We start from the raw sequence: 60,948 nt of genomic DNA on the forward strand, positions 1-60,948 counted from the left end.
ATTCCCTTTTTTTCGAGCCTTCGGGCAGGTTACCCTTTTTTTAAATTCTCCACTCTTCGGTCCGTATCGAGGGATTTCCCTTTACATTTTTTTTTCTTAACCTTTATTATAAATTAAATCCATAGCTGTAATCAAATTCTGTAAATTTAAAATCAACATTTTATACCTTTAATTTTCTTTAACATTAAAAGCCCTCTCAAATTTAAGCTTTCTTCTCATATTTATTTTAACGGTTAAATTACTCGTTCTTTTATATTTAACTTTTTGCATGACGCCTTTGGTTTCTTTAAATTCTCTTGTCACCCATTTCCTTTTAAAAGATATATTTTTTTCTGTGCCACAAAATGTGTTGCAATCATATTGCTTGTTTGTTACGAAATAATCAAAATAGGTAGTTTTACAAAAATAAATGTTTAGTTGAACAGAAAGTTTTGTGTGATTGTTTTTTCAGCTTTACCTTTATAGCTATGAGTTATCACCTTTTTTCTTTCTGTATGTGGTGAGTACCTTTTTTATTGTTATGGGCATGCATAAATGTGAATTTATTAGTTTTTCTTATTGGAAACATCAGCTTACTGTTTAAATCATATATATTGTTTGGATATAGCGTGACTTTATCGTATTTTTCATTAATCTTTAATTTTCTTAGTTTTCACCCTTATTCTAAATTTGGGGATACCAATTTATCCAATTTGTTCAAACCTCACACTTTGTGACCCTTTGAAACTATTGGGTTATTGTTATCCCACATTAGCATTGTACTACCACTTTCCTTAACGATCATCCCCCTTAATTTAATTTAATTACCCTTTCGTACGTTTCGGCCTTTAATTTTATTTATCACGACATTTCAATCATTTTAACTATTTATTATCATGACTATATCCAAATACACATGCACCCAAATAAAAGTACTATATACCAAATATTTCAATCTATCAATTTTAATACATAAATAACAATAAATAACTCTATTTATACGCACCAAATATTATTTAATTAAAGTCTTACACAATGTATTGATGCATTGAGCTGTGGGGGAATATAATATAATCAATAGTATATAAGACATGTTAACTTGAATCCATCACGAGGTACCTTTTGATAGATGAAGGTTGACATGTCTTATATACTATTGATTTGGTATTTAATATTTGTAGTGGTAGTTATGCCACATTACTCCCCTTCCAGAATTTTATGTGTGATGGAATTCGATGAACAATTACCACTAGTTGATTAATGCTGTTTTATTTATTAACTTCAATTTTTGCTCATTATATATCACGTCCGGGTCACCAGTTGTACGCAACAGAGTTACAGGATAAAAAATGATCAGCAGACATTTTTTAGAACACTCATTTTTTATTATTATTTTTTGATCTGTTGCCATTCGCAACTCTCATAAAAGTAATATGAATAGTCATGTGACATATGATGTTCCTACAGAGCCTTCTTTCCCAGACTGAGAAGAAAAATGGAACATTTCCATTTATAAATGACTGGTTGCGAAAGCAGTCATCAGTTTGGTAGAATGCCGAGCAAAGTATGAAACGCGTTACAAGGCTTGTGATATCTGTACAATATTACAGAGATAATATTATGCAAAAGTATAGATACATTGTTATTTGAGTATAGTAATTTTTTTTTCTCAACTTCGCTTGATCGTATTCTGTTTTTGTATTTACAAAACGTGTTACTTCAGTATTTATGCTGTCAAGCTAAAGAAAATGCAAAAATTACTTAAGGAGAGGTGCAAGATAGAGAAAGCGTGAATGGGCTGCACATTTCTATGTCAAGCACTTAAAGATGTTTTTGGAGCAAGTAAGTGTCAGGATGTGTCTATTTCTAGAATGAAATAAATTGGGTTCGAAAAGTTCTACTCTTTTATTGAATGCTTATATGTTCCCGATATCCCTCCAAGATGACGAGTAAGAAACCATTACCATTATAATCAATATTGAGTTCACTTTGCTAAAACTATTATAACTATAATTTGATATTCAACTGAATTTAGTACAAGATAAGAGGGCTATTAAATTTCTTTAAGCTTCTCTACTGCCTGAACAGATACTATGATACAAGTGAATCTAGTAAATACATATTTAGAAAATTGCAGCATTCAATTATTTAGAAAAGAAAGAAAATGCTTCATCGAATAATATCAATATTTTGATCAATTAATAATAGATCAAAATATTGATATTATTCGATGAAAAAAAATTTACGAAAGATACCATCTCCACCAGTCTAGTGTTTTAGTCAAAAAAAAGCGTATATATCGCCCATTTATATGTTTAACAGCGAACAATTAAAAGCGGCTAAAAGGGTAACCAATTGCCATTAATGGAAGTAAATATTCCATTAATGGAAGTATCTACTTAAATCCAATAACAATTCTAAAAAAAGTATTTACTACGTGCTAAATCAAATTTCTCTCTCTTCTATGTTTATTGCTAGCAGTTTTAAGAAGGACAAATAGAGCATCAGTATTAAAAATGAACATATAGACATTGTGTAACTTTCAGAGAAAATTCTCATGCCTATGACAATGCTACTTCAACGCTTTTTATACGGTAGGTTTTGATTATGTGGCTGATTAACAAGAAAAAAATGTCGATCTTCCCCTTAGTCGAGCATTATCTTAATAAAAGAAGTTATTTTGCATACAGGATTCATTGCTCATAAAAACAAATGAGCTTTAATGTCCGATTTCTAATCAAGATGAATTTAAAAGATTTTATAAATGGAAGAGAAGATGTGAAAAGCAGCTTCTAAGCCATGGTTTCTAATGGTTTCATTATCGGAATGAAAGTTTCTCCTAGCGACCTTAAAGCGATTTATGATATACGTAACATAAATTCTATAAAATATATATCATAAATCTTACAGCTCTGCTGCTATTTGTAACTAGGGTACTGCTGAGCCAGGGTCTATTCTTAAATTGGCATCCATGTTTACTTGGTAATGGGAAACTTATTATGGCAACTTATTAAATTACTTAAAAAAATATCTGATGAAAATCCTCTAACAATTATTGACTACATTAAAAAGCCGGCAATGGATAAATTGAACATTGAATTAGTTGGCGAAGGGAAACCTTTAATATTCATTCCGAAAATTGAGAAGGGTGACACTTTCATAGCTATCTATTAATTATAAACTTACAGATGACACACTTTCTTGATAATGTTATGCAAATGTCAAGATATTTAGGCCTTTGCTGGTACAACACATAGCATCAACTAATGGTATGAGTCTTTTGACTACCATATTAATAGAGAAAGTTTGTTCACATGAAACTAACGAAATTTCAAGGTTGGTCAACGTGTTGAGCATAGGATTATAATACAGCAAAGAAATTGTCATTTATGATTGCTTTTTTTTTTTAGAGAAAAAAAAGATGCTAACTTACAAAACCAACATATACTGAATACTTTGTGATTCAATTTTGTATCAATGGAAGATAGAGGTTATTTGACTTGGAACAGATATTTGAAAAATCTAATAACAATGGCATCTATTTTGATATTTAAGAAAAATTTTCTCCAAACATTTATTAACTGAAAAAATTAGCAATATATCTGTCCTTGGGTATTGAAGTAGTTGGAGAAAAGAAATCCTGTATCATATTTGCCAATTTTTACTCTTTCCTCGGAAGTTTTTTAACGGTGGTATGGAAGTGAAAACCAAATTATTATTGCATTATAAATATTTGTTTTATATTTTACCAGAATTTAAAAGCATCCTCATATGGTAATCAAACATTTACATATCAGTGATATTTGTTAATATGCAGAGGTGGTAAGTTAGATAGTTATTGTTTTCTGCTTCACCCTTCTTGAATTAATTTCCTAAGTAGTAAGTAAGTGATAATTGGATTATAATTACATGCAAAAATATTTGTTTAAACTTCCCCAGAATATCAACACATCCTCATATAATAATCGAATATTTATACAACAGTACCTGTTTACATATATAGGTGGTCAAATATATTGTGAGATACACTTTCATATGTTTGTTTATATTTTTTCGCGCAAGAGCCAAATCAGGATACATTGCACCGAGTACTTATTCCATATAAAATCATAATTTAAAGTTAAGGGAAGTATCCTTTATTTTTAAGAATATCATTAAGGTTTCGATGAGAAGTTGTTCCAAGTTAAAAACAAATAAGGAAAAAGAAATCATTATTAAACTAACGACGTCCCTTAATTTTTAAATTAGAACAGTGTCAAGGTTTTCTAGATGGTTAATGGTTCTCTGCAACTAGAGCAAACAGCTGCTAGTTCGTTTAGTAAAAGGCGTCTATGGTAGATGTATATGAATGATTATCAATCATATATAGCCAATTTGTAATCTGTTTGAAATACTAATGACCGTCCTGGAATTATTTCTTTTAAAAGGGGTGACCTACAGTCCGATTTCAAATTTGTTGTACATCTGTACTATTTCTTTTAAAGATCTTTGTGACCCATTCCATCTGCAAATTGTTAAAGTATCTGTTACTTTCTTAATTACTCCAAAGCAAAAAAACGAGTGAACCTGATCTATAGGTTTTGTAGTGAAACAGTTACGAACAAAGCACAATTATGAAACGGCATTTTCGGAATCCACCCTGTTTAGAAGACAGGATGTATTTTGGTTTTTAGTTAGATGAATACTTTGGGTTTTTTCTAGTTTTATAGTTTTAGTAATTTTTAAATTAGCAATTATACATTTGATTTCCTCTAATTTGAGGAAAAAGTCCTCTCACATTTAAATTTGCCATAAAGTTTTAAAATATTCAAAAGTTAAAATAGAAGTTTTTAGTATGCTATCGTTAGGACCAGGCGTGGTAATTTTACTGCAGTCCTTAGCCCAACTTGTGTAATAATAGAATTATATCCATCAATCGGCTATAATGGACATTTTATTGTTTTTTTTCTTAATTTTGGATTTATACTGCTCGATATTAATTTGAGTAATCTTTGAAAAATTCTCTTCTGGAAAAATTCTTCTTTACATTTATTTTGTTAACACATTGAATCCAGAAGTTTATTTTGATCTGTCATCGTATTTTTCAAGCTACAGCTCACGTTTTTCTTAAAAATTTATTGAATTTTCAGTAGTTAGATAGCGACAGAATTTTCTCCATGCTTTACTTTGAGGGTTTTATGTGCTTGCTTACATTCATCGTTTTGCCATGGTTTAGGAAATTTTTGTTTGAAACACTAAGTATAGCTTCATCAGCAGCTAAATTTATGTTTTCTGTTATGTGGGTTGCAGATTTATAATTAATACTGCCGTCAGTATTTATTCATCAAATAAAACAAAATTGAAAAATAGATGAAAGTCAGCAACGGCAATCTTAAGTTAACGATAGCAAAAGGTGTTATTTGATATTGATACCTTTGCAACAAGTGGTCACTAAGATAGAGGCTTACTTCAATAGAGTGATGGTAATGAAGTGATGCTTAAAACTGCTCCTAAAGCTAGATTAAAATTTTTGTAGCTTGGTTTAAATTAATACAATAACGTTTAAACTGGTCAACTCGTAAAAAGTTAGAGCTAAATCAAATTATAAAATACAGTATCTTTAAGATAAAGCATTAAGTTTGGATAAGGTGTAATTTAAGGCGAGGGATTAAATCTGATACTGTCTATTAGATTTTAAGCATAGAGTTAAAAATTGCTTCACTGTGAGAGGCTCCCAACAAAAATTGCATTGTAGGGATGCTTCGTTTAGAAGTAAGTATTTGTGCGTTAAGCGGAGATGTTGAATAAATTTTTTTTGATTTAGACTAGTGTCTTATTGTAGGAATAGTTACATAGTACAAATATAGTAATATGATACAAATACATAGTTTAATTTCGTGCAATTTGCTGTTTAGTTAAGTATTCCAAATAATTTGTTAAGCTGGTCAAAAAAGTGTCACCAAGAATGCCAAGTAAACAGAGGAGTTTATTTCTAAGATTGTGGATCGATTCGGTTGTTGAGTTAACTGTTTCATTACTCATTATTCCCAAAAGTTCAACCAAATATTATTCCGTAACCATTGTTAATGAGTTCGATGCTTAAAAATAGAGAGATGTTAACAACAATAGCACCAATGAAAATTAGGAAAAATAAACCATTTTTTTAAAATTTAGTTTGAAATAAACTGGGGAGCAACGGAACAACATTTTGGTGAAAAATACAGAAACGCTAGACTGTCTAAAATCACTTCCTCATTGAACACAACCAACACGTTTATTAAATTAGAGCCATCCGTATATAGTACGTGAAAGTTGTTAAAATTACATAATTGAACCTAAAACTAACTGTTGTAAATCATTGGAGATGTTTTACCTTCAGTCAATCTCACAGATGTCGTTTAACACAGAAATCTGTTGGCTGACTATAGTTTATGCAATGTTCTGAATCAGAAAATATGAATACGTATAGTTATGCTCATTTTCGTGCTTTTTTTTATTGTAACTGGGTTCAAGAGTTCGCATAAATTATGATTAGTAAGTTAATTTAAAATCAGCGAAGATTAATTCTCCGTGAACGATTTCTGGCTAAATAGATAAAAATTCGTCAATTGTTATTAAAGCACAGAAATGCTTATTACACTCCCGCATGGTATATCTTCATCTTGGATAAAATTATCTGACGAAACTACATTAAGATTTAGTTCAAAGGTCCAGCCAGTTAAAAAGTAATTGATAAAATAAAATCATTCCCCATGATATTGTGCATCATTAGGCTTTTAAAGTTTCATGGCGCCACTTTTGGTTGGAAACCTTTTCAAAACCAAAAATGCAACAATACTTCTTATGTAAAAAAAGCCTTCTAAAAGTAAAATCTTGTCTATTGTAGCATGGAACTTTTTAAAATATTTTTATTCGATAAAATTTGACCATTTTTAAGTACATAAGCTAGTGAGTGCTATGTAATGAACTAGAAGGAAAGTTCGCAATGTTCAGCTCACATTCTGTCAATTTTAAAAAGATTGAAAGTTACTTCGCGTTTTGGAAGGTGTATGAATAAATTATTTCTGTGTATTAACTGGTGATGTTAGTTTGCAGTGCTTAATGGTGATTTTTAGTTCAGTTAGGCTGATAAGATGATTTATATTCAATCACATGGCTGTAACGGACAATTCAGAGCTATTTTTCCGTTTTACACTTGCAATTGAAAGATTGGGAAAAATTTGACAAACTTCCCCCATTTGAAAAGTTTTCAGCTAGTTCACGATGCATCACCTTCGAAATTTAGTTATTATATTGCTGACAGAGAGCGTGTAATAACTTCAAGATATTGCTTAATCTTTTTACAGATTTATTTGGAAAGAGTAATGATGAAAGTTATACCAACGCACAGTGGGCCAGCATCCAAGGTTTCGTGGCCAAAATTAGTATTTCGATAAAATTTGCTTCAAAATTTGTATTTAGGGGTTTTTATGTGCTGGTTAATTGAATTCATAGTTGAAATTTTGAACCGAAAGACAAACAAAAGGGAGGCTGAAATATGGCGAGCAAAAAAATAATAATAATATTGAACCTTTAAATAATTAAATATAGCAGTGGAAATATAATGATTTTCGTAATTTTATATCAAAAATGAAAAGCATATTATATTTTCGAATAATATCTATAATAACAATCGCTTAAAACAATTAATTTTTTATTAATATATAAAAAATATAACTTAAAATTAGTAAAACGATGTTCGGTCATAAAAATTAAGCAACATAACCAAGAAATTATTTATTCGTTGATTGTTTAACATAAGAAATGAAGTATTTCACTGTTTTTGCTATCAAAAATATAAAAAAATGTGATTATAATGCGATATTTAAGTAACCAACATTCAATCTCCGTCATCTTCGTCTTCAGAAGCTGTTAACTCCATATTATCTGTCCAATTTTCTACTCCATCTTCATCTGGCAATTCCGTATCGCAATTTTTTCGTGGAATTTTAGGCAAATCCAATACAGCTATCACCTCAGGAGAAAAAATTTCTTTTTTTTGCTTTGAAACTCGCTCCTGTAAATCCATACTCGATAAAATGGGGTCTGAACAATCCATTGCACGATTAAAAATATCTAGTAGTGTTGCACGACGACTACATTGTCTACTATGATGTGCTCTGAAACTTTTGTAGTTTTTATTATTTCCCTCTGAGGCTTCTTCTGCTAATACACCTATTGGCAATGTACATGATCGAATGACTTCACTACTGTGAATCAAAATTTTGTGGAGTGTAGCTGACATTGGAAACCATGGATATAAAAAAAACATAAAGCTTAGCAGTTGCTAAACAATATCGTTCAAAGGAATCTGGATTAATGGGTAAATGACAAGATAGAGACACTAAACTGTTTTTCAAATGACACAATAATTTCTTATTGATATCGAGGCAAGCAGCAAGTTTTTCAGGATCATGAAATGCTCTGCGAGCGGTATTGCCGTCGTTTGTGTTCCCAAAACCACCAACTTTGGGTTTGTCGACTTTCAAGCTCAGATTTTCCCCCAGAATTCGCTGGATGTCTATCTTCCTCTGTGCAAATAACTTTTTATCAACACCAGATCTCACTTGCTATTTTTTAAATTGAATGCGGTAAGAGATGTGCAAGCAACACTCGAATATTCTAATCCAAGCATATAGAGGACTTAATCCATGTTGCAATGATGATGAACTCGTAGAAAACTTGTCAGTATTGATGTTGAATAGATCATTAAAAGATTTTGGGGTAGCATGACAAAACGGACAAGATTGCACAGATTTTGTGTTTGTTATTATATTCAACACCTTGCCATCAATCAAAGAGATCGTACATTGATCTAAATTCCTTATTTGTTCTTTAAAAGCGATCTTGTTTTGCAGAAAAACTTCCTTAGATTCTTTAATAAACTGAAGCTTAATGGGACGACAAAATCTTGTGGATTGGGGTGTTCTATTATACCATAATATCTCACCATTTTGGTTTGATAGTTGAAGAGGAATTAAAGTAGTTACGAATAAGTGCTCATCATCTAAGTGATCAATTTCTTCTTTATGTAATTGCTTGTATGAAGAATATCCACTACTTCCGTCAAAACCCCATGAGCAAAATAATAAAACTTCTGTTTCGGTTGTATTTGCTGTTTTCATGAGTTGAAGAATCACTTCTGACTGATAACTACAAATTCTGCTTACGGTGTGGTTTAATAAACCTTGAAGTGATACTTCTGCAACTGTCTCAGTTATAATGATTGAGCTTGATGGTGGTCTACAAATAGTTTTAGTTTCCCTGACAATATTATAAGCAGGCCAAATATCAGCCCCACTTTTTATGCTGGCTAATCTCATATTTGTATACTGACCTTTGGAAAGTGAATTGCTTGATAAAAAAAGAAAAGCTGTTTTTTTTTTTTACTATTAAATTCCTGGGCTCATCAAACATTTTCCTTGTTTTTGCTGACTGCTCTGGATCTTTTACAATTTTGTCTACAAATTTCCCATATCTTTATCTCCCGATTTTTTAGCAGCGTAGCGACACACTTGAAATAATTTGGATCATTTTTAAGTTCTAAACTTACTGTAGCAATTTCTCGCCTCTTCGATCGTTCCGATTTTTCATAAAATTCGAGACTTGGTCTTCCTGGACGTTTTTTCTCGGCAGAAGTAGACGTTAAATCTCTAATCTTGATTCTCAAGCTTCCAACTTTAAAAGCAGATTGCAACCAATTCGAATTTTATTTGAGAAATCTGTCTTTCATCCGATTTGATGCATCCCATTTTTGTTTGAATTTGCATAACAATGTATTCACAGACTTCGTTAATCTACTTAAATCATCAGACTCTACCATCTTTATATCTACATTTCTTTTTTCCATAATATAGTTCAATACTAAATTTGTGCACTGGGACACATAACTGAATCTTCCGTGGACTAAATCAACCAATTCTTGTTTTAAAATTATAACCTCCAAGTCCGAGTTCATGTTTGTTTAGATCTACCAATGGAAATATTGCATCATTTCTATGCATTTCACCTGTAAAACGTATTTATTCAATACATTTATGTACGATAAATTATAAATGATGCTAAATCCGAAAATTAATAAATAAATCCGAAATTTAATGAGTTATTTTCACTATAAACATAACATAGTTTATTTAGAAGAATCGATATCCTCCATTGCATTATCATAAGATATTAAGGAATTGAAAAACATCGCCATCTACATAAAAAAAATTGAAACCATTGTGTAAAACAAATATTTCAGACAGTAGGATGCAATTTTCACAATAAATAAACTTCATTTAGAACAATAATAATATTTTATATGAATATCTATACAAAATAACGCGAAAAAATGAAAAAAAGAAAAAAAAAATTTCGGTATATTTAGTCCACTTTCGCAATATGGGCAAAATGGGGAAGATTTTTTCGAAAGAAGAAACATCAAGGAAGACAACAAAAAAAAGTTTAGCTAATTACCTCGGGGAACTTTTTGGAGATAAGTTTCGAAAGTGAGTCAAACATTGTAAAATGTCAAATGATAAAATATAAACTATAAGTTTGTCAAGAGTATTAACTAATTCAACAAATTGAAAAATTGTACTATATTTTCAAACTAATTACTCTGATAAAAATGTAACAGAAAGGTGAAATTTATATACATATTTCTGAAATATGAATTTAAAAGTTATATTAAATTTTTTTTTGTAACATATTTTTCACTACATTGCACTCTCGTCGGTCCAAAAAGTAAACTAAAATGTTTGGAATGATTATGAATACTTAATTTGGGCGACATTAAAGCTGACTAAACATGATTTAGCTGAAATTTAATTTTTGACTTTTGGCCAAAATTCAAGGTTTTCTGGCCCACTGTGTAACGTGTTGAAACCATTTTTTTTGTTGCATTGGTGGCATATTTTTTTAGAGAAAGCACATACTTCTTTAAAGAAATTTTGATTTTTAAACGATAAAGACCTAGGAAAAATTATTTTATTCGAGGCTTTTGGGCTTAAATGCTTTCATGTGTTCGCAGAACTTGGTCTGTTTGCGAAATATAGCATTGATATTTCAGCCACTTTAATTAAGTATTCTAAGCCGTAGTTTAATCTTCCGTACTTCATATCATGCTTAAGCAATTATTATATTTATTAAGGTTTATTAGCTAACGCAAAAAACAGTTACTCAACATATTATCTATCCGAAATGCATTTTTTTTACTAACTATGTCTACTTCTTATCACAAAATCGAACGCTTGTAACAAAAGAGGTACAACTAGCATGGAAAGCATCTAGCCAAATTTATTTTATACCCAAGCATAAAATGAACCTTTTTCGCGAAGTATTTAACGTCAAAATGTTTTAATTTACTCCCTGGTGAAAATCAAATACAAATTGCTAAAATAATTTTAAATAAGTCTTTTACTTTTTCACTACATAATGTTATCATAATTATACATAAAGTAAATTTATCATAGTAATTCTATGACTCCTATATTTTTTATAAACGTATATCTTTTTTCATAGTTACATTTTTCAGGTTTTATGGCTGATTTAACTTGCTTCAAACATGGCATTCATGCTCGCCACCCATCTATATGTAAATTGTAGTTTTGAATATTATTCTTAACTCATTTGTGTTTTTTTTTTAATATGTTGATGTTTATTTTATTATTATTTGCCATAATATGTAAATTTATTTCTGTAGTCAATGACATAGACCTAAATGTCCAAAACTGGCTCATTCAATTTGCATCTTCTGTTTTTTCTGTGTATCGATTATTAAAGGTGTTTCACATTAATACAAATAAACATAAACGCCAAACAAAAGATATTTTATAATTCTTTCTTCCATCGATAAAAAGAGCGAATTATTATGGCTTTCTTTTAACATGTTCACACATTTTTTTTTTTTTTTCAGATTTAAGTTTTTAAATTTTTTTTTTAGATTCACAGTTTGTTACGTATATCGCAAGATATACTTTAAAAGTGTAGTTGACTTTAGTATATATGCAACAACTGGTCTATATGGGAGAAATCGGGTGTAGAATCTACAAATAACATCATTTTTTTCCTCAATTACCGACACCGATAGTTTGATTCGGAAGTTATTTGTCATTGAATCCTTACTTACATTAACAAATATTCTCGTAACTACACTTTCATAATGTTAAGAAAAATGTTAAGCATTAATGAACGACTTATTAAAAAATTTGTCTAAAACGAAACATAGTTCAATGCGAATTTCCTGCTTGAATATGAAAACACAATTAATTTAAAAGTAGAAGTCTCTTCCAGCAGCAAATGATATCACTGAGCTATTTTCTGCATTTTTTTTTCAAAATTTGTTTCTATTTTTGCTTTGTGTTTTTCATCTCCTTTAATATATTCCCTATTCACATTACTAATAGCAATACAACCAAAAATTTTCACTTTTATTTACCAAAAAAGTTTTTAAACTGAAATTAATCTTTTTCTAGTAAAAAAAACTTCATAAACCATTGATGATCAAGTGGCATTTAAGACCTTAACTCATCTATCTTAAAACTGTAAAGAAAAGCATATTATTCAAGTTGGGGAGAAGGCGTCAGCGGTTTTCCTTGTTCAGGCAAGGATTGGTTTAGCATTGAAATGGAAATAGTTATTTTTTTTCCCCCTCTCTCTCTCTCTCTTATTCTTTTGCGTTTAACAGAATGTTCTTTGAAAACAAATGTTAATTAAACTATACAATTTTTATTATAAAATGCCACATAAGAGATGACAGTAAAGGATTTTTATGCATTTTATTTTTTTACAATCCACTTTTTCCTGGTATTGCATATTGCGTTGCTCCTGGAGGAACCCTTCGATAAATCTTTATGTCAGAATCATGATAAATATTTCGTTTTTTGCAAAAACGTACTCATCAGAAAATCGTTCATATTTCTGCAATCCAACCTTTTATTGATTATTAAGTTATTGTTGTCTTCCGATAGTGATCCAAAAGTTATAACAGAAAACCATCAACCAACAACTCAGCATTATTTGATGTTTTTGGTAAAAAGCAGGTTAATTTTAATTTAGAACAAAGTGACACTTATGGTGCTTCGCCGTAAAACGCCGTCCTCTTGGTTAAAAGTGTAGCATGAATTTTATTGAATCAACTAAAACAAAAACAACAACGTTTCCAGTAATAGTGTACATCACTATTTCTTTTAAAATTTCAAAACAATGTGTCTATTCATAAGTTTTTTTAAGCAAAAAAGGCATGGATTAGATGTTTTTGAAGAAAAGACTCTTTAGTTTTGTTCTTAGTTGTAAAATATCGAACAGCATTTGCGCTCTCCATCAAGTAACATTGTTGCAACTCTCAAGCGAATGAATTAGTCAGACATCTATTAGTTTTTCTAATAATTTACATAATAAGACTAATTTAAGGAAACCATTCAGTTTTATCGATAATATGTTGCGAGTTTCAAGCAGGATCACCAATTTTTAGGTCTGGTTCAGATAGGTATTTGAAAATAATATAGTGATACATATATAGTGTCTAAGAGAAATATTTTTGCAGCTCTCTAAGTCTAGTTCATTTATGTTTAGTAGTACATTGCATTCATCAAAAGGTTGTGATGGGCTCTTTAAGAATCTTGGTTTCTCAATTATGGAATCTTTCTTAAAATGTGAGTAAATTTTGTCGACAAATTATATTTAGAAGACCTTTTAAGTTTGGCTGCAAACATTTCTTGCTAAAGTCAGAGACTTCTTCAGAAATAATTAAATTAATTTCATAATAATTAAATTTATGTTTTAAATTACTTTTTATTTTAGTTGTAAATAAATACGTATTTTTACAGATTTATAAACTCATTGTTTGCCCTTGGAGAGTGATATAGTACCATAATTTTCTGTTTGAAGAATACATTATTTATCTATTATCCATTTGTGCATAGTACTTCTCTCAACAATTAAGCACATGGAAGTTTGCTTTATGAGTGCTGACGAATTGAATTTCAGAAAAATTAATAAAATTTATTAGGCTGTTTTTCAATTACTGGCGAATGAGCAAAAAGATATCCGAAGTCAATTTGAGGGTTGTTGAGCGATAGTGAGCAGAGTGCGGTAGATATCTATTAATACCATTAAATAACTACAATTATAATTATATAATGTACTTATCTAATCATGTTTAGGTTTAATAGCGTTCTCCCAATATATATTTTAAATTTTAGGAAAATTCTTTTTTAACATATCCTGCATATTATGTGATCCAAGAAGAAAAAGTAATTTTAGTCCACTTTAACAGCAACTAGTATAAACTTTATATCATCGCTAACGGTAAATTTAAAATAGACGTCAAAATTATTGAGAAATCACATTAATTGTTTTATAATGGAAGACTTGAAAAATAAATTTGAAAATCACTTTAATTTCTTAATTCATTGTAGGCGCATAAAACTTTATCTTTAATTATTATCTTTCTGAAAAATTTCCTCCCTCAACAAAATTTTATGTTTACTTTCAGGAAATCCGTAAAGAGTTAGCTGCTGAGTGAGAATTATATGACTTGCATATAAATATCAGTTATTTGAATTCCAATTTTGACACACTTGATAGACGTTCTTGGCGAATAACCGACTTTTTCAACTCTAAATAGAAATTAATAGCTGAGAAGAAATTCAATAAATTACTCAAATCTAATCATATTTCTGAACGTAATACTTAACTACCTGTTAATCGAAATTCTGTTGTAAATTTCTCTTCTGTTCCGTTGAATAAAAACCAAATCAAGGACCTTATATGTAATAACTTTGCTCTTTCCTCCCGACCCTCAAAGTTTGTTTCTTCTTTTTATTTAGTGTTCTCAATACCGTTAAAAAAGAATGTTAATACTGTAGATTTAATTTATCGACCTTCTACCAATAATTTTAGCACAACTGCTCTTTCCGCATTAAAATCTCTAAAATCCAACTCAGACAATGCTATTATTAATGAGGATAAATGGAATTAAATTGTAGTTCCAGACAAAGTTAGATATCTACAAGAATCCTTAAAATTAATTGATAATTTCTCATGTAGAATGTTATCTAAAGGTCCGACTGTGTTCCTGAGTTTAAGAAAATTACAACTGTCATCAGAACTCCTAACAATTATTCCTAATCATCTGAAATATTTTCTCACATATGTACTTGATTTCACGTTTTACCTTAAATTAAAAAGTTTCTTTTCAACACATTTTGTTCCATTAATCGCATAGCATCTTAAAAATTAGCTAAGCATATCGTTTCAATTTTTCTCCACTTTCCTGTTTGAATTAAAACAGTGTCAAAAAACTGATTTAATTTTGTTAATGAATTTCTTACGTTTAAACCTTGTGAAAACATAATGATCTGTTTTGATGTAAAATGTTTGTTTACTAATGTTTCTCTTAATGGTAGCCTTAATTGCCAAAACAAAAAAAAGAAAAGAAATAAAATTTGAAGACGAACTAGTACAGATAATTGGCATTTATTAAGAGCATTTCACTTTTAATAGAAAATATTGGCGTATGGTCGAGGACTTAGCTTAGCGAATTATAATTCCCTAGACGATATGTTGACGACTGTTTCACATTGATGTTGTAAAATACTGATATGATCACTATTATTTCACCTTCTCATAAACCCCTAAACAAAAGATAATCACCTTACTCTCATCTGATTCTTCAATAAATTTGTCCTAGTAGTTATCTCTGATTAAAAAGCTCCTCAGAGCTATCTTGTTGATCTTGAATTTTCTTCTACTATTATAGATTCAATATACGGAAAATTAATCACACCATCCAAAAAATTGTCTAATTCAAAGTTTATAAAGTCGATTGTTTTACTTTATCCGAAAATCAGTCCCCGAATTTCTAAGATTTTGAGTAAATTCGAATTTAAAGTTGCTTTCTAGCCCGTAAAAAAATAACTTAAATTAATAGTTAGGATATTTATCAAATTTTTTTTCAGTGTAAGTTGAATTGAAATGAAAGTATGGTTCCACAAGGTCCATCTTGCATATAATTATGCATAATACCCTTAAATTTCAACGAAAAGAACATGAGAAATGTGACCAAAAACGGGATGATAAATGATCTTTCATCTCATTTAATAGCTGGAGGTCTAATCATAAGTTTTCTGTTGTTAAAATCATTCAACGCTGCTCTTCATCTACCAACCCTTGCTTCTAGATATCTTTGCCACATTTTGAATGACTCTTATAATTTATTTAATGATATTTCTAGTATCCCACCCTTTTTCAAAGTTTGGAAATTTATCCGAATTTTATCTTTGGAACTCCAGGGTTCCCGATTAAATCCCTCATAGATGTTCATTAATGTCTTTCTTTTTTATTTATCTTCCTCTTCAGTTTACTTACTAAGGAAATCACTTCGTAAGTGATCAACTTTTAACTTTTATTTAACTTTTTCCTGTCATTTTCGTCTTTAGACACTGAGGAAGGATTTTGAAACTATAACTGAAAATCATATTTGTACTTTACTTTTGTTTTGTTGAGTTTTTTTTTTACTCTACATAAAATAATGTCCTCCTTTAGAATAAAAATTGATTTATTACTAAACATTAAAAAAAACTCAATGTAAAAACTCTGAGCATAAGACTTTTCTAGACCATAAAGATTTTTCATTTATGAAGAAATTCTATATGAGTAAATATTAGTGATACTTATTGTATCGAGTAGTTTTTATATTGATTTTATATCTAAAGGAAGTTTCGACAGGAAATTACAATGTACATTTATTATATTAGTTAGAAATATGATATTATTAATTTTTATACTTAGTCTGTCATATATTAAAATACAGAATGCATTGAACCTAATATAAAATAAAAGTCTAGATAAAGCACTGGCATCCACTCGCCAACATAAACTTCAAAAACTCGCAATCAACGCTATGATCTTAAGCAATTTTTTTTATTTAAGCTTGATGAAAACAAAGAACAATCTAAGCTTTTATGTTGGATACCGCTTGTCACAACAAAACTACATCCACAGCATCTGAGAAGTTTCCAGATTATATATATCCACTTTTTTCTCTTTAAAACTATAAAATTAACAACAAAATTTTACTTTATCAGCTCTGGGATATTGGTTATTATAATGTATATCAATTACTGTTTTTTTTCTTCCTGTTCCACTCAATTTGAAGAAAAGGAATATTAGAGTCAACTTATCATTCAATGCTGGGGCAATAATTCAGAAAAGAATTGAAATTAATGTAAAAAAGAACTATTGAATTTATTTATAAAGCTTGTTACAGGCTTGTTCTGATTTTTTCAACCAGAATAGTTTACTTTTTCTTTTTAGCCCTATGTAGCTATATTTAATACTGTATTATATATTTTGTTTTCATTTAATAAAAATATTTGTTTTATTTTATGTTGGTTGAAATTTATTGTGGAATCTAGAGTGACTTTACTAATGGCCAGTCAGTACGTTAAAAAGTTATAATGATTATTTTAAAGCAATGAATCTAGTCCTATGGTTTTGAAAACAATTGAAAGGAATGTAGGGCCACCGAGAAGAGATTCAAGACCAGGGCAATAACAGCCAAAGAGTTTGTTTCTCCTTTTTGAATCGTGTACAAAAAAAATCAAAGGTATGACTTAATATTAGATGATATGCATCTTAGTCAAAAAAAATATAAACAGTCTAATGCATATCATTTTCATGCTAGTATGTCCACTAGATTCCTATAGATTATTTGAACATATTTTCACTTAATTCCACTAAGATGGAGATCTGTAAGATTGGACTGCACCTTTTGCCCAGTCGGTCTCTATGGGATTGCAATACTGTCAATTCAGGTGATGGAAGATAAAGTCTTTGCCATACTAATATCATTGTGCATAATACACCCTAAGCACATTGTTAAAAATCTAAAAGTATTCTCTTTCTCTTAAAATGTTGATATATCGAATATTTCAGTTTTGTAACCTACTTTAGGGGTTAGTAAAAACATCGTAATTTCAGATTTCCCATAAAAATATCATTAAATTCAGTATTTTTCAAACTCAAATACTTATTTCATTAATTTTATTTTATTTCATAACCGACGCTGAACAGTCGATTCAATTCTGGGTTTAAGACAGCAAATGTTCTACTCCGTATCCATGTAATTTTAATTCCAATCCAGAAGAAAAGGGAGCTCCTGGATGAGTACCCCCAGAGGTATTAATTTGTCATGGGAACTCGGAGGACTTTCTGACCCTAACAGAAGAAACGGGCACCAGTTTAATACACGGTGGTAATATTCAGTGTCAAAATACTCATGCGTATCTATAATGTTTTTGTTTTTTTTTAGTTTTTATAGCATCATTTACGTCAAATAAAGTCATCTCCAAAGGTAACACTGACAAGAGTCTGCAATTTAAACTTAAACGTAATGAAGTGTCTTCTTTTTGTTTTAACTTACGAATTTCATTTAAACTGATTTCTAATCTTAATTGAATTTTTTAATCTAGCCAGTATTAGTAACTATCAACTACAATTCCTGGTTGGTGGATAACTAGTAATTTTGCCATATGGAGTCTTGGAATGGTAATAACTTTTTCCCATATAAAATATCACCTTGACCATCCCATTCTATCTCAGAGTTTAATCAATGATTCTTTGAAATCACTTCTGTCATCTTATAGATTGCTTGTTAGAGTAGCAAAGTTCTATCAAAAGAATGAAAAACCTTAAAAACAATTTAACTGATACTCTTTTCAAATTGCAAGGGAGACATGTAATGGATTTTAGAAAATCCAATTTCTCACAACAAATACACTTGCTCCTGATTTATCTGGAGCAAATTTCTCGTTTTTATTTCATACAGATGACTCAAAAGCTTACCTAAAAATGTTTCAGAATGGACAAATTCCGAATTTAACAACACATAGCTTAAAGGTTGCAGCATTAAATTATGTCAATGACAAAGTGGAACAAGAAGTGAAGAAATTAGAATTGACAAAATGCACTAAAATATGAATAAAAATTTTCCTCTAGTTGTCGAGCAAGATAGACCAAATCTGAGAAATCTCCAAACTTAGTCAAAATTCACTTTAGCTTTAATTGAGTTTAATTATGTATTATAAAATTTCAAATGAAAACTAATGCTGCTATAGCCTTTTTTCACATAACACAAAATTTCAATTTCATCATTTCAACAGATTATATATTATTTTATTTTGATTCATGATGTGCTTCTTTTTTGAATTTCCATATTTTTTGGACTGGTAAACCACATAATTATCATTTGAATTTTGTTCATAATATTTTTTTGACCTTTCCAGCAAAAATAACGAGGGAAAATTCCTTGAAAAAATGTAGAGTTAGCTGCACATTGACATACATGTGTAGCATGTTTCAAAAAATGCTTGCTCAGTTCTATAAATTTATAATTTTTACCAATACATCAGAATATACAATCATGTGCAGCCTCCTCAATGCTATATGACGATTATTAATAAACTGTATAGCATATTATTCGTAGATTTGAACTTTTAAAATAATTTATTCATCAAACTTTTAACGAAGCACATGGTTCAAAAATGTGGAATGCTAAAATAAAAAACCTTTCTCAAATATTATGCTTTAAGAAAAGTGAGGTGCTTGCTTATAAGATATTCCTTCTTTAAGTTAAATCTCTCCATGATATTTTGGTCCTATATTCCAAATAAGAATTTTTAATTTTTTTTATCGTATAGTAATTTAATAAAAAAAAATATCTTTATGTTTTGCCTTAATATCCATGTAAATTAACTTTGATAAATAACTACCATGAATATTAAAAACAATAATTCTATTCCTGAAGAATTTCGGTTACTTCAAATGTATTATGTATCTAAATTTATTTTATTTCTATGTTATTTTCTATGTATTTTTCATGTGGTACAATTTTGATACCTGCATCTTCATCACTGGTAAACCTTGGAACATTTTGCCATGCGCTTGATTTCTTGTAAGGGTAAATTAAAATATTTTTCGAATTAAAATTGATATCAGAAAAGAATTCCTTTAGCTTATTAGATAAAATTAGTTTAACTTTCAAAGCTATATTTTGGTGATAACTTTGCCCAACACCTCCCGTTAGGTGTTTTAAAATAGTAGAGAACTTAATGATTTTTATTTCTTTTTATCTAAAAAAATCCACCTTTTCTGGACAGCTTTTCGATATAATTTTAACTTTTTATATCTTAACCAAAATTTATTTTTTACTAAACGATAAGGAAACTAAGAAAAGTTAGCAACTTGTTCTAAATATTCTAAGTGAAACTAACTTTATAGCAGATTAAGTATGGCAGACTTTGATAGCTACCAAGCAACTGTTGAAATCTAAATGAATTTAATTATTATGTTTCGAAATGGAAAGGCATTTTAAAGCTAAAAAGATTATTTGGCAATCAAAAATGAAAACAGAGCTTGCAGAGTGAAATTTCATTGAAATAAACAAAGAAGCAAAGGCAGATGCCACATGGTAGTAAATTTTAGAGAAATCGGCAGGCATGGGTTCAAAAGTTTAATGGAATGCACGATAAGAAAAAACTTTTTTTAATATATTACAGGTGAAGTGAGTTGCTTTGCTTAATTACTGAAAATTTCAATGATATGAAATAAAATATTTAGCTAAAGAGGAAATGGAACTGATAAAGAAAGCTTGTCTTCAATACTGTTCCTGCTTTATGGAACATGATGCATAGAATTTATTCAAAGGCATTCTGAAATGCCTGATATAAAAAAGTGCTGTCTTACACATGAGTTAATGAAGTAGTTTATGCATGGCCTAAAGTGTGAGAAAAGCTTATAAAATGTTTCGAAGAGTTCTAGGATTTTTATTTTTTACAGGCTGACATTTTACGAGACTTCATTCGTTTTGCCATCCAAAAATTTGTAAGAGATTCATTTCTTCTTCGAAGGAAGTATTTAGAATCTTTGTTGAATTTCTAGTATCTCTTTGATAGCAAAATCCAGATCTGTTTTCTCTCTGTGATAAACTTCTGCCTAAGTAAACAATATTCTTTGTATTACTTTCAGTAGATATTTATAACCTAGTACAAAATGTTCTGAAAATATGCAATTAGTTGACAATCTACCTTGAGAACATTTGCATTTGATGAATAATCTTGACTCTATTTCAGAAACATGCGTTCGGTCCATCAAAATGTTGGTGCAAGTTTGTGACACTGAATAATTGTGACCTTGTATACATAATTTTACAGTGCTTAATAAATGTAACAAACTCAATCAAAATGACACAAGGGAAATTTAAGTTGCTTTTTGTTCAAAGTTACAGCCCACAGAGAACAGTACGATGCATGCAGTAAAAATGGAGGTATCTTTATGAAGGTATCTGTTCCATTTTGATTACTTGCCATTTTCTAGAACATATGTTTTTGTTGATCAGACAGCAGAAGATAAAAGGTTCCTTTTCATAGCGTATTTGAATGTAACAAAAATATTTGGTTTTAAATGAAACAGATGTTTTTCTTGAAAATGATTAAAGAAAAAAAAGCGAAAACACTATCTGCAATCGCAAATCTCTTAAGAAATTGGCAGTTTGAGAGTTGAAAATCTAACACCCCAAAACCATTACGTTTCTTATAATCCCATTATCTGTACTAGTATCAACAGCAGTATGTAAGAGTTGGGCCTTCGTTATCAACAATGTGATGATATATATATATATATATATATATATATATATATATATATATATATATATATATATATATATATATATATATATATATATATATATATATATATATATATATATATATATATATATATTAGTACAGCAGACATGATGGTATTATGCCTAAAGATCCGCCACTAGTTTATAAAAGCATAAAGAAAGATTTAAAAATAAATTTAACACAAAAATTTGGCTTGTCATGCAACAAAATATTTTAAAATCTGTTGTAATTCAAAGATGCATTACTTAAAAAGTTTTGTAAAAATTAACAATTTTTTAAGCTCTTTGCCTTGTTTTAAATAAATTTTAGAAAAGTCTAATTTTGAAACATATTTATTTTGTAGAAGGATGGTTCTATCTTCAAGTTTCAATTCATTAAAATTTTTAAAAATTATTCGTAATTCCTTTTAAATTTTATTTTTGATCTTCTATTTAGTGCATATGCACTTTACTTACACGTCACTTTGCATTGCGTTCACTTTACAAATTTTATAATCTGCGCTATATGCAGCTAAAAAAAATCATTAAATAATTACTTTCATTAATTCATATTGTAAAAAAAATGCTACAATGTTTCAAAAATATAGCAACCTTCATGAATGACTTATTAAAAAATCAATTTTTCTATAACGAGATATAATTTTTTGCAAATTTCTTGCTTAAATATGAAGCTAATTATTTCATAATTAGAAGTTACTTCCAAGAACATGGAGCAACTTTATAACGTTAAGTAAAATAGTGAACTATTTTCGTCCTTTTTTTTTTTTAATTTTCCCTATTTTGCTCCTGGTTTTTCAACTCCTCTCACATAATTCTTATCCCTATTACGAACAGCAATGAAACTAAATATTTCTTTTTTCCTTTATGTTTCTATCAGAAAAAATGTTACAATGCATTTACTAGCAATAAAATTCTATAAGCAATCGATAATACAGTTGGCTTAAGGACCTTAACTCTTCTATCAAAAAACTGATGACTAAAATGAAATGCAAATCACTTAACTTAGGTGCCTGCGATCTTTCTCAGGCTTTCGCTCAGGTAAGAATTGGTTAAATGAAGAGTTATGTTTCTCTCTCTAACAGATTTGTCTCACATAAAATGCTCTACAAACGATTATTAAACTATGACATTTTTATTATGAAATACCCCATAAAGGATAGCAGTTAAGGGATTTTATAAAATTTATTTTATAATTTCAACTATGTATGTTCGTCCAGTACTGTATGTATTGTTTGTCTCTCTCGGAACCCTTCAATAATCCGATCCTGTATATGTCAGAATCAGGTTGAATATTTCGTTTTCTGCAAGCGTGTACGTATGATACTTCAGAAATTGTAGAAATGCTTACATCTTCCCATTCCAGCACTTTATTCATTGTCTGTTGTTGTCATTCGATAGTTCTGAAGTGTGACATTACGAGGTATAACTGACTGTTTTGAGATCATTCATGTTCTTTAGGGCATTGTGTCCATCAAAAGTTTGTAATGGGCATTTAAAAATATTTGGAACTTCGTAATGTAATGGTCAGATTTTTTTTTCATAGTTTGTTTGTATTCAGGAGAATTTTTGGGTCCACATTGTATTCATGAGATCTTTAGAATTAGTCTGTGGATATTTTTTTTGCCATTGCGCAAAGTTTGTGACAGGCATCCGCCACAGGTTTGTGACAGGCATCCGCCACAGGTTTGTGACAGGCATCCGCCACAGGTTTGTGACAGGCACCCGCCCAGGTTTGTGACAGGCACCCGCCCAGGTTTGTGACAGGAAACCGCCACATCTAACTACCGACCATCATCCACCGACAGGCAACCGTCTTTTATTAACATTTACCATAATATCAATCATGTGCAGCTCTTCTCAAAACTATTTAAGCCGATGAAGTAACTTATCCATTGCCTATTATTTTTTAATTTGAAACAGTTATTTGACAGAACTATCAACGTAGCACACAAATGTTGAAACAGAAAACTTTTAAGAATTTCCCCTTTAAAGAAAGTTAAGGTGTATGTTTATAAGACAGTAACTTTTATTCAGGTTATTTTCCAACACATACATTGGTAAATAGTTATGCTACCCAATATATTGATGCTTTTGAGCCTTCTTTCCCAGACTGAGAAGAAAAATAGAACATTTCTATTTATAAATGACTGATTGTGAAAGCAGTTATCAGTTTGGTAGAATGCCGAGCAAAGTATGAAACGCGTTACAAGTCTTGTGATATTTGTACAATATTACAGTGATAATATTATGAAAAAGTATATATATCTTGTTATTTGAGTATAGTAATTTTTTATTAGCTTTGATTGATCGTATTCTGTTCTTACATTTATAAAACGTGTTACTTCAGTATATGTTTATGAGGCGATTCCTTTAATTCGAGCTAAAAAAAAAATGCAAAAATTACTTAAGGAGAGGTGCAAGATAGAGAAAGCGTGAATGGGCTGCACATTTCTACGTCAAACACTTTAAGATGTTTTTGGAGCAAGTAAGAGTCAGGATGTGTCTATTTCTACAATGAAATAAATTGGAAGCGAATAGTTCTACTCTTTAATTGAATGCTTATATGTTCCCGATATCCTTTCAAGATGACGAGTAAGAAACAATTACCATTATAATCAATATTGAGAGGTTAAGAGTTCACTTTGCCAAAACTATTATAACTATAATTTGATATTCAAATGAATTTAGTACAAGATAACAGGACTATTAAATTTCTTTAAGCTCCTCTACTGCCTGTACAGATACAGGTGAATCTACAGTAAATGCATATTTAGAAATGAAAGAAAATGCTTATTGATGGATCAAAGTATTGGAGTGGATGAAAATTTTTTTACGGAAGATACCATCGCCACCAGTCTATAGTTTTGCCCAAAAAAAGGCCATATATGTATATATCGTCCACTTATATGTTTAACAGCAAACAATTAAAAGCGGCTAAAAGGGTAACCAAATGCCATTAATGGAAGTAAATATTCCACCCTCTATTATATACTTAAATCCAATAATAATTCTAAAAAAATAATTATTTATTATGTGCTAAACCAATTTTTTCCTTTTTCTATGTTTAGTACTAGCAGTTTTATGAAAGAAACATATGGCGCATCTGGATTAAAAATGCACAACAAACATTTGGATCTAGTGTAACTTTCAGATGTAATTTTCAAGCCTATGAAAGTGTTACTTCAATGCTTCTTATACGGAAGCTTTTGATAATATGGCTGATTAATAATAATAATAATTAAAATTAAAAAAAATTTATCACCCCCCTTAGTTTAGCATTATCTTATTTTTATAAATATAATAATCCGTAATACAAGAAGTGAATTGCAGTGATAAAAAAGGAAGCTATTTAATAGTGCATATAGGATACATTACTTAAAAGACAAATGAGCTTTAATGGCAGATTTCTAATCAAGATGAGATTAAAGGACTTATGAAAGAAAGTTATTATTGCATGCTGAAATATTTTTCGTTTTATATTTTTCCGGAATTTAAATGCATCTTCATATGATAATGAAGCGTTTATATATTAGCGATATTTGTTTATATGCAGAGGTGGTAAGTTAGATAGTCATTGTTTTCTACCTCACCCTCCCTGAAGGTATTTTTTAAGTACTAAGGAAGTGATAACTGAATTATAATTATATGTAAAATAATATTCTTTGCCCGAACTTTTCCCGAATATCAACACATCATGATATGAAAATCGATTATTTATATAATTGTACGATTTGTTTATAGGTGGTCCAATATATTGTCTGATTCATAATCAAGGATATGGTTAGTTTCTTGCGTAAGAGCCAAATCAGGATGCATTGCACCGAGCACTTAGTCAATATATAAGCATGTTTTAAAGTAAAGGGAAGTATCCTTTATCTTTAAGAATGTCAATAAGGTTTCGATGCGAAGTTGTACCGAGTAAAGAAAATAAGGAAAAAGAAATCATTATTAAACAAACGACTTTTCTTAATTTTTAAATTAGAACACAGTGTTAAGATGTGTTTTATTCTTTTGTATCCCCGATTTCCCCGTTTTTCCTTTGCCTCTTCACGTTGTATGTAATCATGATTCGTGATTATCATGATACCATGGCATCGTGTGACGTAGAGTGGAAGAGGGAGGGTTGCAAGCAGTAATGTCTGACTAACAAAGAAAAATATATCAGACAGCTTTTAACAAAAAATATTCTGATGATTTTCCTTGTATCCTAAGTTCAAGGAAAGGAGATACGTTTGCATTCTGCTATGCGTGTCAAACAGATTTTTCTATTGCAAATGATATTGTTGTCCACATCAATCGTGAAAAGCATCTAACTGCTTCTAGATTTCTCAAAGCAAATCGAAAAATAATTTTTCAAGAAAAATAAAAGAAACGATGATTTTTCTGTTATTCGTGCCGAATCATTTTTTACTGCTTTTATCATAGAGCATAACCTCCCAACTGTGCTTCAGATCATGCTGGGCATTTATTTAGAAAAATGCTAATGTTCCCCTATAGCAACATCGCTAAAAATTATGGATGTGCGCGAACCAAAACAACAGCAATGATCAATGAAATGGCAAAATTGGAGAGGAAATATATCTTGGATACCATTAGGCAAAATGTTTTATCACTTTCTATAGATGGCAGTTTTTTAAATAATGCTACATCAGCAACATCTGCAGTTTTAAAACAGTAGCAGTTTAAAAAAAAATAAGAAGAAATACATTTATAAAGTATTGTATTCATTATTGACATATTTTGTTAATTTTGAACCTCTTCCTAAATTTTAAAAAATCAAGATGTGTTTTAATATAATTCTATAGAACCTTATATTTTATAGTAAGAACACATATCTTTATTAGTCAGAGTCAGAATCTTATTGTGATCTATTTTATGTAATGTAAATAATATATTTTGAAATAAACTTCTTGTAAGAAATGTGAATCAGGTTTAATTTTCAATATTGCGCTATGTCGTGATACAGAAAGAGTCTCCTGCTTTTATTTTGTAAGGTTAGCAGGTCTGCAGAGGGAAGGAGACCTGTTATCGATTTTGTCAATCTGGGCAAAATTTAAAAACCTGTACATCACCAGAACAATGTACAAATTATCTCGAACATTATTCTGCTAATGCCCGACAAACGAAAAATGGAAACAGGAGAAACAAATTCTAAACATTAAAGCGACCCAAAATATTTTCTATATAGAAGCCAAGAATAAATTTTCTACATTTACAACCACGGCCAAATGCAGCAACTCTGATATTGTGCATCATTAGGCTTTTAAAGTTACAGAGCGGCAATTTTGGTTAGAAAAGTTTTCCTAATCAAAATTCAACAATACTGCTAATATAAAAAAGGCCCAATTTGATTCTATAAATAAAATCCTGTCTATTGTGTCATGGAACTTTTTAAAATCTCTTTAATCGATAAAACTTGACCACTTTTAAGTACATAAGCTAGTCTGGTCTCTATTACTCGTGAGTACTATGTAAACTGAAAGGAAAGTTCCGTTCAGCTCTCATTCTGTCAATTATTATACAGAATATATTATTTCTGTGTATTACATGGTGATGTTAGTTTACAGTGCTTAATAGTGGTTTTTAGTTCAGTTAGGCTGATAAAATAATTTGCATTCAATCACATAGCTGTAACGGACAATTCAGAGATAGTTTTCAGTTCTGCACTTGCAATTGGTTATTATATTCTCAACAGAGGACGTGTAATAATTTCCAGATATTGTGCAATGTTTCGTACAGATTTCCCTTGAAGGAGTAATGTTGAAATTTATATAAACGCGTTGAAACAATTTTTTCATTTACATTATCGTCAAATTTTTTTTCCAGAGACAGCACATGCTTCTTCACAGAAAATTAAACTTAATCTAAATAAAACAATAATCACTGGGGGACCTCGGGATTGTGACACCCGTGTTTACTTAAAAGTAAACCCCCTGAGGAATTATTTTGGTCATAATCTATTTCCAAGTATAAGACCATGAATCCTGTTGGTAAGGTTATATGCCTGAACCAAGTATACAACTAGTAGAAATACCAAATATTTTGCGATTCAAAAAATAGCATTACGAATTGTTAAAAATATAAATAATTCATTTATCCGTATCAAACATTTTAATTCCCAGAAAATGGGACAGACAAGATTCAGGACGAAAAAGGAAAATAAAGAAAAACAGCGACAAAATATTTTTTTTGGGGGGGAGGGGGGAGGGGGAATCAGCAATGTCAGAATAACTTCTATCTCTCCAAGAACAGCTTTTTTAAATCCCAGGTAATGCTGGCATTGTTTTCATTCGATTTTTTAAAGAAAAATGACACACAAAAAAAGGAAAGAAGAAAAAGATTGCTAAGTCGTTTTTCAGAATGGAAAATGTGTTGCGAAACTTTGTATGCCTGCAGTAACTATTAAAATCTTCAGAATATTATCAATAAAATTTCTGTGAAGGCAATGATGCTTACTGAAACATTATTTTCTTTTTACTTAAAGGTGCATAAAAGTTTTCAATAAGCTTTAAAACACCAAAATTTTAAAACATTTCTAATTTTAACTCGCATATGAATTCATATAAACAAAACCTAAATAATCTTATGGGAAAAAAATTCTCGTGAAATCAGTATTGAATTAGTTAATCAGTATTGAATAGTTAATTCATAATGAAATGAACTTTTTTTTTATTTCCTATGAGCTGCACAATCAGTCTTCCCGATGAGCAGACCTAGTGCGTTCTCCAGAAGTGGTGTCCACTCTTTCAGAACCACCACAATGGGTGGGATACCATTGGTCATGTTAATTTTGCCACACTAGAGGCAGCACCAAGAATGAAATGAACTTTTAAAGCTATTAGTATTATATGCAAGTGAAACTGAATACAATTTTACAGAACAGCTATTGTTCTCGTAATTGTTAATCATTTCAAACTAAATCTTGGTATATTTTTAATGTTTTTATGAACTTGACCATAAATTCTTTTTTTAAATAAAATGTTATGTAAAATAAAATTTTTAAATAAATTGACTTTTAAACAAAGTATGCATCCATAGTATGAGCACTGCTGTAAAAAATTATTCATCTGTATAACTCATTTAATATTATAATTTAATTGTAACGAATTTTTGAGCATAATAGCCTAATTTAAAAGTGAAAATGTTCTATCTGACCCAGTGTGTTCCAAACTGTGGGGCGCGAGACTGTTGCAGGGGGGGGGGGGGCACGCAGCTGATTCCAAAATATCATTTTCGAATACAAACCAAAAAAGTCGAATAGGTGTCAAAAAAAATTAATCAGAAAAACGGTTATACGTAATCCACAATCCTCGCCGCGAATTTCTCGGGTATAAATGCTAAAAAATCCATCCATACTCTTGCTGGAACGAAAACATCTTGCTTTCCCGTTTGGAGCCGAGCGCGAGGAAACACTAGACAAGCACTCGGATCATCCCGGGTATTCTCGGGGTTACTCCCGCCAAACTTCAGTAAACAGAAGCAGGCAGCAGGCCCCGACAAGGCTTATGAGCCAAGGCCGTCGTTAATTCGACGACGTTAGCGCTCATTACATCTGGTGTGGAACTATCATCAATTGCGCGCGGCTACACCTGGATGCGTGCGCCCAGACGGCATTTCGTTAAGAAACGTTGGTTAAACTCGACCGTTTCCACGCAGATTGTCTACAAACTCGCTTTGGTACACTTCTAAATTAATATCGAGGTAAATTACAAAGCTGTTATAAAGTATTTTTATTTGATTTAAAATAATAACCCTTTTAGATGGATAAATACGTAACTGGGTTGAAAAGAAAATTGAATGAAGCAGAAGCAGACGGCAAAAGAAGAGGTAACGAAAATAGCGGAACATCTTCGCAAAATAGCAAAACTAAATGTAGAAAATATGATCCAATGTACTTATCATTTGGATTTACATGTAAAGTCATTAATGGCCGAGAACGACCAATGTGTTTGCTGTGTCTGAATACTTTGGCCTCGGACAGCATGAAACCAAATAAATTAAAACGGCATCTCGAAAACGTACATGCAGATCACGTTGGCAAGACAATAGAATTTTTCCAAAGAAATTTGGAGAATTTAAATAAACAAAAAGAAATGTTTTCAAAGACTATGTCTGTTACACAAAAAGCATTGCTTGCGTCTTATAAGGTTTCTTATAGAATTGCTAAATGCAAAAAACCCCCATGTAATAGGAGAAACTTTAGTGCTACCTGCAGCTATCGACATGGTAGCTACGATGCTAGGTGAATCATATGCTGATCAACTTAAAATCATTCCACTTGCAGATAATACGGTGGGAAGACGAATATCCGATATATCTGAAGATCTTTGCGATCAATTAATAGAAAAAGTAAAACTATCTTCTTTCGCGTTGCAAGTAGATGAGGCTACAGATGTTCTTAAGGATGCACACTTGATTACATATGTAAGATATGTTGTGGAAACTGATGTTAGAGAAGACATGTTATTCTGTAAACCTATTGAAGGCAATACTACAGCAAGTGAAGTTTTTAATATGATTGATAAATTTTTCAATGAATATAACATTCTGTGGGAGAACTGTGTTGGACTATGCACAGATGGAGCTCCATCTATGGCAAGAAAAAACGCTGGTCTACAGGCACTAGTTCGAAAGGTGGCTCCTCTGGCAAGTTGGACGCATTGCATGATTCATAGACAATCACTTGTTTCAAGAGATATGGGTGAAGATTTACTAACAGTATTTCAAGTTATTAAAAGAGTTGTAAATTTTATCAAAAATAGCCCATTAAGAGGAAGGCTTTTCGCAAAATTGTGTAATGACATGGGTTCAGAATATACATCACTTCTATATTATTGTGAGGCACGTTGGCTTTCTCGTTCCAAAGTACTTCAAAGGGTGTTTGAGCTAAAAGAAGAGATCGCCATATTCCTTACTGATAATAATAGAGATGAAGCAAACTTGTTTTATGACACGAAATTCCTTGTAAAACTTGCGTATTTAGTGGATATTTTTCAAAGACTCAGTACTTTAAATAAATCAATGCAAGGGCCCCAAATTCATGCTTTTGTCCAGAAAGACAAGGTTACTTCATTTATGAGAAAATTGGAACTGTGGATAATAAGTTTGAAAAATAATAACTTTGACATGTTTCCCACTTTTAAAATTACCTGTCTTGCAGATGAAATAGAAGAAAGTAAAGTTCTTATTAATAAACACTTGACCAGTTTAAGGGAGCAATTCTCGTTTTACTTTAAAGCTCTTGACATGTCCAAATATGAATGGATTAGAGACCCGTTTGTGATTGAAAAAATATGATGATTTTGGCCTTACGACAGCAGAGCAGGAAATGAGAATTGACTTATCTAGTGACAGCACATTAAAGCAGATGTTTCAACACGAAAATAATATTGTCACGTTTTGGTTACGAGTAAAGGACGAGTTTCCTACTTTAACAAATAAAGCTTTAGAAATTTTATTGCCCTTTGTAACATCTTACTCATGTGAAACTGGGTTTTCTGCAGTAGCTGTCTTAAAGACAAAGTATCGATCTTGCTTAAAGATTGAAAAGGAATTGAGAACCGCGATATCTTCAATGATACCACGGTTTGACAAAATTTGTGCTGAAAAACAAGCTCACCCTTCACATTAAATTTTTATAATGTTGTATTAATGTTGAATTCTATTTTTTGTACTTTTGTAAGATTTGTTTTTATTACATTATATTATTTCTTAAAATAGATAATTATTTTTTATGTATTTTTATACATAATATTGTATATTATTTTGCAGCCCATTAAATAAATTACAATATCAGATGAGTGTTTATGAAATTGGATTGTTAGAAAAATTAAGGATGGCACAACAAATTTTTTTTCCAAAGAGTGGGGCGCAGGTACAAAAAGTTTGGAAAGCACTGATCTGACCCATTAATAACCCTGAACGATGTCCTAATATGGTCAGGGCAAGTAGGCAACTTCATTCGCCTTCAGAACCAGATACGCTTTAATCAAAGTTTAATCTTTTTTTAAAAAATCTTTAGCCTTTATAACTAATCACAGATCCTGGAGAAGCATCCCCGCAAAGAGAATTAAATTAATGAGCCGTGAGCTGACTTTTCAGAAGAAAAAAATTGAGAATGCATATACTAGGTTGTAAGTTTTGTTAGTTTCCATTATAATTTTATTAACTGAGCACTAAGCAACTCAATATTTTGAGATCAATGTATAGAACGTTTTCACAGTTGAGGCTAGTATCGATTTGTGTCCTCTCTTTCATTTAATTTACATTTGCAATGGAGTTTAAGACTTCCTTAATCAAGTAATTTTAAAGTGGAGTTTCAATAATCTCAAAATGAAAACTGCAATATGCTCATTTTTGCACAAAAGTAATTTTATAGATAATCTTTGAATTCTCCTTTTAAAATATATATGTATATATATTACTATATTGTTGGTTGAAATCAAACATTTTTATCGCTAAAGCTATCGTAAATTAGTGGTTTTCAAGTTTATTTGCTTAAAACTATCAAAATAAATCATGTATTGGTTTAGGATATTTCGACAATTTTTAATCAAGTATTACAGCAGTCAATTTCAATAGTCCCTTGTCAGTTTCCTCATTGCCATTTTTTACTTTCATGATTTGTGTGACCTATGCCAATTAGCACTATTTTGCACTAAAGTGTAACTATATGTGTATAGTGATTATAGTGAAATTCATAGTAAACAAAACTTTATCTAAATAAAACAATAATCACTGGGGTACCTCGGGATTGTGACACCCGTGTTTACTCACAAGTAAACCCCCTGAGGAAATATTTAGCTAGTTCTGTCTGATAACTAGTTTAAAAAAATTTAAAATGCATTACGGTAAAAAAATTATTTTGCTTAAAAAAATTGCAAAGTAAAAAGTAATACGTTTAAAATACTGGTCACGTAGAGTTCCTGAGAAAAAAAACCAGGAAATTTTTTGAAACAGTAAACGCATACCAGACTTTTTCGAAAAAGGCTAGCAACAAACTACGAAAAGTATAATTTGTTCTACTTATGTATAATTAAAAAACGTTTCGTTGCAGTTTCCAGTATGATTTCATTAATGGAAGTCTAGGAAACAACTCTTAATAATTTGAGATTAATATATAGAAATAAATAGAGTTTTTTTTATTTAAAAATGCGTACGATGCGGATTAATACTCTATAATAAGTATAATTATGAAGCTCTCCCAAGAGAATCTAAATTTTATAGATTTGAATCCAATAAAATCCTATTTAATTATTTTTTTACTAAATATTGAATAATAATTCTTCGAAACTAAAAGTTTTCTGCTTCTGAACTTCAAATACCTAAAAATGGTTGGTTTGATAGTGAAGTTGAATATCTAGTATTTGACGAATTATTTTACAGACACATAAATAGAGGCTCGATTTAAGTCATTACTCTCGTACAATTCTCTCGATTTTGAAGGAAAAAAAATACTTGATTGGGAGAGAAAATCACTTATCTTTGGAGATATCAATGCCCATTTAACTCGTTGAGAGTTCTCACAAGCAGCAGAATGTGGTTGAGAAGGACAGAAACAAAGCCCCGAATACTGATCGTAGTAAGGACTGCATAGATTTGCGTAAAGCAACTTGACAAAATTCATAATCAAAGAAAAGCGTCCCTCATATAAATGCCTAAGAAATATTAGACTTTCGAAAAAAAAATGTATAAAGGTTCATAAATGTTTTGTCCCGGATGAACACTTCAAATATAAACCTAATATAAAAAAAGATTTAAAGGAATTTACTACCAATAAAGATATTTCAAAAGCTTTTTGCGATCACTAGGTAAAATGAAGCAATTTGAGGTCTGCTATTAATTTTTTTTTTATTTTTAAAACGCTTTAATATCCACTGCAGGGTATCACGTTTTTATTACCTTTTTAATGCTGATTTTTAGTGCAAGCAAGAGCAGAGTTACGAATTCAAATTGAAGAATTCCAACTCTGATAAATGGGGGGAAACTTTCGGGAAGCACAAGTTTGTCTTGGTCTCCTCTCCCGAAGAAATTTGTAATAAATTTCGAATTTCAGCAGAAGTTCATTCTTTGAATGAGTTCCTATATTAAAATAGCTGAACAAGATGATAATTTTGACTTTATATATGGCACATAGACAACTATCTCAGTGAGCTGCCAAAAAGAGTGATGCTAAGAAATATATGCTAACATTAAAAAATACAAAAAAAGCATGTCTGTATCTTTGTTAATGTAACGGCCCAGGCGTCCTGGTGATTACCACTCGTTTCTGGGTTGGTCATTACTCTCAAGTTATCAATTGATTGATCCCTCGGCAGCTACCCAAACGGTTGCTCGCATACCGAGGCACCGATAAATTGCAGTGGTGTAAAACTGTGCATGTGAATAAAAGAATTAATTTGAAATTAGTTGAAGTAAATTAAAAAAAACATGAATTAAAACTGTGCCAGAACATTTTAAGGAAGAAAAACAGCTATTGTACTGTAGTTAGTGTTAACGTCGATAAATTCAATATCAAACAGTTGATTTAAGTAGCTGGTATGCTTGGACGTAGATCTTACTAATAAATTTGTTGATAGATATGTCCGCTCTGATGTTGCTGTATAGTGTACATTTGCGTTCATGAATTGTAATTCCTAAGCATCTGATGGTATAAGAGGGCTTGATGCTTTGATTATACAATTTTATATCTGAAATTTTGCATCCTTTCTTTTTACTATTAAAAACATTGATAGAGGATTATTAGGTCGTTAGATTTCAGACCTTCTTTTTCAGGTTGAGGAACAATTATTTTATCAACTTTTCTTTTCACTCATTAGGAAAATATTTATTCATAATGCAAGAGTCTAAGATGTCAGTGAGCGTTATGAAGCATGCTACTAGTCATTAATCATAAAGGCCAGGTGTCTTCCCGTTGATAAGTTTGCAAATGATTAATTTAATTACTTCTTAATCGGTGATGAATCCAATAATATTTGGTGAAAGCGTATTCTTCATCCGTAGACCGGTATTCATTAGGTCACTTCTTCGAGGTTTGAATTCTTTTCCGTTAACACCGGGATGACTACTTCTTCCTCACCACCGTCTTCTGAGTGATCTATTTCTTACTGGGACAAAAAATGTCTGATTGAAAACCTCTTTCGTGTCTTTATGGTGTTCCTCTATAGTAACCATATAGTCATTACATTATAATACAACATTTGATGCATTGTGCCTGAAACATAAAGGAATAAGAATTTTTATTTCTTAAAATGAAAAACTAAAAAAAAGCAACAAAATACTTACATTTTACTTAAACTCTTTCATACATGGTTAACATAATAAATTTAGAAGATTTAACTTATATCAAATCTGCAACCACAAATAAAATATTAATTGCAGCAATAGAAAACCTACCATAAAGTACTAATTTGTCATGTTCATAAAAAGCAGTGAGATCTCCATAGATGTTATCTTAACCTGTACTTAGGTATTTTTGAATGCTGATAGAACTTTAAATAATAAAAAAAAACAGGAAGGTAAGATAATTGGATGATTTTACGAAATAGTTCATTTTCTATTTCGAAAATTATTCGATATGACTAAGGTTTGAGATGAAACTCTTCGACATAGAAATTCAAATTAACATTAGATGGATACGTAACGCCAAGGGGAATATTATTTTTGACAAAACAAGGTTTTGGGAAATCGAAGTTTGAGTTACTGAACGTATACTGTAATTGCATAATAATCAGGGTTAAAAAGGTTTAGGACAAAATGGATTAATACACGGTTTAAACTGTACTGTCCAAAACCCTTTTACTCAAATTATGTCACAATTTTATCTGAACAATAAACATAGAACTAATAACATATTGATAACTAAATCTACTAGAGAATATTTGTTTTTAATTTGAACGTATAATGTTTTATTAATATTGTTTGACTCTTCGATTTAAACAAAGGAAGATGAATCAAGTTCAATTGGTTCTCTCATTCAATAGTACATAACTGAAGTTGGACCTTTCCATACAGGTTGAGTTATTAGGGACTAAGTGCTTGGTTAGTCATAAACAGGTTTATTTATCTATATAGTACTATTCAAGAATACTGTTATTTCATTCATGTTCAATTCTTTTAGCATAGTGGTGATACATCACTATTGTCAGTAACTGAAACTGATGTTATGCCCTTCAAAACTGTTAATACATTTTTCAGTTATTTTGTATTTTCAATTTAAACTAATATATTTATATTTAAAAACAGTTCTTTTAAAAATTAAAATAAAAGGTCGATTTTTAAACAAATTTAGTATTTTTTTAAAAAAATTATTTTTTTTTTTAATATTGTATTATTATAGTGTCTTTTTAAATTTACCTTTAGGCATCTCTACCAAGTTATTTCCTTCACCTTTCCATGAGTCATTAATTCCTTGCATTACATTTGAATTGTATAAAATACAAGTTTACGATGACGAGTCAAGAATTGTCAAGCATTGTGAATGCTGAAGCAAAATTCATGCACGCCACCCACTATTAGACAAAATTGAACTATCAAATTGTAATTATGATTGACTTCTGCAAAAAACGCTTATAAATTGTTCTTTTACATTTATTTGAATGTGATGACTATTGAAGAAAAATATGCTTAATAATGATCAATCAAAAATTTATTGCAAGTTAGGGTTGAAAAAGTATACCTTATTTAATTAGTTTTAAAAGTATATCCTAAAATAAAATTGGTATCAGCAACATAACCGTTGTTCAGAAATCGCTATTTCGAGGTCCCTCGTCATGTAAATTCCATGGAAGATTTGTCAGTTCTATGAAGATATGATCTTTCTTTGGGGGTCTCCATTGTTTAGATAAGGTCATGGTTAAAATATTTGACTTTAACTGCTTTTTGGGGGAAACATTCAAATTAATAAACTAACTAATTACAAGATGAAGTGAAAGGACTAATTGAAGTAAAATGATTTGTGTAATTAAAGAAGAATTAAAATAAATGTCTATACAAACATAGTAAGTCTACAAGCCTAGTGCAGAATAATTAGAAAATAAATAAAATTTTCTAAGCATTTAAATATGAAAAGACACATTAAAGAGATGAACTACACCACTTGAAAAAAAGGGAGAAGACTGTTTAATAACTTACCATGAAACCAGTCTTTGCATAATTCACATTGGCAGAGAGGAGGATTTATTACAAATACAATAACGTGATTCGGGACCGTCTTCTAATATTCTTCGCATGCAACATCAACATTGATTCCTTTCTTTCAGCTTCTTTGAAATTAGCAATAAGGGAGAAGAAACTACTAAATCTAACTTTTCAGTGACATCTAATTTATATTGTCCTAACACTTTGAAATTAGCAATAATTAATTACAAAACTTAATTAAACTGAATTCTATTTAGAAAGCATTGAACAGATGTCAATATTTCAAAATGAAAATTGGGAAGAATTTTTGGTTGATAAATTATGTGATTAAAACGAAGTAGTGAGTGCGAAAAATTTCACATAAAATTAAATATATAGAAATATTAATTATAATGTAGGTTGCCCATCTTCATGAGATATATTTCTATAAATTTATTTATTATTTTAAAATTCATATAAAAAATACAAGTAAAAATAATATATATACAAAAGCACATTTGTTTTTTAAATAGTAATAATATCAAAATTATAAATGATTTAAACACATGTAGTGGTATATTCTAATCTACATTTTTCTCTTTGCAATTTTTAAAAAAAATTTCTTTTTTAATTTCATTTTTAAGTTAATTTTTAATATTTTGAAAAACTTATAAGATACTTAAATTTTCAGTGGTTAACAAGATAAAGCAAAAATTAGGAAGTCTGAAAATGAGAATAACACAAAAATGACAACATAGGCAAAGCAAATAAATAAAATAGTAAACATAAACAATTATCTAAATGCTTTTAAAAAAATATTTATTAAACTACTAAAATTTTGAAAGCTATATCTCTTTCATTTGATAAAAAATCGTATCATAAATTTAGATAATAAAGATTAAAATAAAATTTTAAATGAGCAAAATCTATAGCTGTACTTACAAATGCTGATGTCTCTCTGTATTCTTCTAATCTTATATCCAAACTCACAGAATCTTTACATATACTATCTTCATTTTCTATCAGCTCTTTTCTTTTAACGTTTTGATGTGAGAGGGGCACCAATATCTTTTCTTGGAGAAAGCACCTAAAAGTAAATTTATTGAAAAATGTACTATTGTTTAGGGTTGCTTTGAAACCATTTTCTTACTTTAAAGATTTTTTTTGGAAAATTAACTGCAAAAAATTTATTTTTTCTAATATTAGTTGAACTACATGTGTTTTAAAATCAATCATTTTAGTTTTGTTACCATTCATAATAATCATAACAAATGAATGAAATTATTGTAATACATCGATTTAAATGATCCAATCAAAAATTGTTGGACTTTTTTTTTTAAACATTGCTTAGTTTAAAATTAGTTTTTTTTCTTTCATAACCATTTAAAATAAACATTTTTACTTTCAGATAAAATTATGAGACGCGCTGCTTAACACTCTCATCCAAAACAGAACTATATAAACAATGTCGGATTTATGACTTGCATTCTACATTTTTTTAAATAATCAGTTTTCTTTAGTTTACAATAATTAATATTCTTTACTGAGGTATAAAACTTTCTTGTAAAAAATATAAAAGCATTTAATGAGTCTAAAATTACTTCACTTTTGTATGTAAACATCATTTAAGTTTGCAAAATTAATGATGCAAAATTATACTGATGATACTGATTATACTGATTAATGACGTAAAATTAAGTATAAATAAACTGATAAAGGGAATCACTCCAACGTGAATTTTTATTTATTATTTTTTTAAAGTAATAACTTTAAAACTAATTTAAATTACACAAAAAAAGAATATTATTTGCATATTTAAATTATTTTTTTAAAAGAAAAAAAATCACAGAAGGATTTGACATGTTTTTCTTAAAAACATTCCCAGTCTTCCTTTTGCTAAATAACTAAATTTAGTATCAATTTAACTTGGCAGTGTTGTAGAAATTAGAGTGTAATAGAAAATAAATTCAAAGAAGAAAAATTTGATAAAAAAAGTGATTTTTTTTTTAAATTTTTTATAAATGACTTAAGAATTTCATATAGCTATTTTCCAAAATTAGATCCTTTCATTTAAAAGTATTACATTATAACTGATGACAAGTTTCAAAAAGCTGGTTAATTTTAGCTACAAAATGTAAACAATTAAAGTGTAAGATAACAATATTTTGGTGTTGAAATTCACTTAGGATGAATATAACAATATTGTGTCTTATTTACTAAAAAAAAAAATCCTGATTATTAATTTTATAAAATGATTTGAAATAAAATGGGTAAACTACCATCAATAAAAGATATTCATATAATATGCATGTCTGTTTTTGGGTTTCATATTCACTGATATAGGACATTTTAATTTGAATTGCTTATGAAAATATATTTTTTTAGTCCCAGTATAAAAAAAAGGAGGTTTAATTTTTCCAAGATTTTACCATGTTAGGCTGAGATAAAGTAACAATGAACTTATCTTAATACTCAAAAAATTAATTTAAAAGATTATTTAATAAACGAAGTTTTTATCATAATGATTAAAAAAGATAAAAATTTACTAAAAATTACCTCCACGAGAGAATACTGTGAGTTTTTCTTCATGAATGATTTAGCCGTTTCCTCCCTCCATGCTTTAGTAGCTTCCACATGGTTCTCCATTTGATTCAGCTGTTCAAGTCTTACTGGTATAGGTCTGCCTTTCGAAACTAAATACTCTTCAATATAAGGATAATGCTCTCCACTCTAAAAAAAATTATACATTTATTATCATAAATTAAACTAGTAATCTAACTCAAAGTAGTAACAATGAAAAAAAATAAATTCCTAAATTTTTAGGTTTGTAAATTTTCTACTAATAATCTAACTAAAGTAGTAAATGAGTAACATAATTCCCAGTTGCCCTATTCACATTTTTAGGTATTAATATCATTCTCATGAAAAAATTAAAAATTTGTTTCCTCATATATTATTGATTTATTTCATAATGCTTTTCAAACAACAATAAAAATTAACAAAAGGTCATAATTAATTATATAGTCAAATCCAACTAAAGTGAACCTGGTTCATTGTGAACATTTTTAGTGGTCCCGTCTCCCATTAAACTAACCCCCCAAATGCAGAAACAAACCTCTCTATTTTAAGAATCATCTTCTGGCCACCTGTTTCCCTGATTCTTGGAATCCACTTACTCTACAAACCCCTATTCATTACAATCACCTTTTGAAGTTAAAAAAAAAAAAAAAAGGCAGTCAAATAATTTTATTAGCTTCCCAGTTGTTTTCCTAATGTTCTTTCACAGTTGTTCTGCTTATATCAATAAGAGATAAGCAGGCTTTTTTTATATTCAAAAGCAGTAAAAATTGTGAATTCTGTAGAAAGGGAAGCATTTCCCACTGGGTTAAAATTATCAAAATTATCTCAATAATAATCTTCTTTTGTAACAAAAGTGCAATACTGAAGAAAGAAAAATGCTTAAAAAGAAATAAAGAAAATAGTGAAATTTTGCAGGTAAAATCAACAGTAAATATATTAGGGTTTTTTTTTTGCCAGAGAAAATGTAGATAAGAAAATTCTGGATTTATTGATTATTAATGCAGAAATTAATGGACTCAACTTAAAATTAAATTGTATTCAAGTATTCTTTCATAGAGAATTAATGTGAAATCAAAATCAATTCTTAGCTAAGTAAATAATTTTATTTTTTATATAATTAATTTAAAATTTAAAAGCAAATTATGTCATACCACAATCATCATTTCTCACCCTTGCAATCCAGTCCTTTGCTTTTCTGACAGCATCAGCCAATTGCATGACATTAGGAAGATGAACTGATATATATTTCCTGCTTCCTTAACCACTTGTTCCAGAACTTGTAAGGAGTGTTTAGGCCTAAAAGTAATTTAAATAAAATCATCAACAAAATAATTAAGAAAGTCTGCAATTCGAATGAACACAAATAATAAATTTCATAAAGAAATTCTAATATGAAGAGAATAATGTATTAAATAAGACTTCTCATAACAATATTAACAGGCATTTTATACATGGACGTACACAATGTAATCTCGATATTGCAAGGAGGCATTTACTTTATAATGAATAAATATTCTCAAAATGGCTCATTAATGAGATATCCCATAATGGCTCATTAACGATAGTATGCAGTTACATCACAATTATGTAACTGCATACTGTCAACATATCACAATTATGATATTTTTTTTATCAATCAAGTTATTTTTCAATAATTTAGGTTAAACTCTTTGGAATTTAACTGCCATATTCATTGCACACTAAAGATTTGTCTGTTTAAGGTTGTTTTTTTTTCTCTCTTAAATTGAATGAATGATAGTGCTAAAAATAAAATTTATTTGAAAACTTTTAACCGAACAACTAATTATTAAATTACACTCTCAAAATTCGAATTGGGCTAGTAAAATTTTTAAAGAAAAAATATTTTTAAGTTTTTCTCTAATATCAAAAATATAGCATGCCTTTCACCTATTCTGATTGGTTGTAAGAATGAATTATATTATTCAAATAATATAGTTAAATGGGGCAAACAATAATCTTTAATTCATTATTATTAAATTAAATCTTTAATTCACAGGGGATCAATTTCATCTTGGGCTGTATTTTATTATTGGCACAGAATTAAGACAACTAATATACTTTAGCATGACCTTACCAAAGTGTTTACTAGAGTAACTAAGAAAGCCTACCAACCAAGGTTAGTCTGATATATTAGGTGCATTGACCCATATTTTAGCAGAAATAATGGAACTTATCAGTGAATAAATCAAAGAAATATGTGATGAAATAAACATGTTTTATAATTATTAATAACTCTAATTACCATATGATGCAACTTGAATGTTTTCAGAATGGGAAATAAAAATTCATTGCATAATACTATTAAATTAATATTAGACACAAACAATTTTCTAATTGAAAAGCTCAGTGGATGATGCTCTTAAGTGACTGAATTCGGGTAAATAAACTGATGCTTAACAAATATGCTGACAAAAGGATATAAAGATTTTGCATTGCCTTTATTACTTATCTGCAAGCTCTCCACTAGAAAAAAAATCTATAAATCTTTAGCCCTGATTTAAACTGTTTTAATTGTAGCATTCACATTTTCTGGGTCTAAATTTCTGCCAAAATATAGTCTTTCTACAATTGCTTGTTGACTGTTCATTACTAAATGCACTCAGAACTTTTTTCTACTCTGAAAATACTCGGCGAAAATGCCTCAATACTTTTATCCAAGGAGGTCTGCAAAATTTGAAGAATAACAAACGAAAATAATAAACGAATGTTGTAGTTGTGGAATGAGAGGCAAAAAATCTTTCTTTTTTAATAAACATAACATAGAACTTACTTTTCACTAAGCTTAAATTATACAGCCAAATCTTCTAACAAAAAATAAATACCTTTTAAGCACTTAAAAAATATTTTTAAGCACTAAATACATTAACAAAGTGCCAATAATTCTTAAAGAATTTACATGATCATGATAAAACAACTAGTTTCTGACAAAGAATTTTTTTTCTTGATTATATTAGCCACCATAAAAAGATCGAGAGATTTTTCGGTTCGGTTTCAGAGGGTGGAAAATGAAGCCTGAAATTGAGCAGAAAATGCAGTCTGAAAGTGCAGCAGAGTGTCACAGGAGAGTGCTAGAATCTCACTGAACTCAGCTCAGTAGATGTACATGCGGATTCGCAAGCATTTCATCAAACATGTAAAATGATTGGAACATTCATACGCTAGGGACCAACGGTAGGCTGAAATGCATTGTGAAAACGTTGAATAGAACAAAATGAAGAGCATGCTTTTGCATAATATGTGGCAAAATTCAACATCGTAAAGAAAAAACACTAATTTTTTCAAAAAAAAAAAACATTAAGGGCTTTTATAAAATGAAAATAAAAAATAAGCACCTTTTAGCACTTTTTAAAAACGCTCTGCACCATGATCTAGATTATAGGTTCCCAAAGTGGTCCAGGTGGACCCCAGGGGTCCGTAGGAGACCACACGGGGGTCCACGTAGACGTGAAAAGAAAACAGGGGTTCACAAGTTGTAAGTGGGGGTCCACGAAACATTCTCTGGCTTTCTTTATAAAGAACAAAAATTTTGGCTTGGATTTACCTATCTACCTAGGCAGGTAGCATCATTCACTAGGTAGGTACTTAAAAATATTCGAGACTCAGTTCAAACACAGAATTGAATAGAACAATAGATAATAGTACAAGTTTACACCACATGTCGAGACTTGCAAAGTGCCGCCCGTTCGCCCGCTCGCACTTAAATACCCTGCATGATGACTTCAAAAATAGATTTGAACATATTCTGACGATGGAAATACCACCATGGATCATAACCCCATTTGATTAAACGGAAGAGGCGAATGTGGTATTACAAGAGGAGCTACTTGAGCTCAGCATAAGCGAGGAACTGAAGACGAAATTTAAAAAAGGCTATCAAACATTTTGACTACAGGCAGAAATCCCCGAAAAATATCCTGGGCTGTGGGAAATAGCGAGAAAATTTTTGATAGCGTTTCCCTCGTCATATCTTGTCGAAAGAAGTTTTAGTGCCGTTACCAACCTGTTAACAAAAAAAAGGAGCAGATTGAACATCACAGAACGGGGAAATTTGATATTACTTCTTATAAAACTGAAGCCAAATATCGATAATTTGCTGTCAAACCGTCAGTACATCCGTCTCATTAAAAGTATGACTATTTTTTACTGTTGATTCACATTTCAGAGTTCATTGTTGATTTTTTGTCAATTGTTGATTGTTTGTAATAATAAATGTTTATAATTTTGTATAACCATAAGTATTATTTTAATAAATGGGACACAAGAAAATGTACAATTTTTTTTTTCTCCTTTCTAATTTAGGGTGATACTTTTTAGGAGTTTTGGGAATACTATAGAAATGTAGCAGCAGGGGGTTTACCGAAAATAGTAAAACTTTGAAAGTGGTCCACGAGAAAAAAAGTTTGCGAACCTCTGATCTAGATAATATGTAGAAAAAAAAATTAAAAAAATAAAATGTAAGATGCCTACTTAGCTCGCAGGCACATTTTTGCTTTTTCTTCCCACTTTTCTCCAAAAGTCAGGAGTTCTTGGAGTTCAGCCATTACTTTTTCTATGGTATGATCAGGAGGTATGTTGATTCGTTATCAAGGAGTTTGCGTAACATATCTAGCGTAACCATCTCTGGGTGTAACAGGGAACCATTCACTTCTTCTAACCACCTCTTCTGGTAAAGCCTCTGCAAAATCAATCAATCAAATTTCAATCAATCAACCAATCAAATCAAATTTTTAAAAACTCAAAATTTGCAACAAATTTCTACTATTACAAATTTACAAAACATGCAATAAAAGCAGAACTTCATGAAATAAAAAAAAAACTGTACAAACAGTTTACTAAATGTTAAAATTAATAAGGAGCTTGAACGCAGAAAGTTTAAGCTTTAGTGTTTCTTGCATGACATTAAAAATGTGCTAGCTTTCCTAATATAGAATAGAAAACTAGTAGTTTTTTTTGCTTTCAGAATTATGATTAAAAAAAATTTACAACAGTTTTTACAATTTACAATGATTTTTATAATACAAATGGGCACAATAGTTAAAAAGTTTAATTAAGCTCAAAAAGAAAATTTATTCAAAACTATATTCTAAGATATTTTCTCCCTGCTATGGTTTAGCTCAGAAATTAAAATTAATTATATGTTAAGCAGAAATTTCAACTTACAAGAAGAAAAAAAATTTAAAAATAATTATTACAAAATTTTCCATGAAGAAAAACACGGAAAGTCCAGCACCAGCTGTAAATCATTTTATTCTTAAGAAACAAAAATAAAAAAATTAGGAAAAGGAAGGGGACACTTACTTGTTTTAGTTGCGGGATCTCGGGAATATCAATATCCAAATTAAGTCCAGCGCCCAAAAATTTTTCCACTTTTTTAGAATCTGTTTTATCATCATTAAGAATTTCTTTTGCTTCAACTTCAAATGCCACGGCTCTGTCCAGCAGATCCTATTAAAAAATAATAATATAATTGATTAATTTTGTAATATTTCTTGAGTATGAGTAATATTCTTAAATCTTCCAACCTAATTATTTTGATAAACATTTAATATTTTATTAAAACAAACATTTAGTTAAGATAATTTTGCTTGTAAAATATATGGGTCCAGACAGTTAGAACAAAATATTTTGCATCTGGTCGACATATTGTAAAGTTTTCAATTATGTTGCATTTAGCAACCAAAGAAAATGAATAAATCTTGGAAATGTGTATAACAACTTTCTTTGATTGTAAAATATCAAAATTATTTATTTGTAACATTATTCACTTTAGAAAATGTAACTCATGAGCATATGTGCACGTGTGCTTATGTATATATATATATATATATATATATATATATATATATATACACACAAACATTCAAAGCAGGATTACATTCAAAACAAAGGAAAAACTGTTAACGAATTATTTAAACAACTTAAAATCCCAAATTCTTTTTTCAAACATACTTTTTTAAAATTAATTTAAGGTTACAGAAGAATTATGCAATAAAAATTTCATTTTACAAAATTAAAATTTTTTAAAGTAAAATCATTTTTTTGCTATGTTTTGTCCACATGAAGAAAATTATAATGAAATTATATAAGTTTCATATTTAGAATAAGTAAATGGTAATTCATGCATACCAATTTTCTTTTCTATATTAGCATAGGATTCTTCCAAAACATCGATTTCGTACTTGATTTCGTTTCTAGAAGAAGAACTTGAGGCATCTATTAGAAGGTTGAAGCTTTTTAAGTTCATCCTCTAGTTCCTATTTAAATAGAAGGATTATAACACTATATATCTTTAAAAAATGAGCAAATTAAATTTATAAATATAGAAAAGGGAAACAATTCATAGTGACTTTTTTTAAAATTTCTAATGGCAAGGCAAAAATAAAAATAAATGAACAGATGTAAAAATGATGTAACTATAAATTGACTGAAATCATTGCCTCCTAAGTTCTCTGGCCTTCCAATAAAGCCCATTCTCGGAGTCGCCCCTAAGGACTGGTGGAGGTGGTGTCTATTCATAGGGAGTTACAGAGGGGGCAGTAAGGGCTTGAGAGGATCCGAATACGGTGATCTGCAAGACAATCGTGTCTGGTTAGTAGACGGAATTGGGCCACAGCGTGCCAACGTAGACTGCCATGAGCCCTCAAAAGATCTTCAGCTTTCCAGCGCTTAGATTTTACTCTGTCATTTATTTGTTCACTGAATTGCCCTTTTAAAGTTTGCTTTAAATGAAGCTTCACAGAATGAAAAGAAAGTGGAGAGGAACTCGATTGAAGAAACCCTTTTCTGACGCATCTTTTGTATTCTAAATGTTGTAATTAATTAATAAATAGTGCTTGTTAAATATAAGTGTTATTTCCTAAAATCCCACGCTATGAGACAGCACACTGGCGACGTGTTGGTGAATTTTATTTTCCATTAATACAAAATATCATTGCTTGAAAAAGTTTCGTTTCAAAACGAAACTAATTTGGATTAAGGTTTCAAGTTCCTGAGGACAGGTAAAATTTTTTCTCTTGAAGACTGCTCCAGGTAGAACAATTTATTTCTTTTTCCAAATGGAAGACATCTCTCAATTGGTTGAACAAAATAAATTGTTAATGTCAGTGCTACAGCCGAAAGACGAATAACCATGAACCAAAGTAACGTTACTAGTGTGAATTTCGAGAAATTCGATGATTCCCAAGAAACATTTGAATCATTTTGGGGGCGGTTTGAGGCTTGAGGCTTTTTTGGACATGCAAAATGTTCCAAATAAAAAACGAGTTTTTTTTTTTTTTTTTTTGCAGATTATAAAAATTTTACTATTTTTCAATATTTTTAAAGAATAATTCTTAAACACGCAACAAAACTTAAACGGTTCTCAAACAAAACTTACCGCCTGCGACGGCGCTTCCGGACTCTAGGCTCCTCATAGTTGAGGTATGGGTCAAGATCTCTGAGCCTTTTAGCAACTGGCTTATCATCGTCCTTGCCATCTGTTACTGGAGCAGAGTAACTGAATTTGCTCAGCAATACCAGATTTGTCCTCCTTTCACCTGCAAATTTTTTTTTTAATTTCGTTTTAGAATTTCTAACAAATGTATACAGATAATTTTAATTGTAGAAAATATAAATTAAAAGCCATAATATATTGCCTCTCCCTTTTTAATTTGGATTTTTGACTAACAAAATATGGGGGGGGGGGTGGCCACAATTTGAAAAATATAATCCCGTTAAATTAGTCAGTTCATAAGTTTCGATTGTTAATTTTTATTTTGTAAAAATTTCGTGAATTTTTTACGAATCAAAAACTTTTTAATCACAATTTTAAATTTTTTTTTATAAAAGCAAATATCATGTAGAAAATCATTCTTAAAAGCTTTTTGCTACTTTTTTATTTTATTTGTGTCGAAAAATGTTTTTACTTTTAGGTAAGAAAAAATTTACACTATTTTGATTTATTAAATTTTAAATGACCAAATACGGAAATGGAACGACTTTGATCAAATACTTCTTAAATGATAGATTTTTCATAACTCATAACTATTCAACAGATTTGACTCAAATCTTGTTCAGTTTAAATGAATAGTTTAGAAGGTTGTAAGCATTTGTATATCTTACAATTTTGTATTTTTTTTAACATTAAATAAAATGATAAACAATTAGGAGAAATAATATTTTTCCTTAAATTTTATTTAACTTTTACTTCTTAAGGAATTCTGTAATTTTTGTTCTTATTTTGTTGTTCAAAAATTATAAGCCAATAAAAATAAGGTATGCTAATTTAGAGGAAACACTTTAGTATAATAAGTAATCAGTATAATAGTTATTCAGTTATAATTCTAAAATAAGCATTCATACTTAAGTTATAATAGAAACAGGCTCTTCAGACTAGCAGGGGTCTGTCCAGACATTTTGTGAAAGGTCCGTTTTTCGTGAAATTGTGAAAAAATTACTCACATTCTTTCAACCAGGGTCCGCTTTTATGAATTTGTGCAAATAGGGTCCGGTTATTCCAAAAAACTTTTTCAAGGAGTTTTTAAATTGTAAATAGATACAAGATTATGCTCGGCACTGTAAAATTATAACAAAAGAATCAAATTTTCAAAAATAAACAGCAATTGCTGCTTCTAAATTAAAGATGCAACATACAAATATTTGGTATTTAGCCTTTACTGCTGAAAGCAGAATATTCATTTCGGACGAATAATGGAAGAATCGTCTGCCGAAGACAAAACTTAATTCGGTTACATCCATCTTTCTTGCTTTCTGCCCTGGGAAGGGTTTATTCGATTAACAAAACAATAATGAAGATAAACAAATTTGTGAAGGGTCCGATTAAAAGAAAAATCATTTTGTGAAGGGTCCGTTTTTAAGTTAAATTATTTTGTGAAGGGTCCGTTTTTATGAAAAGATATTTTGTGAAGGGTCCGTTAACGGACCCAAATTTCCTCTAAACATACCCCTGACAGACCTTATGAAATGTTTATTGAAAGTTATTAAGCCTTGTTTAAAATATTCAAAAATTTTGCCCAACATATTAAATGCGACTGAAAACTGATTAATCGATATTGGAAATGTTTATTCCATTTTCAATTGCTTTTTTTTAAAGTAATTTTGTCATTAACGGTAGTCAACCTTTCATTTCGCCGCTATGAGGAATTCTAGGTGCCTTCTCAAAAAGCAGTTTATGACATCGAGGAAATCGATAGAAAAAAAATTATACTTATATAAAGTAGTAACACTCACGTGGTTGGCGAGCTTGTGCAATTCCAGCTTGTGCTACCCCAGCAGCTGCCACTCCAGCTTGTGCTACCCCAGCAGCTGCCACTCCAGCTTGTGCTACCCCAGCAGCTGCCACTCCAGCTTGTGCTACCCCAGCAGCTGCCACTCCAGCCAAGACACCATCAGAGGAAGCTGCGGAGACAGCAGGAGACCCAGCTGCAACTACATCATCTTCATCATCACTTATTAACTGTAAATAAAGAGAGTATTTAGTAAGTTGTTTTCTCCAGAAAAGGTCACAATTACTATTTTCAGACAAGGTAAACGATGATAAAAGATATTCTTTTCGTTAGTAGAGGGTTGGTATCGATATGTCAGTTCGTAATAACACTGAAATCCATTCGTGTTTAGCATAGTATCAAAGAAATGCTTTCAATACAATAGTTTAAATCCTATTAAATACATTTATAATTTAGAGAATGTGTATAAAGTGACAATAATACGGCAGTTTAATACAATACAGTAGCTTAAATAAATTCTGATTAATAATAGTTCAAACTCACAAAAATATGTGCAATTAAACAAGAAATAGTTCACTGTGGGTCGCAAAGTAATTTTAATTATTGCAAACGCACTTATTTGAATGACTGGTTTATTGGAACATAAATTATAACTTCGGACAACGAAACATTAAAATATAAACACATACAAACACAACACACACGATATACTACATTTTAAAATCAAAAGCAAATGCGTAAAAACTGTAGAAAACCTGTTAGGTAAAAAAACAATAGTACATGTTTTTAGCATATGGAATAATGCATAAAATAACTATGTTGTTAGAGACTTACATTGATGAGATTTGGTGGGGGATCTTCATTATCATTATCATCATCACCATGATGTACCTGCAGTAAACAATGAGAATATGTAAGACATAACTGCAAAATACAAAAATTTTCCAGAAAAAATAGTCATGAGAGATAAATTTGAGGTACGTATGAGATATATACATAAAACATTTAAAAAAAATTAAATTACAATGTAGCAGAAGTGGAACTGACGGTAAGATTTCCAAGAAGAAAACAATCACATCGGAAAATTTTATGTATATTATATAATTGTTTTTTTTTTCAGCTTTGAGCAATGTAGATGCTAGTAGTTGATTTCCTGGTAGTACTTCGAGCAGAAGTGCATCATCTCATTTTTTTAATTACATTTGTCATTTGTTCATAATTTTAGAGTGATTATTTGAGTATTGACTAAGGCCAGAAAATAATATTTTTTTTTATCGTTATTGAATATCGTCTTTGTTCTAAATTGAGTCTGGTTAGTTGCACGTTCCTCTGATTACTTTCTGCAAATCAGGTGAGACATTTTATTTTTAAAATGTTTAAAGCAAAAAAGGAAGATCTTTCAAAATTTGCTACTGAACTGAATATTCAACATTAAAAAGAATTTTACTCTGATGGAAAGTAAAACTGATAGAAAATTCCGATGCATTTAAAAATTATTTTAAATTTGTGCTAGAAATGTTAGAATATATTACTAATGAAAGGAAATTAGCATCGGAGGAATCAAAACAAAAACAACTGGACTTAGAGAAATTAAAAATTACCAGAATTAGAAAAAGAATTGAAACTCAAAATTTAGTGGATCTCAGCTTAGTGGAGGACTACAACCAATCGCGAATCAGGATTCAGAAAGTGTAATACGTAGTGTGAAAACATTGCCATTACCCGTTGTATATACAAACAAACGAACAGAGGAATTATTTAATAGACTTATTCCAGATAAAGAGATATAAATGGTGTATGAGGTTGCAACATTTAAAAGAAATTAATTTTCAGTAGGGGATGATGGATGGTAACTCAAAGATGGCACAAACATGCAAGAAAAAGAAACAAATTGAAAATCGAGTAAAAGACGAAATTTGCAGTAAAAGTAAAAATCATTAAAGTAGCAATCAAAAAAATTTTTTATTTGCTGTTGTTACCATTTCAATTGAAAACTATATTAATATAATATGGTTATCTTAAATATTCAGCAAAAACTATTTTGAAAGTTTTTGATATAGTTTATGAAAAAATTTCATACTATCAATTAATAGGGATAAGAGAGGATTTTAACTACTTAAATAATAAAAATATTTTAAATAGAGTTGATTACAAACCAGGATTCGTTATTTTTTTATTTTATTTAAATCGGATTTTTTTGATTTAAATCAGATTTTTTTGATTTTTATTCAAATACACTGTAAGAACTTTCATTTATGATTAAAAAAACTTTGTAAATGTTTAATCATAATTAAATTAATATTAAAACTATATTATAACTATATTTTAGAAGCTCTAACTTACTAAAATAATTTTTCATTATAATACATAGCTTTGAATGCATAGCAACCATTCTGAAATAAATGCATAATTAAAATTTAAAGACTAGATGAAATAGAAAATTTAAAGAATACTTCAGGGGTCTGTCTAGGTTTTTTTGAGAGGTACCTATTTTGTTAAAAATGTAGACATAATTTTGTGAAAAATAAAAATCACATTAAAAAATCAACACAAATATGGTTAAACCATGGATTTATCGTTTCTTACGAGACGCAAAAATAAAATTTTAAGAAAAAAGTATTTTGTCAAATTATTCTACCGTTTTTCCTAAAGTTGAATTTGTGAAGGTACCACTAAACGGTAGTAAATTTGGCATGGATAGACCCCTGTACTATGACTATTGAAACAAAGTTTCAATTAGTAAACCGTAATTTTAATTTAAAATTCGGATTTCTTCTCTTTTTTCTTGATTTTTAAAATGACAAAATAAATTAACAGATTGTGTTTATAAATGTAGACATTCATCATAAAATAAATAAATACTTAATCTATATATTTTTATATTAAAATAATTATTTTTAATTCTATATCAAAATAGATAAGTTAAGCTAAAGAAAAATTTTCTTAAAATTCTATGTACTCATTGGAATTTTTCTTCACAAAATTTCTTTATAGAAAATCAGATAATGTCAAAGATACTGTAAACATATTATAACCCTACTGCTAACATAACCCTACTGCTTCAAATAGACTTTGAAGAGAAGAATGACACCATATCAGGAGAAACATATCTAAATTCATCAGCCTTTTTTTTTCTCCTTTCGATTTTTGGCATATTAGGGTAATTTCTTTTTAATATAACTTCAAGCTTCAGAAATATACATTTTCTACCAATAAAATATAATGTAGATTTTAATTCCACGCTTTTTCATTCAAAAGGTGGTATTTTAATTAACATTATTGGCATCATTTTTTGAAAAAAATCATGTTTATTAATTACTTTCTACAGCTATGCAAGTCTATATTAAGACAGCATTAAATGTTTACTTTAATCTGTACTTTCAATCTCAAGAATCAAAACATTTTTAAAAATGTAATTTCAAATGCGATGGAATTTAACACACACCAAGAACGAAAGTAATTTCGTTAACTAAAAGTAATGCAGCAATTTATTTAAAATAAATTTTAAAACTAAGAAAACAAAATAATAGATGCATCAATAATTTAAAACACTGTTTTTTAACTTTCAAAATCAATATAAATAGTATTTAAAAAAAAATTAGTTGATTTAAATCAATGATTTAAAAAAAAAAAAAAAAAAGCATGATTTAAATCGTGATTTAAATCAAGCTGATTTAAATCAACAAACCCTGTTACAAACAATATTACTTTTTCTTCAATCTATGATTAAGCCTACTAAAGTTGCGTATTAACAGGGGTAACAGAAATTTTGTGAAAGGTCCGTTTTTCCTGAAAAAATCACTTACATTCTTTCAAGCAGGGTCCGCTTTTGTGAATTTGTGCAAATAGGGTCCGTTTATTGCAAAAAACTTTTTCAAGGAGTTTTTAAATTCTAAATAGATACACGATTATGTTCGAAACTGTAAAATTATAACAAAAAAAAATTCAATTTTCAAAAATAAACAGCAATTGCTGCTTCTAAATTAGAGATGCAACATGCAAATATTTGGTATTTAACCTATACTGCTGAATGATTTGATTTGTTCATTTACGTCGCACTAGAGCTGCACAATAGGCTATTGGCGACGGTCTGAGAAACATCCCTGAGGATGATCCGAAGACAAGCCATCACAATTTTGATCCTCCGCAAAGGTGATGGAACCCCCGTTTCGGTAGCCCGACGACTTGCACGCGAAGTCGAACACTTTACGGTAGAAAAGTTTAACGAGGACCAATACCGCACACCCTCGGTCCCTACGCAGATTGATTCAAGAGGTCACCCACCCGCACACTGATTTCGGTGAACCGTGTCTTAACGATCAGCCACTGCTGAAGGCAGAATATTCATTTCGGACGAATGATGGAAGAATCGTCTGCCGAAGACAAAACTAAATTCGTTTACATCCATCCTTCTTGTTTTCTGCCCTGGGAAGGGTTTATTCGATTAACAAAACAATAATGAAGATAAACAAATTTGTTAAGTGTCCGATTAAAAGAAAAATCATTTTGTGAAGGGTCCGTTTTTAAGTTAAAATATTTTGTGAAGGGTCCGTTTTTATGAAAAGATATTTTGTGCAGGGTCCGTTAACGGACCCAAATTTCTTCTAAACAGATTCCTGATTGATATCACTGAAGTCAAAAATATTTATACAATTGAGTGTGGGAAAAGATATTCATAACCAGAGGAAAAAAATAGATTAATTAGAAAAATAAAATTTAAAAAAGATTTATTCCGATACATACCAGGTAAAAATCTTAAAAAAGAGGTTAAAGATCGCATTTTACTATACATTAGTTATGTTTAAATAGTGTGAAATAATATAAAACATATGTTTGAGGGGAACTTACTACAGCAGCTGCAGCCACCTGTTGTTCCAGCATTTCTTCAGCTTCCAGCCTCCTCTCCTGTTCGCGAGACAGGAGGTCATCAAGTTCCATTTTTTGGTTGGTCAGTTGTTCAATTTCTAGATGCGCCGCATCTAGGCGCTCCACTAAATGCTGCTGCAAGACATAAGAATAGAAAGAATTATTTGATGCACTTAAAATAGATTAAAAATGAGTAGTAAACAATTTTAAAAAGTTCATCCAAATTATTTAATATGGAGGATAAGTAATATATTCCGAATTTTGTTCAATGGTATTCTTAAAGTGTTTGATATGGAACAGTCTGTTATATTAGTTGACAGGCAGGATAGTCGAATCTTGTGTCCAATCAATTTGTAAGTCTTATTACATAGCATATACAAAATGTAAAATATTAAAATTATTCCGATGGCTAAGAACTGGGGAATACTTTAAAAATAAAATTTATCACTCGAATTTTTACAAGCTCCTTAAGGCTAATTGTTCTCAAAGCAGTGGAAGAGAAAAACGATTCGCAAATCGATTTCCCCAAATTTTTGGGCGAGAGGAATTATGAGCTGTAAGTAATAAAACAGGTCACAATGTTTAAATAGTCCATTATAGGTAAACAATTTTAGCTTTTGAAGAAACAGTATACAAAAAGTCATTTTTTAATTTTTTCAAGAGCTGATTTCGAATCTTGTTTTTTTTTAAATTTCTTATTGCATGCAATTATTTTTAAATAAAAAGTTTTTATAACTATAGGTAATAAATTTATTTGATTCACTTTTAATTGTTTTAATGATAAGACAAAGATTACAGAATTTTTTACCCTTTTCTCTACAGGAACGTTACGTGTCACGTAAAGTGTTCATTCAAATAAAATGAGTTTTGTGTCTTAAAGTAGAGAGCAATGCTTTTTCACCTATGTCGCATCTAAACTAGGTACTTAAAATAAAGTTTGAGGTTAAAAAACATAAGTGTCACGAAATCCGGCTAAGATAGTTACAAATGAATTATGGAAAAAATGTTTTCCTTAACAATTGTATAGATAAATTTCTGGTAGCTAGAAATGTATTATAACTCTGAATGTTCAGCTTAAAGGACACAACACAGCAATTAAAAAATTCCACATAATGACAAAAAAATATTAATAAAACAATTCAAAAAAACAATATTATAAAAAATAAACAATATTATATATAAAAAATAAACAATGTACAATATTTTTAAAACAATATTTCTTTCATGATATGATAAGAAATAACTTTTTTCTTAATATATATGGCTAAAATTTAAAGACAGTTAGTCGAACCGAAAACAATTTTTGAACACCCTATTTCGTCAAAACCGGAAGTCTCGATATTTTAATGTGCTGGAAGAGCCAAACATTGTGCTGGAAAAGAGCGTTCACACACATTTAAACGTCCAAAGAGAAGGGAACCACGAAATCGTATACTACTAACAATAGTCTTGTTGGTAGGGCGTTGGACACATGCCGAAGAAATCGAGAGTTCGAACACAGCCAGTCGAAAACTCCTGTGGAGTAAATTGTGACTGGTGCACGTTAAATCTGTCGGGTCACAAGGACCTCCGAGTTCCAGTGATTAATCAGTACGACTGGGGGAACAGAACTGATAATTTTCGAATTCAGATCAAAATTATTCCAAAAGGTAATTCTGTGGCTGAATAAACGGGTGTATGTACGGGTTCGTCTTCTAATCCGGGCTGTGATGTGTGTGTGCGGCTTGGCCATGGATGGCGCCACTGAAAAAACAGAACCGTCCCCTCTGCTTTAAATTCGCTTGGTTTCACCTAGCATTGTACATTGGCAAGTAGCATGTTTTAGTGTCATGATTATTTTAACAAAATGTTCAAAAAATATAATTCTTACATTGTGCTGTTGGATGGTAGTCAGCCAATCACTTTGCCTCCTGACCTCATTTCGTAAGGCCTGAAAGAGAAAACAAAATTAAATATATAATTACATGTATACAATTCGCGCGCATACTATAATTTCTTTGTACCTCAGGCAAGTTAAATTTATTATTTTAAGTGTTATTGAATTTTGATCTAAGATCATGCGAAAATAATTTGTAATATTGTTTAAGCACATCCATAAACAAAGAGATGGTCTAAAAAACTGATTAAATGACAAGTTTTGTGAAAATCTTCGCTTGCTATTTAGGAATTAGACATACAGGATCTGAATTCTTTCTCTTTTCAGTCTTTCGCAAAATGCCTTTCTCTATTGCCTCGATCGTTATAAATCAACTTGACTAACCCATTTCCATTTGAGTTTTTTAAAAAAAGCTATGGAACCCCTTAATACATAACATTCTTTAAGGAATACTCTAATTTTAAGATATTTTGTTGTATACTTTCTATTTTTTTTTCCCTTCTAAATCAGACAATATTTAAAGTCAACGAAAAATATCTGCTACGCATCCATTTTGTATGTTGTAACAATGAGAACAGTTTACTAAAACTTTGCTATAAGGATTTTTAAAAAGAAAATGAAATAAAAATTGGAGCAGCATTTTATCTAGATTAGAGACATTATCATCACAATTCGATACTTTTAGGGAAAAATGGTTAAACACAAGCAAAATAACCGCATCTGATTTCCTCGTACTACTTTTTCACAAAAAATAAACATCCACTGTCTAAGTTCCTACTGAGATGAATTCTTTTTTTTTTTTTTTTCCTTGATTAGACTCCCTTTGCTCTATTCGAATTGAAATGCCAGAGACGGGTTTGAACCTAACTTGTTTTAAAACATTTCGCTTTATGTGCTATGCAGCAGATAGCATTTATTGAATTTCCTTGAAAAATATAACAGTTTAGAATTCAGTGCTTAAAAAAATATTGCGTGTTATTAAAATTTAATCGGCACATTTCCCTTTAACATGGTTATTCGAAGCACCAAAAGGAAATTAAAAAGCCACAGTTATTTACATTTTTCTCTGAATAAATATACCTTTTTTTGGTTGAAGGAATTGGATTTTTGGTCCCCAAAGTTTAGGGGCAGACGCCATTTGAGAAATATAGTCTCAATAGTTTGGTCTCCTTAATGTTAATTTTACTTTCTGCGTATTTCGTAGAACTATTTTAAGTGAATTGAAACGCCTTTACATGCAAGTATAAAATCAATCCAATATCAGCACTGTTCGGTCGATAATCTCTGCTTTCAGGGTAAAACTGAATGAGCTCTAACTGGCCCACGAAAGCTGCAGTGCAGCGGAGTAAGCATATAATTACATACAAGAAAGCAACTATACGAGTTTTACGGGAATACGTTTAGAAACTGATTTTCACAGAAGTTTACCTTGCAGTGTAGTAAAATAAGAAATAATCATAGAATAATCGAGAAACTCTTTTAGTTTTAAACAGATTTTAAAAAGAAATCAAAATTAAAAACGTAATAACAGCATAGTAGAATAAGAAAAAATAAATGTTACAAATAAATTTGTGATGCGAAAACACTATACAGGAAAGCTTTTTGGCTTTATTTAATTTCACACTGATGACAATCAAACCAATATTGAAATTAATGAGGATCCTTACTATAGCTCACAAAAAATTAAAAAACAAAAATCCTGAAAATTGAATTAGAAACGAAACAATTCTGAAATTTATTAGACTGCGAAACAAAATAGAATAAATTATTGAAGGTACCTCGTGTTACAATCTTTGATGATAAAAATTATTATTTATGATTGCACGTTATTCCATTATTTAATAAAACATATAACAATGTATACAATAACGTATGTAATATGATAATCATTTAATAATTTTTCGGCTGATAAAAATGTACCAAAATCAATGGAAAACATCATTTATAGATTTCGGTGTATAGTTAAATAAAAATAGATGCTGTTTTTAAAGGACTATGTTAACATGAAATATATTGAATGTTGAAGAGTTCAGTTTTTTTCAGGGGGGGGGGATTGCATGATAAGAAAAATAACAAGACAGCTAAAACAGCATTACACTTGCTCTTATCAAGGCTTGATGACTTATGACTTCCATACATCAGGGGTCTGTCCAGACAGTTTGTGAAAGGTCCGTTTTTGTAAAATTGTGAAAACATTGCTCGTAATTTGCGAATATAAAATAAACGTTAAGTCACATTCTTTTACATTTTAAGTCACATTACAGAAAACCACTGTTCACATTGTTCTATTTAACGTTTTCACAATTAATTCCACCCCAATCTATTTCGGCGCATCGTCAGACCGTAGCTAATGAAAACGCCATTTGATTTACATGATTCAAAAATTTTCACAATTGTCAAAAACAATGCCAAAAGAATTTTCTTTTTTTCGACATGACTGTTAAAACCAGATAAAACCGTCAATTGTCAAAAACTTTCTAAACCTGCCTAATTATAATATTCTTTTAAAGTGCTTAAAAATATTATTAGAGTGCTTGAAAAGTGCTTCAAAGGTACTTTTTTTGATGAATAATTTGGCTACGCTATGAAATATATATATATATCGGGGGTCTGTTAACGGACCCTTCACAAATTTGTTTATCTTCATTATTGTTTTGTTAATCGAATAAACCCTTCCCAAGGGTAGAAAACAAGAAAGATGGATGTAAACGAATCAAGTTTTGTTTTCGGCAGATGATTCTTCCATTATTCGTCCGAAATGAATATTCTGCGTTCAGCAGTATAGGCTAAATATCAAATGTTGCATTTCTAATTTAGAAGCAGCAATTGCTGTTTAGTTTTGAAAATTTAATTTTTTTAATTATAATTTTACAGTGTCGAGCATAATCTTGTATCAATTTACAATTTAAAAACTCCTTGAAAAAGTTTTTCACAATAACCGGACCCTATTTGCACAAATTCATAAAAGCGGACCCTGGTTGAAAAAATGTGAGTAATTTTTTCATAATTTCACGAAAAACGGACCCTTCCCAAAAAGTCTGGACAGACCCCTGTATATATATATACCCACACAGAGTGGAACAAGTTTACGTTTTCCGTCGGACTAGCACTAAAAAACGCATGAAGAGAGCGATAATGTAAAATCGACTTAAAAATTAAATTAAATATAGTTTTTGACTGAGAAGAGAAAAGTAGGCATAAATTGAGAAATTAAAATAGACATAGATTGAGGAGCATGATAAGAAATGGATAAAAATTATAACAAGACAGTTAAAATACACTTACCCGGATAATTCCAAGATTTGGATCTTCGTTAGGATCTCTTCTCCTGGCGCCAACCATCGCTAACCTCGCCATGCGCCGATCTAGCTCCCTGTAAGAAGGACACACAAACTGTCATTTCCGCAAATAACAAATGATTTGATTACCACATCAGATAAATTATAGAATCAGCACAATTTAACTTGAAACCAAACTTGAAAAAAAATAATAATAATAATAAAACAGTGCCATTGAGTGATCACGTCACCGTTCAAAACTAAATATGCTGAGAATTAAATGAATTAATAACTTACGTTAATTAATACTTAATCACGAATAACTATTTAAAAAAGAAATAATTATTGATCAGTATTTAACTTATTAATTAGTAAAATATTATTTAGCAATTAATTAGTGGTTAATTATCAGTATATTATTTAACCCTTTGACTGCGAATTTTAAAAAATGATTTTTTTGTCCCGTTTATTATTCAAAAGAACAAAATAGGCCACAAAAAAGGCAAATTTAGTATTTGAGATTTTTCTGACAAGCGGTTATCAATTTAGAGGCAGGGACATAATGGTGGGATACATATGTCCCATCTGTGGTGTTAGATTTACTACAAACACATCTATCATTCTGGAAAAACTTATTATATGGACTTTTTTTACATGGTATGATACAAGGTTAAAGCAATCTTTGCATAACCCGACATTACACATTGGAGAACTCATATTTGTTCTTTTTTTCTATGTTCATTTGAGAAAATATGAATGGACATAACAATCGCAATGAACAATACGAGTGGGATGTATCTGTCCCAATGAAAAATACTAGTGGGATATATCTGTCCCTGCTCAAAATCACAATGCTATTTCATGCAAGAAACTCTTTAGCGCCATCTAGGGGATATTTAACACATGAAACACGTATACTTGGTTCGACTCTACGACTGGGACATATTACGATGAGTATCTAAGTGCTTTTCACCCCATTGGTAATTTTTAAACATTTGTTGGGACAAATAAGTCCCGTTAGTAGCCAAAGGGTTAATTAATAATTGTTAATAACTTATTCATGAACTGTTCATTATTTTACAATGAAATATATATAACTAACTAAATGACTCATTAAAAATAATTATTAATTGAAAATGATTATTACCAAATGACTGATCATTTAAAAATTATTCAATTACTAAATTAGAATTCAATTATAAATCAAATAATTTTTTATAAATACCTTTTTGTTGGTTTTTCCCTTGTGGAAAAAAAATTTATTGTTCAACTTATTTTGCGAAGATTTTATATGAAACTAAATTACAGATAAGCATCAACGTAGTAAAATTATTACATAAATTGTCAGAAGCAAATCAAATAGGGGCTCAACTAATGATGATGGAATCATTCACCATAATGAGGATGATAGTCTGTAACATAAAACTCTCAAATCAGTATGTTCAAAATTGACCTGTAATTTTTGAACTCAAAATTAGCTTAAAACGAAACTAATTTCACGTGACTCTAAAAGAGGCGGGGATTGCTTATGAAGTCAGAATATATTACCTGGGTAAACAGAAATTTTTTTTTCTTCCCAATTCCCATCTGTGTTAACATCCGTCAATTCAGGCATTTTACAGGGTAGGTTTGTTGGCCTCTCTTTCAGGGGCACCCTATTACGTGGACCAACAGACAGTTCTGACAGTTCCCTAACCCCTAGACAGGCGTAAACAGAATTGACCGAACTTGTCATAGGGTCTTGTTCACAAAGGAGTTTTATTCTAATCTTTTTTTTTTTTTTTTTTGTTGCCAAAATTGAGTTAACTTTTTCGTTTAATGCAGAGAGAGAAGAATATTTGGTTTGAGAATTGATATTTTTTAATCAAAAATATCAATTTTGTCATTCTAAAGTGTTGTAAGAAATAAGAACTGTTTCGAAATTTTTCACCTAATGGTTTAATCCCAGATAGGAAATGGAAATATTTAAGATTTAGATTTTTAAGTTTTTTACTAGAAATGAAAATAATTCTTATTTATTTATTTATTTTTAGTTGTTTTTTTTAATTCTTTAAACCGTTTTTCTAAACTACAAAAAATAAGTTATTATTTATTTGTAACAATTTTTCTTATGTGCAATATTGACATATTTTTCGAAATGAATAATAAAAAAATGTACTAACCTCTGAACGCGGGCATTTCTTCTCCGAGAGGAAGAACTTCCCCTCCCATCCGGATTCCTTTGTGCATCCATTTCAAATTTCTTAAAAATAAGAGAACAATTAGCAACTGTTAACAAAATCGTCAAATAGCATTGATTATATACATACTAATTTA

At 29.9% G+C, this 60,948-nt stretch overlaps 2 protein-coding genes across 2 annotated transcripts; one reads left to right on the forward strand and one right to left on the reverse strand.

Moving 5' to 3' along the window:
* The first annotated feature begins 29,893 nt into the window (after positions 1-29,893).
* Positions 29,894-30,967, forward strand: LOC147802089 (zinc finger BED domain-containing protein 5-like). Its single transcript, XM_087153707.1, has one exon. It carries the CDS (start codon positions 29,894-29,896, stop codon positions 30,965-30,967), a length of 1,074 nt encoding a protein of 357 aa, XP_087009833.1.
* A 9,551-nt stretch (positions 30,968-40,518) lies between these two features.
* Positions 40,519-45,643, reverse strand: LOC147802090 (lysine-specific demethylase 5A-like). The gene is made up of 4 exons (XM_087153640.1): positions 45,515-45,643; positions 44,687-44,833; positions 43,856-44,063; positions 40,519-40,663 (listed from the first exon to the last, which is right to left on the reverse strand). The coding sequence occupies exons 3-4, from the start codon at positions 43,927-43,929 to the stop codon at positions 40,534-40,536; spliced, it is 204 nt and encodes a 67-aa protein (XP_087009766.1). The 5' UTR covers positions 43,930-44,063; positions 44,687-44,833; positions 45,515-45,643; the 3' UTR covers positions 40,519-40,533.
* Between the last annotated feature and the right edge of the window lie 15,305 nt (positions 45,644-60,948).

Source organism: Parasteatoda tepidariorum, chromosome 10 (assembly GCF_982258835.1).
Source record: "Parasteatoda tepidariorum strain Cologne lab strain chromosome 10, Ptep-v5.0, whole genome shotgun sequence".
NCBI lineage: Eukaryota > Metazoa > Arthropoda > Arachnida > Araneae > Theridiidae > Parasteatoda > Parasteatoda tepidariorum.

What these genes read in the sequence shown, in the direction of transcription:
- LOC147802090 (XM_087153640.1), bottom strand. Translation starts at nt 43,929, where the DNA reads ATGGCTGAACTCCAAGAACTCCTGACTTTTGGAGAAAAGTGGGAAGAA. An exon ending in AAAATGTGCCTGCGAGCTAA is followed by an intron (nt 40,664 to 43,855) that starts GTAGGCATCTTA and finishes AATTACTTTTAG; the next exon opens with GCCTAAACACTCCTTACAAG.
- LOC147802089 (XM_087153707.1), top strand. Translation starts at nt 29,894, where the DNA reads ATGGTAGCTACGATGCTAGGTGAATCATATGCTGATCAACTTAAAATC.